The 72089-nt window shown below is 35.7% G+C and overlaps 1 protein-coding gene across 1 annotated transcript; it reads right to left on the bottom strand.

The window, feature by feature from the left end:
• Positions 1-24677: 24677 nt before the first annotated feature.
• Positions 24678-53081, bottom strand: NMBR (neuromedin B receptor). Its single transcript, XM_020972488.2, has 3 exons — positions 52540-53081; positions 32162-32510; positions 24678-27875 (listed from the first exon to the last, which is right to left on the bottom strand). The coding sequence occupies exons 1-3, from the start codon at positions 52995-52997 to the stop codon at positions 27474-27476; spliced, it is 1209 nt and encodes a 402-aa protein (XP_020828147.1). The 5' UTR covers positions 52998-53081; the 3' UTR covers positions 24678-27473.
• Between the last annotated feature and the right edge of the window lie 19008 nt (positions 53082-72089).

Below are 72089 nucleotides of genomic sequence, written 5' to 3'. Positions count from 1 at the left end.
GCTCATATGCAGACCATTCTCTTTTTTTTGTTTTGTTTTTGGTGAGGTAATTGGAGTTAAATGACTTGTCCAGAGTCACACAGCTAGTGAGTATTATATGTCTGAGGTCAGATTTGAACTCAGGTCTTCCTGACTGGAGGGCCAGTGACTCTATCCACTGTGCCACAGATCATTCTTACAGTTAATACAAGCAACTTGTACAAGACTGATCAGCCTCTGAGGTCTCAATAAAATGTCTGTGACAAATTCATTTCTGAATTGTCTCTCATATCTGCCTCTTTATTTCCACTTCTACTTCTGCCACCATAGTTTAGGTCATTATTAACTCTTTGATTATATGTACCACTAGCAGTGGAGCAATTAGGTGGCACCATGGTGCATAGAGCACCAGGCCTGGAATCAGGAAGACTCATTTTTATGAGTTCAAATCTGGCCTCAGGTATTTACTAGCTGTGTGATCCTGGATAAGTCTCCTGAGTCTTTTTTTACCTTCATTCCCTTATAATAATAGATATTATTCCTATCTGTAAAATGACATGGGAGAAAGAAATGGCAAGTTACTCTTGTATCTTTGCCAAGAAAACTCCAAATGGGGTCAAAGAGTGTCAAGCACAACTGAAACAACTAAAGAACAAAAGAACTACTAGTAGAGCCCCCTAAATGTTCTCCATACCTCTAATCTCTCTTATCTTTACTTTATCCCATACATCACTACCACACTCAACTTTCTCAAGCTCCATTCAGAAGATCACATCACATGTCCTAGGTGTTATTTTCTGATAATAGAAGTGAGGAGGGGGAGGGGTTAGCCATAGAGCCACATGCTCAAGTAAAAATATTGGTAGACAAGTGTGGAACCACTTCACATCAGCAGTTACCATCTATATGATTGTAAACAGCTTTAACCATTTTCCCTATCTTCCTCCTGCTTCTGACAGATAGACATATAGTAACAGAGAACCCCAGGAATAATGTTCTCACAGTAACACAAAGAAAGATTTGAACCCCGGCTGTTAATTACTACCTGTGTGACTTTGGACATGTCACTACCATTCTGGGACTCAATTTTTACACACACACACACACACACACACACACATTTTATATATATGTATATATACACATGTATACATACATATATACATACACAACATATATACACACACAAAGATATATAAGAAATGGCTTGAATAAGATTACATCTGTGTTCCCTTTCATCTCCAAATCTATGAACCCCAACCCAATACAAATTCACACAGGAGAATCAAACACTAGACACCACAGTGGCAAAGTTCCCTTAAATGGTCATTCCAAATGTAAACACAAACATAGAGTGTTTTCACCTTTCAAAACTTCCCACAATCAGATGAAAACATGTCCACTCCCTACTCTGTACCTGGACTTTGTCTACAATGCCCCAGAAACCTCTCCATACTGAAGTTTACTCCAGCCCTTTCAACCCTGGGATTCATACACCAGAAGTACCCTGTTTCTGTGGCCCCCTCCCTCTGAATGACTAGTTCCTCTCAGAACCTATATATTTAAGAAGGTATCCAGACCATCCATGTCTTCATTCCTCATCAGTCTTCACTACTGACTGTTCTCTCAAACTTCATTCCACCCCTGCACTCCTTTACCAGCTTCATTTTATATGTTGTCTTCCACCATTAGAAAGTAAACTTATTTAGGGAAGGGACTGTTTTTATTTCTGCTTGTATTTGTACAAGCTTGGCATGAGTCCATCATATTCTAGAATTGCGTACAATATGGGGTTGACATGTACCAGTTGTTAGGACAGTCACCAGGATTGAAAATGACCTTGCCTCAGAATGGGAAACAACTGTGTGCCAGGCATGTGCTAAAAGATGAGAATACAAATACAAATAGAAATTTTAAAAATGGTCACAAAAGAAATACTCTGTGATTTGTAGACGCAAAAATCACACTGAAGAAGTCAATCTTCAGTCAACCTCCACCTTGAGGAATGAGACCTTGGGGCAGCAAGAAGGGACTGTGGAGAGGGGGGTGGGGAAGTGAGTACAGGGGGACCATGCTAAATTTCACCTCTTACAATTGACCAAGTTTTCAGAAAACTGGACTGGTAGGAGACAGAGGATCCCAAATAAGAGGTAAGAAGCACACTGTATACAAAATAGACACATGAAGACCAGGCAGCTTCAAGATTCTATAAGATCATTTAAAGAGCCCATCAGAAAATCACACTTAAAGAGAATTTCATGAACTTTCTCTACAAAGGGAGAAAATGATCTCCAGTAGCCAGGAGCTATGAATTTATCCTCTGACTGCATGTATATAATATATAATAATGTGGCATGGGTTGTTTTCGTTTTTAATGATTAATTATATTATTTTTTCTAATATTGGACCATCTTAGCTCAATCTAAGTTGATCACAATAGTTTTTTTAATCTATTACTGTGTGGGGTTTTTTAGGTGGTTTGCTTACATATTATTTTATATTTTTGCATCAATATTAATGTATTGGTTTATGGCTTCCTTTCTTTGCTTTCTCTTTTCCATAGTTATCAGCTCCAAATTTTTGTCATTAAAAAGTTGTTTGGTAGAGTGCTTTTTTCTCATTTCATAAAGAATTTTAAATAATGTATGTGTGTGTATCTTTAAACATTTGATAAAATTCAATTCTTAATCTCATAATACTAGCGAATTCTTTTCAGTAGTTCCTTTATGATACATTTAATTCTTCGGTATGATTGGATCAAGACCTTTATTTCTTGTTGTGTTAATATGTTTTTTTATATTTTTGTAAACAATCATCCATTTCTTTTAAGTTCTGTTTCTCTGTCTTATAATTCTATATAATAAATTCTGATCCTTGATCTTATTTCTTCACTAATTTCTGTGAACTAAGCTAGCTCATTTTTTAACTTTGGTAATTTGGCTTTACTTTCTTTTTTATTAGGTTAGTTTAAATATATTAATTCTGTTTGTGTTTTCATGAGTTCTGTATGAGTTTTATAATCTCTACAGTATTTTTATTTTCTACTCTATTCACATATTTGTCATCTAGTTATGTTGAAATAGTTGTAAGAATATTAAAACAAGTTCACAGACCCCAAGTTGAGTACCCCTATTCTAAGCAGTTTTCTATGGAATTCAGGTTTTCAATTGGTCATGTTTTTCTTAGGAGACTTGTGATCCTTAAATTATTTTTGCATATCTTATATTTAACAGCATTTTCTTCAGCTTATTTAGAATTTATGTGTTCTGTCAAAGTTATAGCCTTTTGTTTCTTTTCTACCAATTTTTTCCACTTCTGTGTTTTTGAATTACAAATATGATATTCTCTCTCTCTCTCTCTTTCTCTCTCTCTCTCTCTTTCTGTCTTTAATTATTTTGTTTTCAGTACTCTGATTTTCCATCTTAATATTGCCTTTTAAAAGTTTTGTTTCTGTTTTGAACTAGCCTAAAAGAGTTCTTTGCTGTTGTTCCATAATTTCTGAGGAATATGCCAAATTACATTTAATTTGGTAATTTTGTTTCATTTTCCCTTAAATCAAAATATTTATGTTATTTCCTTTTATAAGCTGTTGCTCATTTTTTCTTCTGTCTTTATGAATTTTGTTATTGGTTTATCAATATGGAATCCAGGAATATGCCCACACTAATTTTCTTGGATTTAAAAAAAAAATTGGGGGGTATTTCCAATAACTTATTTCTGGCTTTTTTCATCTTTATACTCCTGTGGTAGGCACTGAAAAGACCCACAATGTTGAATGACTTCAGTTTCATCCAATTGGGGGCATGGCTGAATCCTCACCTGGAGTAAATCCATAAGAGACAGGATTTACTGCGGTTAGTTTTCTATTCCTCTCTAACATAGATATGGAAGCCCTTTTCCTCTTCAACATAGACTGCCCTATGACATCTTTATTGATATTCTCCTTCCCCTACAACCTATTGTACCATCGCACTCCTTTTCTTTTCCTTAACTGAACAATTGACAACAGTGACAAAAATAAATGAAATAAAATAAAACTCTCATAACAAATATTCATAGTATAGCAATACAAATTCCTACATTCACCACACCCAAAGAGGCATATCTAATTTTGTATTTCAAATCTATCACCTCTCTGGAAGGAAGTGAGTAACTGTGTTCTCAGTCTTTTGTGTGGCTTCACTGAATTAATATTTTTGGCTTCCCATGGGCTGTGTGAAGGTTAGAACTGAGTCACTACCATGGGGTTACCAGACAAAGGTTACCACACTACAGCCCAAAGCACAAGCCCATGGTTGACTGCACTACCTGTACCCAGCAGATGGGAGTAAACTGATTAGGAGCTTCAAGTATTTTAATTCTCTAATACAATTTCATTCTACTGTTACCTTGTATGTTATTTCTATCTTGTTATCTTATTGATTCCACTTTAATTACTGTAGACTTCTTTTGAGATTACTAGGCTGGAGAGGAGATGCTGAAAACAACTTCCCCATCATGTTGATGATCATATGACCCATTTGCTTAGTTAGATTCTGTCCACTAATGAGAAAAAGTTTTGGACTTGGAGTTAAGAGAAATGTATTTGAATCCAACTTCTAACACTTAGCTCTATGATCATGAACAAGTCCATTAACCTCTCTGAGATATAGTTTCCTCTTCTGTAAAATGGGGGTAATAATTCCTACAGTATCTACCTCAAAGGGCTGCCAAAAGGCTCAAACAAGATAATGTATAAAATAGTATGTAAATATTCACTGGCATTCTTATTATCATTTCACAGCATTTCTGATTGGCAAGCTCTGAATTATCTGGAGTTTCCAAGGAAAAGTTGGGAGGAGGGGCGAGAGGAAAGAGAGTGCCACAAAAATATTTAGTGCACAGGTAACAACGTGGCTGTGAGTGACAGATTAATAACAGTACTTAACACCACTACATCACAAGGTTAATGTAATGACATGTTTTCTAAATAGTAAAGCACCATGTGTAGATGTGATCTATTATTAGTTACTCATAAAATAAAATGAACCACTTTTTCCCTTAATGCTCATATTAATAATGTTTATCAGGGTAATGTCTTGTACCCATAGCTTGAATGATTTGGAGTCACAGAACACCTCAGTCTTCAATTAATTAAAGGAGGCCCCCAAAGCACATTCATCTGTAGGGTAAACTGTAAAATAGTGGAGAAAAAATAGTTTGTGCTATTTGGAAAAACTTCCTGCTATTTTTGTCTTTGCTGTTATTTGGTGTTTTCAGTCATGTCTGCCTATTTGTGACCCCATTTGGGATTATCTTGGCAAATATACTGGCGTGGTTTGCCATTTCTCCAGTTCATCTTATAGATGAGGAAACTGAGGCAAACAGGGTTAAATGATTTGCCCAGGATCACACAGCTAGTAAGCATCTGAGGCCCAATTTGAACTCAGGAAGATGTCTTCCTGATTTTAGGCCCAGAATTCTAACCATTGTGTCACCTAGCTACCCCCAAATTTCCTGACCTTGGAGCTAGTATGAACTAGAATAAATTAAAAGATATCGAAAAACTGCTTCTCTTTTAGTGACTTTAAAGACAGAACAACACTTTATGTCTCTCAATGCTAGGCAATGTAGGAGGTCTATCTGTCTTTGACAATGTGTTGTTTAACGTTGTAATCAATGACTTATCATAGATGACATTCAAATTTATAAATAACACAAAGCTGGTAAGGATAGCCAGTTTTTTGGATAACAGAGTGGTTACCTAGGGGAAAAAAAGAAAACTCAATAGAGATAAATGTAAATGATAATATGGATTAAAAAAATCTACTTCATAAATATAAGATGGGAGTGATATAACTAGATTGTTGTGCATGTAAAAAGCGTCTTCGGTTTTTAGTAAACTACAGTAGCCAAAAAAGCTAAGATGACCTTAGGCAGGATTGAGAGAGGCATAGTATCCAGGAATAGAGAGGTGATAGTCCAGTTATAACATGTCCTATTCTACAACATCACAAGTGTTGCGTTCATTTCTGGCCATCACATTTTAGGAAGGGCATTGATAAGCTGGATGATGTTCAGAAGAGGTTATTAAGTTGATGAAAGGTTTAAGTCAGGGACCATTTTTTGCTTCTTTTTGTATCTCCAGCGCTTAATATAGTGCTTGGCACTGTGAAATTCAAATATTTATTTTGTATTTTATATTCAATTCTGTAATTCTATTCTGTATTTGATGCAGAAACCCAAGCTTCTTTTTTGTTCCTCAGTGAAGAAGCTTATGAGTTCAAAAGTTTCAATCTTTCTCTCTCGGAGTTAAATGCCAAAGGGTTAAGCTTTTCCATAATCATCATTAATTAAAAAAAAACTCTGAGCATAGCTTTAGAAATACAATTTTTTCATAAAGTAGTCTAATTCTATTGAAATTTTTATCTCAGCTTCACCTCCAAATCATTCTTGCCAAGGGAGCTTGTTATTTCACATCACTTCAGTCTCTGAGAAACTGAATGATATCTGTGTGTCATCCTTCAGAATCAGACTAGCTGACCCTGTCCCATCTTAAGGCCCTATCCTTGTAAATTTTAGGTGCCTTTGAGTCTGGTGCTCTTATTCAATATCAATGACCTCAAGATGCAGGGGGCCCCCACCAATTCACAAAGCATTCCTTAGAGACAGAGGGAGGTGGGCCTGGTCCTACATGTGCTATATGATCCTTATTTAATGTAACCAATCATTATCCCCTAACACCCTGATGTTGCCGATTCCATAACTAATGATATGATTTTTGTTCCAGTCTTTGCTCTATGCTTGTAAAAATGAGTTGCATCTTCAATTCTGGGTCTTTGGACAGAGTCAGTGCCATTGACTCACCTTTTATTAATAGATTTGGTGGCCTATTAATAAATTGTAATCTTGCTCAGAGAATTACTTCATTTTACATTTTTATTAAATTTCGATCATGACAGCTCATAGCAGGTGCTTAATAAATGTATATTAATTGGTTATTGACTGATTTGAGGGTGGGAGATATAATGATTTCAAACATTTGAAAAGTTATCAAGTAGAAGAGGTATGGTCATGTAGAAGAAGCGTTAGACATGTTTTGCTTGGAGCTTTTTTTTTTAGGCAAGGCAATCGGGGTTAAGTGACTTGCCCAGGGTCACACAGTTAGTAAATGTCAAGTGTCTGGGGCCAGATTTGACATGCTTGGTCCCAGGGAACAGAATTTAGAGTAGTAGATGGAAGTTGCTGAGAAGTAGAAGCCACTGTAAGATATAGCAGGTATCCCTTCATTAACATTTAAAGCAAAGGAAAATATGTTGTATAGAGAATTTTTGTTTAGGTTCAAATTGCAGTAGATGTTTTCCAAGGTCCCTTCCCAATCAAGGTTTCAGTGATTCTTTGGGAAACTGATGGGCAGTAAGAGTACCTGCCATCAAATCCTAGCTCTGTCAAGTACTACCTATGTTTTCTTAGGTAAATTATTTCATCTTTCTCAGCTTCAGTTTCATCATCATCACCACTACCACCACCACCACCACCATCATCATCATCATCACAACAATATTAGCTAACATTTATATAGCTCTTTAAAACTGTAAAATGCTTTACCTGTGTCATCATTTGATCCTCACAACAGTTCTTCTGAGACAGATGCAATTCCAACAACAAACAACAGCAGATGAGAAAACAGAGGCTGAGAGAGGTTGTGATTTGTTCTACATCACATAACTAGTATGTGTCTGATTTGGATTCTGACTCTAAATCCATTACTCTATCCACTCTACCTATCTAGCTGTACATATGAAATCCCTTCCCTATTTTCATTATCATGTTTAAATATTAAAGCAGACATCAAAGGCCCATCTTTGTCCAAGTTTCTGTGTTTGATGCATAATTTAAAGGAGAGAAAAACAGCCAGCAACCAGTTAGATACACAAATAAAAATGGGAGAACAGTTTCTTCCACTGTATTAAATCATCAGCCATTTTCATCAAAATGCCTGCTAATAGTCTTAGAGCAAAGTGGATCGAAACCTGCCTCAGGAATATGTTAACCAAGAAAAGCAATGGTTTTCGGCATTTAAACCTTTTCAATTCAGAAATTAGATCAGATAACAAAACATTCACATGTGTCAATTCCCAGAGCTTCAGAGGGTGAACCTCTAAAGCCATTTCTGCTCAAATCAGTCAAGCTTATCTAGCTGTGATCACTATGTTTGGAAACCATTTGATAAGAATTTTTTTGGCTTCATTCTTTGGGTTCAGAAAATATTTATCAGAATGATCTGAAATAGCTAAGTACTTATTTGAAATAGCAACTTAAACATGTCTCCATTATCTCTCACGATTAACACCCTAAGGCACTTGATTGATCTGGATGGAGATGTCTTCAAATATTGAAAGCAAAACAAAATTTAGTCACTATCAGTTAAGTAACCAGGGAAAAAAGAAAGTTGGTTCACATAATAAGAATCAATGGACAATTGTGTCTGGGTTGTTCTACTCCCTTATGAGGAATATTTGTCCTGGGAAATGAGGCCATGGCACAAACTAGGCTTGTTAATCAATCAAAAACTCAGCAAGAATTAATTGAACCCCTACTATGAGCAACATGTTACATGCACCCTGCCTCAAGGAACTTACAATCTAGGCAGGTAGATATGATTAACATATCAAACAATGAAAAAATAATTCTATCAAGTATAATTAGATGCTAATTTTTTTGCTACTGTTAACTGGTTTAGTAGTTAAGAACAGAAGAGATTACTGCACCCTGAAATAATAGACAAAGGCTTCCTAGTAAATGTAGCAGGGTGTTTCTTAAATCACTGTATTTGTTAGGTCACCTCTCTTCTAAACAAAAATTTCAGCAACTCTACTGCATACTGTATGAAGTAGAAACTCCTTTTCCTACCCGGTTTTTAAGTTCCTTCGTAATCTAGTTATCTCACCTGTGCAGCCTTATTTCCCACTACTTCTCAACATGAACACTTTGCTCTAGTCACATCAATGAACTTCCTATCTCCAACTGATTCCATTTTCATTCCCTCTTTCATGTCTTTGCTCACGTTCTAATCCCAGATCTCTCCCTTTTTTCCCAGGAGAAAAAGGAGCAGTAGGAGTAATAATATTCAAGAATGGAACCAAGAGGTAACATACACACAAACTCAGCCAATGATATATCACCACATTCATCAAACAAATACTGTCATAAATTTGTGTATGTAAATGGAGGAGTTAAGTATGTCAATTCAGGACCAGATTATTGCCACCAAAAATTGTGGAAGGTTTATTCTTAAGGATCTCAGATATAATGATCAATTTAAATTATATAAGGAAATGACAAAAAAGAAAAAGAAAGAAAAGGAGGAGGAAGAGGAAGGGTAGAAGGAAAGGAGGATTTATATAGTGTTTTGAACTTTGTAAAATGTTTACTTACATTATCACACTTAATTCAGAAAAGAAAACCTATAACATAGGAACAATTATTCCCCCTATTTTAAATAAAAAGCAACAAAAGCTCAAAAAGGATAGATGACTTGCCCAGGGTCATATTGCTAATTTGAATAGAATTTAAACTCAGATCTTCCTAACTGCAAGTATAATATTCTATCTACTACAACATGCTGACTTTTTTTTTTCATTTTCTCAAGGCCCAGGTTAAACTCCACTTTATTCATTGAACTCACATAATGGAATGAGCAGAATGGATGAGGTCCAGTGAGGTGATGTTGACTTCCTTGCTGTACCTTGCATAAACTACTACATCTGTCAACTTCACACATTTCCTTCATATCTGGAATTGTCTCCATTCCTCTTGGCCTCCTTGGCTTCCTTCAAGTCCTAGATGCAGCCTTACACAAGAAGACTTTTCTGATTTTCTTCATTATTAGCTCCTTTCCCTCTGTTGATTATCTCCAACTTATTCTGTCTCCATTTTTTTTGTGTATATACTTTTTTACATGTTGTCTCCTCATTAAACTGTGAGCTTTTTGAGAATATGGACTGTATTTTGCTTTGGATTATTATTATTATCATTATTATTAATAATAATTGTTTTTCTTTCCCCCATCTCAGTGCCTAGCTCAGTTCCTAGAATATTGTAGGAACCTAAAAATTCTTTTAGTTTGACTAACTGGATATAAAAGAGAGATACTTGGGTGGAGATTAGTCACAGCAACTCAGGGAATGTCAATCTGTCATATCCTGAACCTTGGGCCCACATTTCTAAGAGCCAAAAGACATCTCCACCTGAATATCCTACTGGCATTTCAAACTCTGTTACGTACAAAACCAAGTTTAAAAACCTGCTTAAAACCACTGTCAGTGTCATTACCATTCACTGTTTTCCATATTCTAAGCCTTAGTGTTTTTTTTAAATTTTGTTCTCTCTTTCACCTCTTGTATTCAGTTACTATCATGTCCTATTATTTTTACCACCGCAGTACCTCTACTGTCTTCCCCATTCTCCAATTCCTGATTCTAGAAAAGCAGCACATATCCTCATTAGCACCTTCTGCACTCTAATAATAGTCTCCTTTTAAGTTATCTCACCTCCACTCTTTCCCTCCACATTCACCTAATCTATCCTTCACAACACTGCCAAATTCATTTCCCTTATACATATATTTGGTCAAGTTATTCTTCTCAACAATTCTGTGACATACTTGTCTAGTGAGTTCAAGTCAAACTCTTTACCTGGTATACAAAGCATTAAAACATTTGGCATTATCTTACCTTTCTATCGTTGCTGCCCCATCTTGTGTCATATGTTCCAACCAAAGTTGACTTTCTGTCCCCAAAACATGTCACATAACATTCCTTATATCTCAAATGTATCCCCTCCTCCTCTTCAATAGCAATTTACTATCCATCCTGTGAAGTTCAACTCATATTTACCTGTTCCATGAAGTCTTTCACAACCCCCACTATTTTAATTCCATTTTTCTCCTTGGACGTTATATGAGGATCTAACACTGCTCCAATGTATTTATAATTGATTACAATTTTGTATTATTATCTGTGTATTTGTATTATATTTTCATATTAAAATTATCTATCTACATTTCCTATATACCTCAAGATTATAAATTCTATGAGAGCAAAAACCATGTCTAATCTATCTCCCTCTGGGCCTAACTTAGTAGGCCTCCAAGATCAAATACAAAATGCTTTATTTGTCATTCAAAGTCTTTCATAAACTACACTTTTCCCACCTTTCCAGTCATTTAACCTTACTCCCTGACATGTACTCTTTGATCCAGTGACACTGGCCACCTGACAGTTCATCTCTCAGATCAAGGCATTTTCTCTGGCTATCACTCATGTCTGGAAGACTTTCCCTCCTCTGCTCCAACTACTAACCTCCCTAGTTTCCTTTAAGTCTCAACTGATATTCCACCTTCTACAGGAAGCCTTCCCTACCCCCTCTTAATTCCAGTACCTTTTCCTGTCTTAATTATTTCCTGTTTATCCTATATATAGCTGGTTTTCTATATATTTGTTTGTATGTTATCTCCCTCATTAGATTGTAAGCTCCTTGGGGCAGGGATTGTCTTTTGCTTCTTTTTATATCCCCAGCCCTTAGCACAGTGCCTGATACATAGTAAGTACTTAATAAATATTTATTGATTATAATGCTTTTTATACAGGGGAAAAGTGAAGGGTGGGAAATAAACATTTATTAAGTGCCTACTGTGTGCCAGGTACTATGCAAAGGACTTTACAAAAATCTCATTTAAGATTTATTTGCACATAAATAAAAGAACATGTAAATAATTAGTAATTGGCTGTATATTGAATGGATACTTAAAGAGGAAAGGAATCTTACTGATCATCTTGGCCAACCCTTTCATTTCAAAGATAAGGAAATTCAGGCCCTGGGGAGCTTACTTGGCAATGTGGTATAGTAGAAAGAGTGTTAGTCTTGGAGTCAGGAAAAATCTATGTTTGAATTACTTCTAAGACTTACTGTCTGTGTGGCCTGGGACAACTCTTTAACTTCTTCTATGTCTCAGTTCTCTCAGCTCTAAAATGGGGTCAATAATGCCTTTAGAAACTACCTCACAAGCCTGTTATGAGGATCAAATTGAGATAACATATGTAAACTGCTTTGCAACCTTTGTAAATGTCCATGTAAATGACTTGTCCATTAGCTTTCAAAATCTTTATTGGGCATGGAAGGCTCCTATAAATGTTATTTTTCACTAACTCAACTTTGAATACAAAATCTTAGAAATGCGGGAATTTCTCTAAAAAAAATCAGGAATAGCTCATGCCATTGGAAACATGTCATGAAACTATTTGCCTAAATGGTTGGCTCATAGGCTTCCTTTTGAAATATTATTCTTCTCTCTCAAAACCACCAAATCACCAATTACATTTGCAATATAATATCACTTAGAGAACAATTTACCTAAAGAAGATAAAGATTTGAAAGACTTTTTATTATTTTGCTTAAAAAATATTTTACATATGCTTTCCTGTTTCTCACTTAAACCTTTGAATGCTTTATCTAGAGATCTTTAATATAAGCTATGAAGTTGGAAATGACAGTGGTTATGGTAGAAGGTTAATTAAATGATCAGGATAATTTCCTGATCAACTTGATGGCTTTACAGGAAGGTTAGCTTTTGTTTTGGACTTTGTGTGTGTGTGTGTGTTTCCAGAGCTTAGCACATTGCCTTGCACATGGTATGTATGTGACAAATGTTTGTTTACTTGACTTGACTTGACTTAATTTTATGTGATTTGACTTTGGTTTATATATTTTTCTGGAGGGAATGAACCTGTCCTATTGTGTTTCCTGGAGGGTAAGTCTCAGTGATAATGTGGTAGTTGTCAGTGATAACAAATTAGTTGTCTTAGACAATTATGCAACAAAATGTTATGGAAGGAGTGGGCCATGGTCCTTGTTGGGGTGTGGGAATAAAGAAAGGAACAATAATGGCTACCTTGAGGCAGAAGCCTGTACGGAAACAGATAAAAATCTCACTCATGTACCCTGAGAGTTTCTAAACTTCATGTACTTGGCCATGATTCTTAAAGTGGCAGTGGCATATCTTCTCAAGGAAATATTAATAATACAGAGGGAAATCATGTGATACAAGCACCTAGTAGCAATACCTGAACCCCAACTTCCTGGATGAAGGAGAATAGACCTCCTGATACATATCTTCATACGTGTAGTCTTCCAATTTTGGACCCAAGTCCCTTGCACTCACACTTTAGAGGACTCTGTCCTTCCATTAATGCAATCCCCAGGGATTGTGGACCCAGATTTCCTTTGGTAGTACTCAGATCAGGGAACACCTGGTCTCTTCACTGTCTCGCTGCCACAGCCACCACCTGTTTCTTTTTGGAAATTGTTATCTTCAGCCCAGCTACATTTATGACTTCACTCTATTCTCTGTTGCCTCTGACACCAGCACAAGAAAAGGCCCTTTGGGACTACCTAAGAGGAAACTTGTTAGTGACTCCAGGGAAACAGACAGATGGGAAAAGTTCACATTGCAGACTGAATCAGAATTATACAGATCCATTGTGGATTAGAGGTGTAAACCTTTCTATCATTTCTTCATCCCATCCTCCATCTAAGTCTTATTTAACTATTTAAATGAGATCTGCTGCTTTCCCATCTGTTCAGAAATGGGAGGCAGAAAGGTGAAAAGAAAGAATTGGTCTCAGAAAAGACACATAGACCACAGGGATACAGTCACATGCCAGACAGCTTGTTCTCCCCAATCACCCCGGTTTCTTACTAGGGTAAGGCCAGCCATCATTCTGTCTCCCCGTTTAAAGCAAACAACAATGTCTTATTTTTAGATGCTGTAGCAGCATGTTCCTGGAATCTAACCTTCTAGTAGAAATGGCAATTTCCTTGGTAATAACAGTTTTGGGACCTTCCTCTATAGCAATTCAAAATCTGAGAGTTCTAGAACTTATTTTTCCTAGAGAGAATGGAGAGTTCCTGAGCAGCACCATCTTCTTGGGAGGAAAAGGATTGTATATGTGGCCCTTGAAGCTAGAGGAGTAGCAAGGGACTAAAGCAATATGGTGGAACAAAAGAACTAGATTTCACCTTTAGATATTATTGTAAGTTATCTGGAGAGCATGGGTCTGAAGGGAAGGAGATTACCATCCTTGCACCCCCAAGTCTGTTTCTCATCTGAGGGAAGTCAGTGCCATCTGTGTAGTTCCATCTATCTGGATCTTTGAATGGATCTTTCAGGTAGAAAAATAAGACTCATCTGAATAATAGAAGAGTTTTCTCCTCTAACCCCAAATTATTTTCCTTTCCAAAGGGTACCTCCAAAATAAGTAAAGAGTAGAGGATTTTATGATGTTGGGTAAAAACAGGATTCACCAGAAAGAAGAATGATATTGATTCTTTATGGGAGACTGCTGCATTTTATCTGAGGTGGAAGAAAAATTTCTTGTTCTCTCTCTCTCTCTCTCTCTCTCTCTCTAAATATATATATATATATATATATATATATATATATATATATATATATATATATATATATATATATATATATATATATATATATAAAACCTCAAATACTTGTATAGATCTAGGGACCTTTTGCTCCCATCTGTGGGCATCTAGATATTTGATCTCTCTTCAGAGATTTCTCAGATTAAACTCTGGGCAAGAACATAATAAAAACTAAGAAGATTATCTCTCTTATAATTTTCTTCTCTGCCCCATGTCATCCCATACCCACACTCAGTAAACAAACAAGATAAAAATAGTACTCACCTAAAATGATTTACTGGCTTATCCAGTAAACCAAAAAGGGGCTCTACAAGAATTCTGTAAGCAGTATTTACTAGATAGCCAGTTGTGGAATGAACATAGGCCTAGTTTTCAGAAAGCATTACTTTAAATACTGATTTTGCCATGTGTTGGCCTTAGACAGGTCACTTTACTTTTCTAAGCCTAGGTTTCCTTGGACTGTGGATAATGGGATAATGCTATTTATATGACCCATCACATAAGGGAAGAACAAGTATGATAATTCATATGGATTGTTTTGTAAATTGAAAAAATTACATAAATTTAAGAATAGTAATGATTCTAAAGGGACATTTCCTATTTTTATATAAAGCTATATATTCGATTCACTATTGTTCCTTAATGAGTATTATAGGCATGAAATGAACAGCATTCAGAAATGTCATTCATTTCACAGATTTGGAAGTAATGGCTTAACCTAAAGATAGAATATGAGAGGCTACAGGGTGGGGTGATTAGAGCACTGGATCTGGCATCAGCAACACTTGTGTTTGAATTCTGCCTCAGACATTGACTAGCTAGAGAGCCCAGAACCTTGGTTTCCTCCTCTGAAAAAGAAAAATGAAGATGTTGGGCTCAAGGTTCTCTAAGATCTTTTCCCAACTCTAAATCTGTTCATTTGAGAATATTATTAATGAAGCACTTTACTTAGACTAGTGTAAGTGTTCTGGCTGTGTTTATATAAATGCTTAAATATTTCATTAAAAGTGAAACATTTAGTCAATCATCCACACTTGAATAAAGGAGTGAATTTTTCATCCAGATGTTTGGCATTGTCTATGCAATGGAGTAAAATCTTAGAGAACAGAGACTATGTCCAACCAGACAGTACAGAAGAAAAGGCAGAAAAAAAATAAAACTTTTAAGTGATGCTTTTCTGGTGATGATGAAGGCTCAGAACTTTTATTTCAAAATTCCAAACCCATCTGTCTCTCCTTGGATTAACCACAGAAACCTCCCCTATGTGTTTAAAGCATATATTCACTTATAAATCAACTCGATTTCCAGAAATTCACTGGAAAGGATTTAGGTCTGCAAAACTAGAACTGTGTTGTGTTGAATATGTGCACCCATAATAATTTTAATGCTTAGAACATAAAGTTACAATGACTTATTTTGTACTTTACATATTCACAAGGCCTGGTAAGAAAAGTGACCAAACAATTTCAAGAGATAAATACCAAGTAAACACTTAAAACAGAAGAGACTCTGAATGCTAAATCCCATAATAGTGCTAGGCATGCAAGTGAAAGCTTACTCAGAGTATAGGAGCAGTTACTTTCTTGTCTTAGAGCATACAGCCTGAAAGAGACCCAAGTTTTTCTCAATTAAATCATTTGTGTTTGAAAAAGAACTAAAGAATTCATATTTTCATTCCCCTCCAATATACACTGGTTTTATGTTACTGAATTTTGTAATTTCCCCTTCATTAGCAATAGAACATTTCATTAGTCAAGTTGTTTTTTGAAATATATTATGTTGTTGCTGTTGCTGTTCTTTTTTTGTTTGTTTTCTTGTGTAAGGTTGGGATTTGGTTGAATAAATCAATAAGTTCATGCTACCCCACTTAAAGTAAATGATAAGTTGCCCAATGCCTTAACCAGGTGAAAAAGATAAATCTCATAGACTTCAGTTTTAATCCATCAGTTATGAGCTTTAACTGTGTAAAAGTCCTTGAAATTGGAGTGATGTTACATAGGAACAATATTCCATTAGGCTGGATTGGCTGAGGAAATGCAGTCAAACTCTAAGGGTAGTCTACAAAATATCTGGTGAGTCAAGAACCAGAGTTATTTCCAGGCTCGAAAGAAGTGTGGTGGTTCAATGAAACTCTTGAAGAGGAACCACTTTAGGTGGAGGGAAGAAAAGGCTTCAACTTTGTCCAGTTATTGCCCTCTGAATATATCTTGATTCTGACTCAGCAGCCAGTCCAAAAACCTAGCACCAGTTGAGATCTGCTCACATGCCAAAGACCATGTGGATGTCACATCAGTTGCATGAGTTGCATGTTCAGAAGAATGGTTCTGGCCAGTCCTTTCCTCCTTTAAACTTGAAGACTAAAAGAAGGCAGGCAGGGTTCTGAGATGGTTAAAATTAAACTAATTAACTAGTGGCAAAAGTTATGGGAAAAACAGGTGAGAATATAGTGTGGATTAATCACTGAAACTATGCAAAACATGGTATTAATTCAGGTCTACAATCAGAAAATTTAGGTGCAACTGACCTCAAGAATTTTTTTTTGTTTTCAATTTAAGAAATGGGGTTGCTTACATCTGAAAATAAGAGATAAAAATGTATGGTGAAACTTGATGGAATTCTGATCGCAGTAATAGCAGAGAGATTTCTCAAGGTACCCAAAAGATGGAATTTGCAGAATCAAAGGTCAGTAGGATTCTAGTTTTGGCCCAAAGTCAAATAGCTGTCTTAGTAGTAAATTATGTTAGCTATGATAGTTAGGATATGCAGTAACTTTAGGAAGTTTTTCCAAAGGAAAAGGATATCATTATGAAATTATTTAAGCAGATCTGCTTGAAAACACTAATTCTGTTAGTTTTCTCTGTGTGGTTTATGTAATTAGACTTCAATCTGGAATGATTTTGCTTTTAGATGGTATACTTACTGCCCTCTATTCCCAATGCACTGACTTAATATAATTACATTAATTACTTGTGCATAAGCTTCCTAGGTCAAGGAGAATGTAGGCTTTCATCGTTAACTCCTTAGCATCCAGCCCAGTGCCTTGCACACAGTAGGAGCTTAGTAAGTTGTTTGGTAAATTAAAATAAATCAAAAAATAGTAGCTATAAAATTATGAGTGTGCATGGTAGGGGAAGGAGGATGAGTCAGAGAAAAAAACAGGGTATGGTTCCAAGTATTCATCTTTGTTTCATGTTTGTTAATCTCATTCACTATAGATAAATTCTGAGAAAAAATGTATCTGTCTATACTGGGTAATGGGATATACAAAATAATTGCGATACAAACAGTACTGTGTTACATTAAGGTGCTTTCTGAAAAACTACCTAAGGGGCCAAAATAGTCCTAATTTTTAAATGTTCTAGACAACTCATTATAGTCAAGGCTGAAATCTCAAACTGATTGATGCACAGGGATCCAAGCAACACTGCACCACTAACATTAACAGACTTTGCACGACTAAAATCTAATGCATTGCCTTAAAACACCCTCCATTAACTTCATAGCCAGAGCTTATTTGGTTGACAATATGAAGAAAAATGATGCAGCTATTGGTAAATCATTATTTGGATAATTTTGTGTTTCTGAAATCAACTGGAAATGCTTACTTGATAACTGCCTACCCATCGAATTCAGTAAATTAAACAAAACAAACAAAATTGAAATTATTCAACCATTCAGTTTAGGGTTTGAGCAGCATGATACCAAATAACTGGCCTCACTAATTGCTTAGTTTACAATCAAGTTGTTTAGGAAACATGAAGAAATGGTACCCATTAAACATAAAGGGAACTTGTGATAATTTTTAGGTCTAATAGTGACAATAGGTTCATATTGGGATCATTTGTGAACATTGGCCCCTACCTCTCTTCTTTCTTCAAGTACATTAGCCCATTCTTCCAAAAATGATGAATGTTCTAGGGACAGCTGCATCTGGAGTCAGGAACACTTGAGTTCAGTTCTCAATCCTATCTCAGATGCTTCCTAGCCATATGACTGTGGGTAAGTAACTTAACCTTTTCCTATCTTAGTCTCCTCACCTGTAACATAGGGATACCAGCACTTATTTTTGTGAGGTTGTTGTGAAGATAAAATGAGATAGTATTTGTTCACCACCTTATAAACCTTAAAACACTCTATAAATGCTAGCTATTAGTATTACAAAAATAAAACTGTGAGGTCTCTTTCTTTTGACTGACATAATGATTAAAACAAATCATCATAAAAGCCAGAATATTGCACAGATAATTGTCTAGATGAGTAACAGTAAAGCAGAAATGTTATACTTTAATCTGTCTGCTGGCACAGGGGATAGAGTTCTGGACCTGGAGTCAGGAAAACTCAAGTTCATATCTAGCCTCAGACACTTATTAGCTGTATGACCCTGAATGAGTCACCTGACCTTTGTTTGTTTGCCTCAGTTTTCTCAACTGTAAAATGAAGATAATTATAATAATAGCATATACCTCCCAGGGTAGTTGTAAGGATAAATGAGATGTTGGCAAAGCATTTAGCATAGTACCAATCACATAGTAGGCACCATAAAAAGGTTAGCTATTACTATTATTCCTCTTTGCAAGGGAACACATATCTATGAATTTGGGGGTCCAGAAGGATGTAAATGATTTGGCTATCTACAAGACGTGAATGTAATAGATTTTTGAAGGTTTCTATTTCCCAGGGTACTACTAAATAATATGAAGGATTCTGTCAAATCATTTTGGTGTCCTCCATGTTTCCTGACCTGACAAAGGATGTGAATTTGTATTGTCATCTTGCATAAAGAGACATGTTGTATAAGTCTTATTTATTTACTAACCAAGTTAGTTCCCAGGAATGAAATTTTGGCCAAATATTGTTGAATCACACTTCAAAAACAAACTGCTCTCTGCGGTCCAATAGCTAGCTGCCTCTTCAAAACATAAAGCTCTATTGTTTGAAATTTTGTTCAGAAGTGACATATGGAACAACTTGACAAAATAGTTTAGAGAGCAAAAGGATGAATAACACTGTAACTATGGTACATACTTGGTGTTCATACTAATGGTTATAATAGATGAAATTACAGACAGGATTTTATTATCATTCCTGCTTTGACTCAGAATAAAAAAAAATGCTTTCTTGGCCAAAATACTTAGGCCAGCCCAAAGTTCCTCTTTTCTAGGAATTCTAGAAAAATATACACAGATGTTGAGATAATTGAAGTTTCTCTATTTTAAGAGAAATTTATAGGTTAAAATTTCCACTTCTTAGATCATCAGAAGATCTTCTGAAGTGCCTTCTGAGCCTATTAAACCTTTGTTAAAGCAATAAGGGAATCAGAACAATTAGGGTGTTTCAAGTATAATAAAAACAAAACCTTGTAATCATTGTGACCATGAAATATTATGAAGTCATTATTAATATTCTGAGCATTTTTATTAATATTCTAAGAATTTTTCCAAGTATGTAGGGTTTTTTTAGTCCACATCTGTGTGATTTTTTTTTCCTTTTTCCTTTTTTTTTTAATCTAAATATTGGGCAGACAACAAAATGGAGGAGAAAATTGAGAGGCTGTGGGCTTTCCCTTACTTTGTCCCAAAGATGTGAAGTAGAAGTGTTCTCAAAAAGTGTATTTGCAGTAATGAACCTGGCCTTGAGGAACATTTTACAGGAGGATTATTCCCTATAGCCAGGCAGAAAAGAAGATGGCCTGTATCAGCCTTATCAGTCAGTCAACAAGCATTTATTGTTTACTATGTGCCAAGCAATGTTAAGCCCTAGGGATACCAAGGCCATATGGCCAGACAGGCAGCATCATCCAGTGGCATGGGCGCTGTATATAGAGCCAGAGGACCTGGGTTTAAATCCTGTCATTTATTATTTGTGATACTTTAAACAGTTCTTTTAACCTTTATAAGCTTTAATTTCTTTATCTATAAAATGAAAGTATTGGACTATATGACTCCAAATACCCCTTCTGGCTCTAAAGCTAGGATTCTAGGTCAGAGGGGTCAGGGTAGAGGGTGCTAGATACTGAAAGGAGGTTGGATTTGGGCTATGTGGGTACAAAAATCTTATTCGCCACTGCTTTAAAGTAGTGCTATGCAGGTACAATTTTTTTGTTGTTTATTTTTTAGCTTTCAACATTCACTTCCACAAGATTTTAAGTTTTAAATTTTTCCCCCTTCCACTGATATCTCCCCCCCACACACAAGATGGTGGCATGCAGTCTAATATAGGCTCTACTTATACATTCATATTAAAAATATTTTCCCATTAGTCATGATGTAAAGAACAATTAGAACTAACGGAAGGAACCATGAGAATGAAACAATAACACAAAACAACAAAGGAAAAGGAGAGCAAATAGTATGCTTCCATCTGCAGTCAGACTCCATAGTTCTTTCTCTGGACGTGGACAGCAATTTCCATTGTAAGTCTTTTGGAGTAGTCTTAGATTCTTGCATTGCTGTGAAGAGCCAAGTCTATCAAAGTCAGTCACCCTGCAATGTGGCTGTTAATGTGTACAATGTTCTCCTGGTTCTGCTCACTTCACTCAGCATCAGTTCATATAAGTCTTTCCAGGTTTTTCTGAAGTCCACCTGCTCATAATTTCTTATAGCACAATAGTATTCCACTACATTCATATACCACAACTTGGTCAGCCATTCTCCAATTGATGGGTGTCCTCTCAATTTCCAATTCTTTGCCACCACAAAAAGAGCTGCTATAAATATTTTTGTGCATGTGGGTCCTTTTCCTGTTTTTATGATCTCTTTGGGATACAGACATAGAAGTGGTATTGCTGGGTCAAAGGGTATGCACATTTTTATAGCCCTTTAAGCAGAGTTCCAAATTGCTCTCCAAAATAGTTGGATCATTTCACAACTCTACCAACAATGCATCAGTGTTCCAATTCTCCCACACCTTCTCCAACATTTGTCATTGTCCTGTGTTGTCATGTTAGCCAATCTGATAGGTGTGATGTGGTAACTCAGAGTCATTTTGATTTGCATTTCTCCAATCAACAGTGACTATAAATAGCTTCAGTTTCTCCCTCTGAAAACTGCCTGTTCATATCCTTTGACCATTTATCAATTGGGTAATGACTTATATCCTTATAAATTTGAATCAGTTCTCTATATATTTTAGAAATGAGGCCTTTATCAGAGACACTGGTTATAAAAATTATTTCCCAGTTTTCTGCTTTCCTTCTAATCTTGGATGCATTGGCTTGGATGCATTGCAATAAGATATTTAGATGAAGCTATTTCTCTGCATTATTCTTGACTCTGAGACGTTATAATGGATGGAGAGTTGAGGAGCAACAAAAACATTTTAAAATCTCATTTTTCTTCTCTGAAATGCCTTTATTAAAAACCACTGTCAAGATTAGCTGTATCTAATTTTGTTACAATTAACTATACTTTAATTGTGTCCCAACTCTAGAGACTATTTGAGTGGAATCAGGAAGCTACCCCAACACTCTACTTATTTTCTAGACAATTTGAAAAGACTGGCACAAAAGTATAAGCAATTCCTATAAAATAGGCAATCATGTTTTAAGCCTAGAATAAGGGTCCTAATGTGTGTGTGTAAACACACAACTCCTAGGAATTACACACACATTCTCACACACACACACACACACACACACACACACACACACACATACACACCCACAAAAGTTCCTTTGAGCAATATTGGAAGAAATCACTACCAGATTCTAAAATGCCATTTCAAACACTGAAGCTGGGCCTTCTTAATCACATTATAGGTTCACCCACTTTAGCTATTAATTTGACCAATTATTTATTTATTCAGTTTGGTCAAAATATTTTTAAAAGAACATTAATAAAGATGCAACCTTCTACCATTTTCATTTGCCTTATACTAATATTGTATCTCATACCATGCAAATCTCTTGCCAAAACAAACAAAAAAAAACAGCAAAATTTCTGTCTATTTGTATCACTCATATTATATCCTCCCATGTAGAATAAAAATTAGCACAGGGCAATAATACCAGTCTTCCAGATGTAGATAGTATGATTGGCATGATTTCTTATGGGGAGAGAAGGTGCTTGCTTCCTATTGTACTAACACTCCTTAACACTCCTACCATCAATGGCCTCTTTGTCTATCTAACTACTGGCTCTTCTCCCAATTCCAAGGGTGTCATCACTCTCACTTCCCAGGGTCCCATGACCACCACTTCTCCCTCACAAGGCACTATCTCATTAGCGAAGGACAGAATACACACCACAACCATATACTTGGGACCCAGGACCCCTGGGATCAGTGCTGGATCAACTAGGCAGATAAACAATAAAGGTAGTCAGTTACTCATGTGATACCAACTACCCTCTTCCCTTTCCCCATTCTAGCCCTATCCCTTTGACCCTCAAACACCCCTAGTTTTCCTCCAGTTTCTCTCTCTCCACTTTCTGCAGAATCTTCTTGATTCTGGATCTTTCCTCTGCTATGGTGCAGTAGAAACAATAGATTTCTAGTCATGAGATCTGATTTCAAATCCTTGCTCTTACAGTCTGTAATCATTTTACCTCTCAGTGCCTCAATTCCTCATCTCAGAAATGAAGAGGTTAGACTAGATGATTTCCAAGATTCCTTCAAGCTTTAAATTATGATCCTATGATCTTAAATCTTAAATACATTCTTTGCAGAAACCAAATTTTTCGTGAAAATGCCAAATCTCTTGGGATTCTCTCCAATTATGTCTGTGCTTTCTTTCACACTCCCTGAGACCCAGGACCAGCTGCAAATCTGTTGTCTGCACTGCCACTTTCAGAACCTCCTCTGCCACCATCATTTAGCAACCATTTCTCTTACCTTAAAGTTCATTCCATCCTGTCCAAATCCTTGTGGTTGTTATCTATAGACCCCCCCAGACAACTTTCTCTCTTCCCAAATAAGTTCAACAACAAGTTCAATCTTCTCTGCCTTAGCTTCCGTCACCTTGCCTCCCTGTTCCTCAATATCTCTAATTCTAATATACGCAAGCTATAATTAGAAGTATTTGTACTTTTGATGTATCCCCATTCTCAAAGGGAAAGTGAATTGGATCTGTTATCAGAATTGCCAGTTATGACTCTCCCTCCACATCTGTCTTTGGAGAGTAACGTAATATGTTATTCCCATAATTGGTATTGCATCGAAAAGACCTTAGTGGCAAATGTACTATCAAAATATCCCTCAAATCTATACCACACTGTAGAAACGTATTCCAGAACTATTTCTTTAGTTCTGTCTCTTAGTTCTATCATTGACAAAAGTGCAGCTGTATGTAGAATTTAGTTCTATTCCCTTTCTAATGTGTTTGGTGATGTGCAGACATCTGATATATCCTTTTGAGAGTTTTTTTCTTCTTTTATCTACATACCCATAGGTTTTTGTTTCTATGATATTATTGTATGGATGAACTCTGAATAAACTTATTCTTTATTTTATCTTTAAAACCAAGATCAAGGAGAAATAGAGTGTCTGGAGAATAGATATAAATTTATCTAAAAATATTCTATGAAATCCAGGAAATATCAAATTCTTAGATCTCAATTTAATATTACCTGCTCCTTTAAGCACATGTAATATTTTTTGTTTTAATGCTTAGAGGAAATCTCAAGTGCCAAATATATCTTTTATAATATGCCAAATTCTCAATTATCTGTGTTTTAAAAAGTAAAGATTAGAGAAAGTTAATGGAAAATCACATCATCCCATAAAGGAAAACTTTTAGGAAGAGTACGATCAGGGTTACAAACCAGACTCTATGTCATAGAACTTGCATACTATAGATAGATTTACACAGATAATCTTCAAAATAGCTCATTTGTAGGCAGAAAATCAAGATTTGATATTTTTTTCAAAGTCCTCAAAACACAGGCAATTCCCAACTTCATTTTAAATACATTGAAAAACAAAAGTATCAACAAACACACAAAATAAAACAAAAAATGGGGGGAAATCACAAAAATAACCAAAACAGCAGCTGAAGGACAATTAATCAGTGAAAAATGAGAAACATCTAATCTTAATATTAACCAGATTCTTAGATACTTGAATTTTGAAAAGAAACATAAATTTGTAACACTGCTATTATTAAATTAGGACCACCAATGAATGACTAATGATGGTTAGTATGTCAAATGTATGATAAATACTTAACATAAACCTAATATGCAGACTGCTTTATTAAGCAGATTCTTTCTGTCTTTGCAAAATTTAGCATTGGCCAGATGTCAGGTTAAATACTAAAATTATTCAGACATTTTAAATTAACAGGATTTTGGATATAAGCCATGACATATGTGAATTGAAGGATATGAATTTGGAAAAGAAAGGAGGCTATATAAAGTCAACAGCTGGCTATGAATGAAGATGCTGTCAAAAAAGCAAGACTTAATTTTTCAGATAGCTTAAGATACTGGAATGAGAAATTCTTGACTATGGATGAAGGACATATAATGAGGATTGAGAAAACTATATATGGCCAGAGGCTTTCTAGTTTGATCAAGAGAATTTAAAAATGAAAGAGGGAAGGGGGAAAAAGCTGTAGATAAATTATAAACTTGTTCCTAAAGGGAATACAAAGTAAAACAAAAAGAGGGATTTGTGTAACCTAGTTGAGATTTTCCACTTTTCACAGAAGAAAATAATGATAAAGAGGGACAGGAAAAGCTCTGACATCTTTAGATGTTTATTTAACAGCACAAAACATAAATAATAAAGAATATTGAAATTTCAACACGTAAATGATAAATAACCTCATATGTATTGTTGGGCCTTAGTGGGAAAGAATTCATGACTGAAATATGTCAATCTCAGGAACAATTTCATTTTTGTCTTTGTATCCCCAGTGCCTAGGAGAGTGCTTTATATATAACAGTCAATTAATAATTGTTGCATTTAATGTTAAGGAAACAGATCCAATTTAAAAGGCAGTAGCTTAGCAATGTTGTTCAAAGTCTGTATCTATACAGAAATACAGGAACCTAAAATACGGTAGCAAATATTTGTGTGAAGACATAAGAAAAGAAAAACAAATTATTTCACAGAAATGTAATGCAGGCCACCTTGATGGATGGAGGAAATGGATGATGAATTACTGATGAAGACCATTGAATTGGCACGGAGGTCAAATATACTAGTGATGGGGGATTTAAACTCCACAGACATCTGCCAAAAACATTATTCCACTAAAAATGCTATATGAAATGAATCCTTGGTTTTATAACAATTTTAGTTCCCATAAGGTAAAGGACTTTAATGAAGTATTAATGTGTAACTAATTCTGACTATTGAGGAGCAACTGGGTGGTCAAGCAGAAGTTTTGGGCACCTAAAGGGAAAGGGACCATTTGACCCTAAGAATTTATGGTGGTCAAAAAGGGAAACAGTGTACATAGCAGACATCTCTCTAATTCTATAGTTACGTGGTGAGTTTTTTGAACCCAAGCGTTGCCCTTTATATGTATTCACAAGACTAAACTAAAATCAATGGGTGAAAATTATGAGAAGGCAGATTTCTTCTCAATATAAGGAAGAACTTCAAACAATTAGAACTATGTGAATATAAAATACTTTGTGAAGTAGTGAGCTTATCACTTGAAATGACCACTTGATTGTTCACAATGTTTGAATAAGATAAAAGTCAACAACTGCATTTCTTCTGATAAGCTATATGGCTTCTAGGTGTTACCATCTACCCTATAGCCCCCTGGCATTTTATTACCTAAATAATCTAACTCATTCTGCCATATGTCGTTTGAAAACAGCAATGATTTAAAATGGGCTGATTCAAAGGCAAGGCTTTCTGATTCATGATTGAAGATTGGATCATTTAATTAAGACCAGATTTGCTTTTAGATTAAAAAAAAAAAGATACCAATTCACAGCAGAGTGTGAAGTAGTATGGCATAGTGGATAGCAGTCTGAATATGGAACCAGAGGACTTACATTCAAATCTTGGTTTGGCTACTTGTTCCTTATGTGGCCTTCTGTAAAGTCACTTAATCTCTCTGGGTCTCTATTTCCATATTTATAAAAAGATGAAGTTGTACTAGATGGCCTCTGAAGTCCATTCTGACTCTAAATCTATGATCCTATGAGATGTGAACCATAAAACAACTTAATCAGCTATAGATTTTAAATAGTTTGTTGTGGTGGTGGTTCAGAAGCTGACATGAATTGCAGAGCTCCTATAACTACTGTTCTCAAGGGACAGCATACATGTACTTGACCATACCAACAGGAACAATTCATCACCAAAGAAGAATTCTACTGTTTAGTACAGATGGTACTAACCATTATGCTATTTCATTGTTTAGTGAATTATTATTGTTATTTTTTTTACTGTGTTTTAAAAAAACATATATCATCTTAGAAGCCAAACTTCTGAAGTTCAGGGATGCATTTGATGTTGACATATTCACTGAATTTTCAATAACTATTATCACCATTTAGAATTTGGGTCCAAATTTTTGTGCATATATTGGCACCATTTGTAGAAATCCCCAAAGTAAACATCTGTAAATGTGACCTATACCAGAAAGGAAAAGTCTCTGAAAAAACTAAATCTCAGTATCATGTAACCCCTTATGGAATATCTTAAGAAACATAGAAATTCATGTCATATTTCCAAGAAAAACACTTCTAAGGAAAATATTCTGCAGTCAGCTGTGGCAGTTGCTTAAATCTTACAGTTTGTAATACTGTGTTATATCAAGCTGGGGTGATTTTTTTTGAGAGGGAGGTGCAGATTGAGAGCATGGAAGACGTTTTAGACCAGTCTTCAGTCTTTCTCTATGTAGGCAATCCATGTGTTGAATGTAATTAAAAAACCCATTCAAAGAAAAATACTTGTCTTGTTTGTCTTGCCTTCTCTGAGTCAACAGCGATCAGTCCTCTAATGAACTAGCTGAAAGAACGTGGGAAGAAGGAAGGAATTGTTTAATCCTGCCCAGCTCAGCAAGGATATAAAGAGAGTGTATTCTTTCAAGATAGTGAGTCAAATGACTGGAATCACAGATTCATTTCCTGCTTCATGCTGTGCCCATTCAGGAAGGCAGAATTGGTCACTGTGTTCTTAGCATTGCTTTTCAGAGAAGTCATCCGCACAGCAGAGGAATTAAGCAGGTAGCTTGGAGATCTCTCCCTATAGGCCCTCCTCCCACAACAAAGCTGACTGTTGAAATGTCTCCTGAAGCTCTCGCTGAGCAGGTAAAGAGCAAATGGGTTGACACAAGAGTTGCAGAAGCTCAACACCCGAGCCACTAAGGTGATGATCATGTGGCCAAGGGATGGGTCAATTTCTTTGTAATTAAAAGATCGATACATGTAGAGCACATGATTTGGAAACCAACAGAGCACAAAGCAGCCCACAAAGACCAGGACAATTTTAGCCAGGCGTTTTCGTGTTTCCATCTGAAAATAGAAGAGAAATAATCATCTAGATGAGCAGAGTCAAATCAAGTCAGTCTCCAACATTACAATCATTGAAATGAGTGAAGTGGACCTTGATATGACAATGCATCCAAATTACATCAGCAAAACATTGACTTCTCTTCATCAAAGTGGCTTCAGGCACTGCTGTGAAATCTCTTAGCTTAATGGTATGTAGCATTGTCTTTACCACTTATATTTGACAGTTTACATACACTGAGGTGATGAATCACAAGTAAATACCTAAGCCTTTACATTTCCAATCCACAATCTTTCAAAGCTCCCTTGTGTTTAACTGTTTTTCTTTTTCTTGAGCTTCCAACTATTAACACAAATTATCTCTGTTTATGTTAAATCCACCCAATTAATGAAGCATGAAAACTAAACAAACTTGGGCATATTTCAGACACAAGAGTAGTCTGAATAGGTAAAATATAAGAAACTTTTAAAGTAGAGATGATTTTTTTTAACCCTTACCTTTCCAAACAGACATCTAATAATACTGTACTTTGATGGAGCCCTTTAGAGTTTACAGAGCTCTTTCCTCCCAAGAATCCTTTGAGATGCAAGCATTAGTATCTCTGTTTTAGACATGAGGAATCTGAATCTCAAAGAGCTCAAGTGACTTGCCCATAGTCACAAGGCACAGTGCAGTGCAAAGAATGCTGAATTTAGAGCCACAGAATAAGAGATCAAATCCAGGCTCTACCATTTAACTGTCTGAGTGACTTTAAACAATTCATGTAATCTCTCTGGGTTCCTCAAAGGTAAACTGAAAGTGTTGAATTAAATGACCTCTAAAGTCTCTTTTAACCTTAAATCTATGATCTATCTATTTATTTCAAGTCCACCTTTCTTCCCACACCTTGCTACCTGTATACATGTATTATTGACCTGTGAAAATTGTCAAGTATTTCACAAATTTAAAATGGTTTAAAAATAAATTTTTTTAAATCTCAAAAAAATCAGATTGAGTTTCCTTTTATTTCACTATAGCATGCATTTTGAAGGTAGTTATTTTGTGGAAAGTCTCCAAAAACTTCCTCTCAGGGGAGAGAGTGGGGAGAATTTCTGTTCTTTTGTTTTATCTCTAAATCATTTTCTACCACCCAGTTTCTGACAGTTTGATTATATCTGTCTTAAAATTTTTAAATGCATTTTAAAATAAGAGCTGTGTAGCAAATTGAGAAAAGGTACTATTACCATGCAAGACTTTTCCTTGAGTTCCTAGTGGAATATGTGGACTATGTTCAGATCTGTGATTTTATTGGTGTAGGGAAATCCAGGGAAGATGTTCTCCCGTACATAGTGGCAACTACTCCTAACATCCTCTTAGAGAGTTATCTATCACTGAAAGGTCAAAGTGACTTGCACACAATTAGTTTATGTCAGGAAGAGAATTTAAATATGCCTTCCTGATTCCAAGACCAGCTTACTATTTTCTATGTCATTTCCTGTTTCCTTCCAGTTGAAGATGCCAATTTTAAAATTGTGCTTTTTGATGCCCCTTTCAGTAACAATTTATATCAGGATTTAGAAGAAGCGGTACCTCCAATCCAAGTTAATATTCCAAAAATACCAACTCTATCTCACCAGTCTTCTGCTCAGAAATTACTACTTCAATTTCAACCCCTATCTCTCTGGCTGCTATGATTTAATATTTGAAAGCACAGTTACTGGAATTATCTGGTAGTTCTATTTAGACAAACAAAAAAGCCCCAATTACTACCCAGTCCAGCCATATCCAACAAGACATTTAAAATGACCAGGAGCTTCATGAGCTCTTGGCTGATACAATCATGCCTTATGGTGCAATGATGCCCAACATTCATTCCACACTATTTCCCTGGAAAATTATACAAGATCTGTAACATGCAAAACCTCTTTCTCCCAAGGAAACCTATGGGGCTTTTACCTTTACACTCATATTGATTTCTCTAAACAACTTCATTTGGCATGGGATGATTTAGTAGATGGTAATTTGGGTTTTCAATTTTTTGATGTCATTTTAAGAAATAAAAAAATGTTTACTGCCTTAAAAAAAATCAATTAACTATAGGATAAAGTCCAAATGTCCCCTGTTCCACATTGACTTCCTTCCCCTGAATTTTTGTTGTCTACAGAATAAAGTAATAATATTATAGAATGTTAGAAGAACAATGGTCTAGTTGAATACCCTAATCTGTTGATGGATAATCTCTGAATCTATATCTTATCTTCCCAGCTATATTGTAATATTCTTTGGGCAGAAATCGTGCCTCCAATGTCTTTATTTTTCCCAGACTTTAACATGGTGCCTTGACACAGCAGGCTCTCAAGAAATATTTTCTTACTAGTCAACTGATTTGGTTGGCAAATACACATTCTCTGACTTTGACACTGCTAGTTGTATATCTTCCTGAGCACCAAAGAGAAGAATTGCCAAGGTTAGGAAAAAAGTTCTATGAGCAAAGAAGCTCCATATAGAATACCCTGTTTGGAGGGTACACAATTTGAAGCCAGTGAGTTTTTAGTTTTGTTGTCAAGAGCTTGCAGACTGCTCATCTAAATTGCCATTGTGGTATAAAAGACAAAATTTCCTCTACTGGGGCAACCATGAGATTAGAAAGCAGAAGAAAGAGGCAATATAATAAAGGAGAAAGAGTACTAGGTTCAAGTCTCAGCTCTAACAGTAGATATATGATCCTGGAAAGTCAATTAAGCACATTGTGCCTCAGAATTATTATTTTAAAAAGTGTTATATCAATGTTATTTAGTGTCATAGAGTAAAAAGTTAGTTAATGGTAATTTTCCCACTATGTCAGATCTAGTTGGAAAAGTACAACCCAACTGTATACTTTGTTTTTACTATAAAAGCAATTATATAATTGTCTCAACTGAAATGTTCACTTTTCAATCAGAAAAAGAATATTATTGAGACCCAGCATAAAAAGTTGTGATTAAAAAAAACCCTACTCAAAAGAACCTGGGGCAGCTAGGTGGCACAGTGGATAGAGCTCCAGCCTTGGAGTCAGGAGGACCTAAGTTCAAATCTGGCCTCAGACACTTGACACTTACTAGCTGTGTGATCCTGGGCAAGTCACTTAACCCTGATTGCCTCACCAAACAAGCAAAAAACCTACTGGAGAAATCAGTTTTTGTTAATATTGTTTCAGTAGAGCACAGAACCCTGATCTGTATTTCTTTTATTTATTTTTATTCTACCTAATTCAAAGGAAGTTATGAAATCCATTATCACATAATCTAAATCAACTCAATTCTGCTCCTCTCAACCAAGGAACAAGCAGAGATAATTTGTCCCAACCTATGAAAGCCAACAGAGGATTTCTCTCTCCAGGTTTACACACAAGGCTGCCCTTTAAAGCCCTGGTTTCCAGTAGTATTTAGGTTCCTTTTTTTTTTAAATCAGTATGATTGGTTCCTATTGGTAATGATCTTAATGGCAAGTTTGGAGATTTACTTTGAAAAAGTTTTTACTGTAAGCAAAATTGTACAGTAGTCAATGTCCACCTTCAGCTCCTTTCTACCTCCTGGCACCCACTTCTCCCTGGTGTCCTGCACTTTTGCAGTACCTTCAGGCTGCCTCGTAACAACCACAGTGTCATCCCACTTATGCCTCCTTTCCCCAGGCAGTGTCAATGCTCTAAAATTAACTCCCTTTTCCCATCCTTATTCTTCAACAAAACTCTAATTCCCTACCTGAATTTCAGTTAGCTGCTCTGAGAAAAAAAAAATCTGATTAAACTAAGGTATTATGTGACCAAATGTCACAAAGACATTTACAAATGAAAAAGAAAACATTAGCCCTGAGAAATTAATTTCTAATGGTAGAATTTTAAACCTTATGACAGGATTGTGGGCCACATATTGGGGGGTAGGGGGAGGTAAGACCTTCTAAGAGCACTTCAAATCACACTACATTATGTAAATATATAATCCATCTAAGTACTAGCCTAGTCCTGACTACATAAAAGGCTCTAATGCTATTCTGCTATTTCATCGTAAGAACAATTGAACCCTTACATCTGACTTACAATAGACATATGAGTCTCTTATATATATATTCTACCTCTCCCCCCACCTTAGAATGTGAGCTCCATGAGAACAGAGACTCTCTCTACTTTTCTCTTTATATCTCCAGTGCTTAGCACAGTGCTTTGAATATAGTAATTACTTAATAGATGCTTTTTCATTCATTCATTCACAGTTTTCTGAGCTTCTAGGTAAAATGAAAAACAATTGCTAGTGTATTCCCATCCATTTCTTACCTGCTTTTTAGAATGCTCATTGTATTCTCCAGGGATATTGTGTGCACTTTTGATTAATGTTTTTGCAATGTGATAATAATAAATACTTATGATAACAAGAGGTATGAGGAAATAGACCAAGAAAATCATCACTGAGTGGATCTTTGGATGTAGCTCATCAGTCTGTGGGTATGGCATACATGCTGTGAAGCTGCCATTATCCATGCTACTGATGTGGGCCACTTCAGAGAATACTGCTTCAGGAACTGCTAACAGCACAGAAATTACCCATATGCCAATGGCTTTCACACAAGTCCACAGGACTGCACCTGATGTCTGGATATCCATAGGGTTCACAATGGCTTTATATCTAGAAAGAAAACAAATTTTTATTTTATTTTTCAAATTTCTTCTAACATATGTAAGAGAAGCCAACACTCTACTTCCAGCTTGTGAAATGTCTAAGTCTTTCACTCCTCATTTTTCTACCCTTAGGTCATTTTCACTATTTGTTAGTAAGGTGGGCCAGAGATTAAGCATGAGTTACAAGTTCCAGATTGAACTGTTTAATTAAGCACACTAAATGAAGGCGCAGAATAGTGCAGATAATAAAAAATTGCAGGAATTCAAGAACTGTTAATATATAATAATAGTTCACATCTATATAGCACTTTAAAGTTTATAAAGCACTTTACATAGATTATCTAATTTGATCATCAGAAGGTTCTATCATTATACCCATTTTACAGATGAATAAACTGAGGCTGTCAGAGGCAAGTGACTTGCCTACAGTCTTATAGCTAGTGTCAGAGGCAGGATTTGAACTCAAATTTTTCTGAGTTTGAGTCCAAGTCTAGAACTCTATCCAAAATACCATCTAGCTGCCTTAGTATATTTTGGTATTTGCATTTGGCGATGTCTAATGTCCTAGAGGAGCAGCTAGGTGACATAGAGTCCTGACTCTTCTTCATGAGCTCCAATCTGACCTCAGACACTCACTAGCTGTGTGATCCTGAACAAGTCACTTAAGTCTTTTTGCCTCAGTTTCCTCATCTTTAAAATGAGCTGGAAAAGGAAATTACAAACTACTCCAGTATCTTTGTGAAAAAACCACAAATGGGGGTCACAAAGAGTTGGACACAAATGAAAAACAGCAATGTCCTGGAAATTCATAATAGTTCTTAAATCATTGTCATTGGATTCTGACATGTGAAAATGCGATTATACTGTGCTCAGAACTCTCCCCTGATTTCCATAGGAAAGAAAAATGTCTTTACTTCTTCCTGGAGCTAGCATTCTTTCTTTGAACCAACTTAAGTAGTATTGCCCTTTTTCTGCCTTAATTTGCTATATTTCATTTTATGACCAGGGAGTGAGAGAGAGAGAGAGAGACAGTTAAGTGAGTTAAATGCCTCCGTTTCAATGAATAATGAAACTAAAATAAATAATAGATGTTAATGAAGGACTTTATCACCTGCTTTGTTGTGTAAACAAGAAATTGAAAGCATACTTTGAGATGAAATATTATAAACAGATCATTGAAACTTGACTATTTCAAAACTATTTGAAGCTATAGTTGAGAAAACTCAGTAATAATGGTTCAAACTATTGATTTGAAGGAAAATCTGGAGTTAATTTCAGATCCATGTTCTTCCTGTTTCCATATTATCAGGTATAATCAAGACCTAGCTTTCTACTCTGTTTTCTATGCCACTGGTCTCCAAACTTTTTTGATCATGCCTCTTCTCAGTGTGTTTTTTTTTTCCTGGTGTATAGATTGGCTAGGGGAAAGACAAAGAGTGGGGGATGCCAACAACACTAGCACAGATGCCACTATATGTACTTAGGTAGGGGTTAGGTTATAACTGCCTGAGAGATTAGCAGCTTGCACAACAATGGGAAAGGGGTGATCTGGGAGAGTATTGGGCCATAATGGTGAAGAGTAGATAAATATTTTGTGTTGGATAAAAGCCTCAAGATTAACTAGGGTGGGAAACAAATTCATCTTCCCACCCTCTGATTGATTGATTACATATCCCCTTGGGGTCAATCCACAAGCTCCCAGAGAAGGTCCTAGCCCCTACTCTGAAGACTACTGATTTTATCAGTGCACCTGATATGTTAAATTCATAGCATTTTAGACCTTAAATAGACCTTCATTTTCATTTAGTCCAGCCCCTACATTTTGCAGACAATGATTGATTGCATAGTGACCCCAATTCCTACTTTTTCCTTACAAAATGCAGTAGTAAATAGAGTAATTTCATAAGAGAATTCCTGTCACTGCAGTGCAAAAATTACCAAAATAATGATACCTTTGAACTCAGTGATGCTATTATTGAGAATATATCCCAGGACCACTGCATGCTATGCTTTTGGAGAATACAAATCCAACTGTAATAGAAGATAATGGGAGAGACCACAGGAATCTTTGTTCCTCTAAAACCAGGAGAATCCACAGCTTAAATTTTCTTGGGCTTAAAAGGGAGAGTTGAGTGATGTTCTATGTAAGTATCATAACATGAATTCAAAAATGTCAGAAGACAAATCTGAGAACAGACAATTTATCAGAGATGGTAATGCAGTCCCAGGATGGTAATGCAACTCTGTTTCATAATCTGAACACTGATTTTACCTATATATCTTTTGCTTCAAAAGGATCTGTCTCTGTGAAAGTATTTTTTTAACCTGGAGGAATATAATACAAATGAAAATGGATATAATCAATCACGTTTCCCTCAAACATTGGTAGAAAAAAATTCATAAATAATGATGGTCTCCAAACTGTTTCATATGTAGGTACTAACATAGTCTGATATGTGCAGAGGGCTGTTTTCATTAATGCAAATAAACTCAGTAAAATAGTTCCAATTTTAACAAATGAGAAACAAAAAAATGGAAAAGGAAAAAAGGAAGTAGAAATGTAATTTATGCATTGAAATTTTAATAATCCTTTTATTGAATCTTGTCTGTCATCTCTGTTTGATATGAACATATCATAAATTGATTTAATCATAATTTTTAAAAGTTAATGAAAATTATCTCATCCTCTAAATTCATTTCTGCTTGAAAAATCATCTCACTACATTCATCTCCACATTCCCCTGAATTAGAACTTGGCATTTTTCATCTTGAATTATATATGCATTTACATTCTCATGAAACATTGACTTTCAGAACTTCTGGGAGAGACCATAAGTATTCTGTACTCTAGATACTGGTACTGTCATCACTTTATGTCAGATTAAAATACAAAATATTTCAAGAAGTGTTTCAAGAAGAAAGAGCATATCAGGGTTGTTGGTTCTTTTGTTTGTTTGTTCTTAGCAATTTTCAAGTTTTTTAGATGTTAGAATGTTAACTAACATCAGTATTTTAACTTCCTAAGTGGCATAATAATTGCCCACTTGCATTGGTAGAAAAGGAAGCTTCCTCTATCAAGGAAACCATAAGCAGATCCCCTAAAGTTAGCTTGTTCCACAAAACTACATTTTATGTGGTCCCCCAGAGGACCTTGAAGGAAAGGGATGGGACTACAGATTTTATCTTCATAGGGAACTTATGAGTGGGGAGACTACTTCTACTAATGTAGACTGGCACTTTCTCTGAAATTTAGAGGCCTAGAGACTGCCCAAAACACTGAAACGTCAGCAAATTACTTAAAAGTAGGTTGTCCTGGTTTCAAGGTTAGCTCTCTATCCACTACACCAAGATATTTCTCCAGAATATTCCGTTCCCACGCCACTCCTAATAAAAAATACAAGACTTACTGTTTTTAATTCTGGTGGGGGTGGAGATAGGGAAGGGCATTGGTCTGAACTTAGGATTTCATCAACCTGAGGAACTCACCCAATTCACCTCTAACTTTAAGTTGTGAGCTCCTTGAGATCAGGGGCTAACTTTTGCCTCCCTTTATATCACCAGAATTTAGCAGAGCACATAGTAGGTGCTTAATAAAGGTTTGTTGATTAATTGATTATGGCTTTCAAGAGTTGCCTGAGGCACTGAGAGGTTATTTGATATGTTAATGGTTACAAAATGTGTGAGAGGTAGGATAACTCCCACAAGGCTTCCTGAGTCCAAGACCAGTCTGGTACGCATACTACCTCTCACGGAAATTCATAAAAAAGAAGAAATGTGGGCTGGCAATAGTAGAGAAACCTAGTGGAAGAGAGGACTTAGCAAAATATTGTATCTTCTGACTTTCAGTGTTGAGAAGGAAACTAAATTTAATAATTGCTCTGTGAAATTGCTTTCTAATAATAATGGTAGGAGCTCAAATTAAAGTTTATAAAGGCTTTATACACATTGTGTCATTTGTTCCTCACGATAATCCATTGAAGTAGTGTTGCATGAATTTCCTCATCAGTTCATCTAATTAATGCCAATATGATAGAACCAATCATAGAAACAGACGTTTTTATATACTTAAAGTGCAACATACCCCACCAGCAGTTGATGGGAATGTATACTATTCACAATTCAGCTAGCAACATTTATATATTACACCAAACAAAGAAGCAAACAAAAAGATGGCTGCTCTTTACACTGAGGATAGTTATACAAAGAAAAAAGTGTGCTTGTTTAGGAGAGTGTATATCATTAGCTACACAAGATAGATAAGAAACTATCTTCGTAGTATAGCTAGTTTCATTAAATCAAAGGGAACTACCTATCAGGTTGGATAAGAGGAGACATTCCAAAGATTAAATCCTCTCTCTCTCTCCCTCCCTCCCTCTCTCTCTCTCTCTCTCTTCTCTCTCTCTCTCTCTCTCTCTCTCTCTCTCTCTCTCTCTCTCTCTCTCTCTCTCTCTTTCTCTCTCTCTCTCTCTGTAATTGATGGTTTGTTTATTTGTTTTTTGGTTTGCTTTTGATTTTTTTTGCATCAATTGGAGAAGCAGAGAAGACACTGAAAGGGAATCAACTGCTGTACTTGGTCTTGCAATTCATGCAGAGGTCATACACAACAAAATGAAGACTACAGAACAAGATGGAGAGTAAGTTATATTCTCCAAAAACTTCACTTTCAACAAAAGTTAAAGCAGAAACTCTCTTATGACTCTAGTATTCCCATTTTGTAGGTGAGGAAACTGAGACTCAGAGAGGTTAAATGACTCTATCAACTCCAAGATCAAATACAAAATAGTCTGACTGATATTCAAAGCTGTTCATAACTTGACATTTCCAGTTTTCTTACACTTTACTCTCTCTCAGACACACTGTGATCCAGACATTGGCCTCATGCTACTCCTTGCCCAAGATTCTCCATCTCCATCTCCAAACTCTGGGCATTTTCACTGGCTGTCTGTCCTCCATGGCTGGAATTATTTCCCTTCTCATTTCTGCTTCCCTCAATTCCTTCAACTCCCAGCTAAAAACCATACCTTTCATAATTTTTTTCCCATTCTCCCTTAATGTTAGTGTCAACTCTTTATTGATTATCTATAATTTTTCCTACATGTATTTTATTTGTACATAGTTGATTACATACTGTCTCCCCCACTAAACTGTGAACTCCTTGAGAGAAGAGAATTTCTTTTGCCTTTCTTCATATCACCAGGATTTAGCACAGTGCCTGGCACACAATAAAAGCTTAAAAATATTAATTGACTACCTGGCTTATAAAGAGTCACATATCTAGTTTTCCTGAACCCAGGACTAACTCTCTATCCACTACTCACATTGCTTCTGCACTTAATAATGTTTTTTGAATGTAATTGGATTTGCCAAACACAATTCTCTCCTAAGGATCAATTGAGCAACCAATAAGCCAGGACAAAGGACAAAGTCAAAAGTCTGGCAACAGAGCCTGTAGGAGGAAAATGTGGTCTCAGGTCAAGGACAATGTATCCTTCCCAGAAAAAGGTCAGGAAAACAAGAAGTAGAAGGAAAGACTTCAACTAACGGTTATTTGTTTCATGACACAAGAAGCAGCTTTATTTGGTAATAATTTTGTGAGACCAGAGGTAATAGCCACATCCTCATTCAAGGCACCACCCCAAACTTCCCCCTTCTTCTATACATTCTAGTCATCTGAAGCCCACTTAGTTATAGGTTTGAATCGAAAGAAACTAAAAGGTGGAATAGACTTGGATTGGTGGAGAGGATCAAGTGCATCCTGGGCAAGAAGAATAGTTTAAGCACTGATTTCTAATTAAGAGTAGAGGACACCAGCCTGTCTGGAACAAATAATTGATAGTGCAAAATAGCAGAAAATGTCATTATAGTTGTTGGTGGTGGTTTTTTAGTGGGGAAAGGAGAGTGGATTTCCAAAGGGGGAAAAAGCTCATTTTATTTTTCCTTGAACCATCTTTATCTGAGGTCAGCTGTACATAAATTTACTTCAAATAAATCGGATGCCTGACCTCTCCGGTGATAGCTTTGAAGAAAAGGCTGAAGCTAGGAATATGATATTAATTCTGTCAAAGGTAGTTGGAGCACAATGCTTAGAGAATCACAGAATATTTGCACTGGAAGAGATGCATATATATACCATCCCCCAAACCCAATATTTCAGATTATGAAATAAACCCAGAAAGATAAGGTGACTTGCTTAAGGTCATTCAGCTAGTAAATGACAGAAAGAATCAAGACTTGACCTCTACTCTTCAGGCTCCAAGTTTTATGCTCTTTCAGCTCTGGCATACTCTGAGCCTCAGATTCCTCATTTGTAAAATAAGAATTATTGTATGCTTCTTGTGATCAAATGACTTAATATTTATAAAGTATGTTATCACCACAGATCCTATAAAAATGCTAATCATCATCAATATCATTATTTATTATTATTATTATTATTATCCTTAAGATGGAAATATTTAAGATCTAACTCTGAGCATGTGGCTCTTCATTATCCCTATTTAAATACCTTCCCTAAGCTTAACATGACTCATTATTTAAAGAGAAGATAAGTCATCCATGCAATGGGCAAACCCTCAACTTAGACCAATTATCCAGGCCTTCATCCATTTTAATTTTGTGTTGTAGAGACCAGCTGTTTTTCCACAAATTGTTTGACATCAGTCTGACAGGTACAATGAAAGCAATTTGTCTGCTACCTTCAGGAAGCCAATAACTTTGGGCTTTTTCCTAAAATTTGATTAGTAGTCTTCAGGAATGGAGATCCTCTCCACCCCCCCCTCCCAGAACTACCCCAGGAAACATTATTTATGTTAATAGTGAAAGGAATCAAATTAGGATATTCCAACAAATTTTGCTGGCAAAAAATAAATACAGCCTTAGAACTGTCACATGTTGAGTGCAGAACATGGACTAAGCAAATAACTGGCTTCTGAAAGGTTATTTTTATTTGCTAAAGGGAGTAGAACTGACAGTTCCTGACAGTTATTTGGAATTGTTTGAATGTCTCATCTATGAAAATGGTCCTGAGGGTACTTCTGTGCCTGGAAAATGCTTCATAGAAATAGGGATTCTGAAGAAAGAGTTAGTTTTAAGTGAATTTCATGCCTGTTGGTTTTGATTACTGAAAATGGTTATATTTATTTATGAAGGCAAGAAATCAAAGATGCCACTTATTATTTAGAGAATGTGAGGTTCTTGAATGGCAAGATACTCCTCATAGGTTATTTCAACAAGCCAAAGCTGATTTTTCTTTAAGTAATAATAGAGTTTATCAACTCACTTAGAACAAGGGCTCAATCCACCCACATTTCTTAAAATAGAAAATATCTTGTAATTTTAAAAAATTATTCTGCTCTTGACTTACCATATGATAACTTGTATATGACCACTTAGTTTTTCAATTTAATATTATACATTTAAATTTGTAATATGTATGAATGTCTTGAATAATAATGAGAAACATTTTTTATTTTGTTTTTCTTTCAATTCTCTTTCAGGATCTTAAAAAAATGGACTTAAATAGCCTTTATTTATAGGAATTTCTCAAAGGTTGCTGCATTGTCTCTTCATGTGAAATATTCATATATTTGCTTTAGAGTAGGGTTAAAATTGAGCAAATTGTGAAGAAAGCAAAAGCTGTCTTTGTCAACCAAATAGCCCTCACACTCAGATCAGCTCCTATGTTCTAGGTATGCCAATCCTCACCTAAAATCCATATGATGTCTTCTGCCACCCACAAGTAATTACTGTTGTGTTCCCATCCACTGAATTGACTAGTCCTGTATGAAATCCTTGGTTCCTTATTCTAGGTATTCCATCTCCACAGTTTTTCACAGGCTGTCTGTCACCTATGCTTGGAATACAACTACCTTCTTATCTCTGCCAGTTAGAATCCCTAGCTTCCTTCAAAGCTCAGCTCAAGTGTATTTTCCTACATAAGGCTTTCTCTGATCTTCCCAGGTGCTACTGCCTCCCCCACAAAATTATCTTTAATTCATTTTGTATGTGTTTTTCTATACACTTCTATATGCACATGTATTCTTGCTCGATATAATGTAAGCTCCTAGAGGGTAGGGATTGTTTCATTTTTATCTTTGTATCCTTACAGCCTCACACATAGTGGCTATTTAATACATGATTGTTGATAAAATTATTGATTGATTTAGAGAACCAAATAACAATATCATCTAACACTAGGCCATCCCCATGTGTAGTCAATATAATTTGAGAGAAAAAAATGTCCAAAAATATCTCCTTTAACAGCCTGTCATAACATCACCCTCTGACTCCAAGTCCTCATTTTGACTGTATATGTTAGTAAGTTTGACATGGGTATCAGAGTTGAAATGTTGAGACCATCTTTGCCTCTATTTTGACAAACTAAACAATATGTAGAAGCCTAAATACACACTGAAGACTAAATTCTATATGTCTTACATCTTTCTACTTTGAAGTCTCACAAAAGTTATCTAACGTAAGGAATATACCACTTGGACCAGTAATTGCTTATACTTTATACAGTATTTACTAGTTTTGAAACACTTTTTTCCTTCTTCTGGAGGATTTAGTAAAAGAGAAGAGGATTAAGCTTCACCCTAAGATCTGTTCATTTTGCAATTGGAAGAATTTCCTGAAAATAAGGAATGAAATTAATGAGAGAGGAAGTAGAACTTCTTTCTTTGGGACTGACTGTAGTCATTTAAGTGTGATGAAACCCTACGGTAGCAGAATGACCTAAATGGCTAGCCAAATTTCCTAACAGCTTATGAAAAATTGTTCAAAATTGGGATGGTCAAAATCAACAGGACCTCTTCTTTCCTCAGTTTCTTCTTTTCTGTTGGTACCTTCTATCATCAAATCAGAGCTTCATAGGATTTCATAGAATATTAGAATTTCATAAGACCTTAGAATCACATTATCTTGGATTTGGAAGGTACTTCACTGTTCATATTCTAAAACCAGTATTTAAAGAGAAATATTTATAATACCCCTGAAAACTAGTCATCTAGCTTCCACTTGAAGATCTCCAATGATATATGTAAAGTACTTTCCAAACATTAATATAAATGTCAGCTAATATTGCATTATTTCCTCTCAAGACAGCCCACTCTATTTGTGAATATCTTTCACTGTTAGAAATTTATAGCACACTTATACTACTAAACACTCCCAAGTCCTTCAGCCAGTCCTTATATAGCCTATTCTCAAGACTCTTGATCCTTTCCTGTGGACCTGTTTGTCAAAGTGATTCATAAAATATGAGACTTAGAACTGACCTCAATACTCTTGATCAGATCTGATCTGGACAGAAGAAAGCAGGATAATACCTGATCTGATTAATGAGATTTCACCTTATCTTATTGAGAACCAGGCTTCCACACTACTTTCTAACCATCTCCCCACCATGCTGTCTACACTGGCCATCATCTTTAAACCTTCACCACAACCTTGGATATTATTGCTAAGCCCCCAATTCTGACAGGTAAGCTTTCATCTTATTTTTCTGGGAACCAGCTTCCGCAACATTTCCCAGATATTTCTGAACCATGTGTGGAATGCTTATCCCTCCCCTTTCTAGCTTCACTTTATATGTTGTCTTCCCCTTTTGGCATGTAAGACCCGTAAGGGCAAAGAATGTTACTGCAGACTAGGATTTCATTAGTTTGGGGTTTTTTTTTGGGGGGGGGCAACCTTGCTACATTGATAACTCATATTGGTTTGCATTTCATTAAAACATTAAAATCCTTTTCATACAAATTGTTGTTTAGCCAAAGTTCCTTCAGTTCTGTTTGTTTTTGAAAGCTAGTGTAGAATTTTAAACTCCATTATTACATTTCTTCTTAGAACATTCTAGCCTTTTGAAAACCTTTTGAATCCTAATCCTCTCACCTAAGACATCATCTCAAAATTTAACAGTTCTTTTTTTAAAGTTTTATCCAAGTCATTGATAAAAATGAACAACAGATGTCAAAGTCAGAACCATGAGGCATTCTACCAAAGAATGTTCTTTAAGTTGACAGCAAATCAATAATAACTCTTTCTAATGCCAAGTCAATCAAATTTACTATAACAATATTAATTATATACTAACTTTACTATTATATAGCTCACATTTCTCCAAATTGTACACAAGGACAGCATAACAGTGTCAAATGTTGGCTAAAATCAAGTATACAATGTATAGAATGCATTCTTGTAACATTCCAATCTAGTAAATCATTAAAAAAAAAAAAAAGAAAGAAATTGGGGTTAGACTTAAAGAAGGCATTCTCATCCATGGTGATCAACATTTCCCTTTCAAAAAAGTTCACAAGCCATCTCCTGAATAATGCATTTGAATTGAAGTTGAGATAAATATTCTTCAGTTCAAAGGCTCCATCATTTTCAACTTTTTCTTTAAACTGGGACATTTTTACCAATCCTGTGGCACTTTTCTTGTTCTCCAAGATTACTGCCAGAAACTTTAAAAACACATTAGACAGTTCTTTGGTAGCCTGATAGCTACATCATCCAAATAAGTAAATTCAACTCATTTAGATCTAATTGTTCTCCTAATATTTCCTCCCTCGAGTTTTAACTCCCATTGAACTACTTTTTTTTTTATTTGTCCTGCTCAGTATGATGATGTTAAGAGCTGAGTTAGTTTTTTTTTTTCACCATCCTTCATTCTCACCATCCTTCCACGCTGAGCAGCAGCCCAATCCCTTCTTAATTCTTTTTGGCCCCTTCCCACTCCTCACTTTGCATACATAACCAGCCCACCCACTGTTCTGGTCATGCATATCCTTTGTGATGACTTTTACAACACGGGAAAGGTTTCCTACGCAACTCACAATCAATGCCATAGCCTACTAACATCTCTTTATCAGAGGAAGTTAGGTGACACAGTACTTAGCAGAGCTAGACCCAGAGTCAGGAAGTCCTCAGTTAAATACCCATTAAATCATATCAACAATTATATTTCCATTTCTTTCCTATGGAAAATCAATTATTAAGAAGCATTTATGACCGTAATGTAATCATCTTCTTTTTTCACTTTTGGATTGTCTACATGTTATTTTGTTAATTGTGTTTATTTTATTGGGGAGGGGCCTCTTTGCTGATTAGATCAGCAGCTTTTTCTATACTATTAAACATCAGCATGACCCTAGGCACAAATTTTCTAGGCTTAAATTTATTTATCTTTAAAATGAGTTGGATTAGATAATCTCTAAAGTCCCTCTCAGCTCTAAATCCTGATTCCAGTGATTCATGTACTTCTGATTCCTTTGAAGGAAGTCATGAATGAAAAGTTCTAAGTAAATGGTTCCATAGGAAATGGAAATGTGATTGTTAATATGATAGTAATAGCTAGCATTTGTATAGTTCTTAAACTTTGAAAATTTCTTTACAAATATTATTTCATTTTATCTTCACAATGATCTCAGGCAGTAGGTGTTATTATTCCCATCTTACTGTAGAAGAAACTGAAGCAGAGGTTGTGATTTGCCCAGGGCCACAAAGCTAGTAAGTATCTGAAGTTGGATTTGAAGTATTTGTTGACTAAATACAAACAACAGATGGGTCTGCTTTCCTGAGGCAGATATCTGGGAATTGAAGGAGAGCTTCCCAAGAATTACCAAGTCTGTGGACTTCTACCTATTTCTGGCAATTCACGTGGTGACAAATAATGTTATTACAAGGGATCTAAAAATCACTGCTAAGAACTATTTAAAAAATCCAAAAGACCTTAGAGGAACAGGTGATATTTTCATTACTACTGTGAATTACTAGTAGAGGATTTATAAAAGAAAAGCAGATTTGGGGAATGAATAGCTGACTAAGAAGATAGTGACTAAAACTTAAATCTTAACATTACAGATTAAAACATAGAAGCCTATCACTTTTGGCATGGGCTAGTGAACACCTAAGAAGGTCCAGTGTATGCAAAATACATTTTTTTGCAATATTAACAATAACTAGCATTTATATAATACTTTAAGCTTTTCAAAGTGCTATATACATATTATCTCATATGATCCTCACAACAACCCTTTGAGGTAGCTGCCATTATCATTCCCCATTTTGCAGATGAGGAAACTGAGACTGAGAAATGTTAAATAACTTGCTTTGTCATACGGCAAGTATCATAAGCAGAATTTGAATTCAGTTCTTCCTGGTTCCATGTCTCGTACTCTAGACACTGTACCACATAGAAGCTACATTGAAAATGGAGGAGAAAGAATGTAGGGGAAAAAACTAACCACATATATCATATACATACATATATCATATATATGCATACCTATACATATACATACACATACACATACACACACATATACATGTACATATACATATACATATACATATACGTATACATATACGTATACATATACGTATACATATGCATATACATATACGTATACATATACGTATACATATACATATCTTAGTTGGCTTATGTTTTCTCTTCCATAGAGAAAATGTTTTGAAGTAGGGAGTATAAAATAAAAATTATCAGCTGAGAGTGACATCCCAAGAGAGTAAGGAGATATTTAGGCATCACCTTTTTGGTTTCAGTGAGTTCAAGTTCCCAAGCCCTAATGAAATAACTTCCTTTAAATATGTCCTAAGGTACTGAAAGAATTGGCAACAGTAAATGGCAAGCCATTGATTGGTCAGTGATTTATAAAAGTTCTTAGAGAATGATACTGGAAAAGAACAATGTTATCTTGATTTTCAAAAAAAGGTAGGAAGATAGTAGAATATATCTACACTCTAGGACAGTGAGCTTGTCATCTGTTCTTGGAAAGGAAATGCTTGGTGGGCACTTAGATGATAGGAAAACTATGATTACTAAAAACCAATATAGCTTTATCAAGATCAAGTCATGTGAGATAAACCTGATTGACTACACTGATGATTTAACTGGGAATAATAAGAAAAGATACTTCAATATTTGGAGATATGACCTTATCACTATGGTACTCCATCTAATGATGAGATCACCACTCATTTATGCACCTCCCTCCTCTACATTCTTTCTTATGTTCTATTAATCTTCTATAGGAAGGCCACCCGACATGCTGAGCTAGAAGCTTTCCTCTAATTCTCATGACTTTGCATATACACCACTGGAGTTAAAAGCTATAAGTTAGTATTTGTTTTCACTATGACCCACCTGTCTTTCTTTTTAATGATTATATGTTTCTCTAATGACATCTTTTATGGTACTTCCCCAGTGTGATTCTGCTTTCACAAAGTGTTACAACCACGTCCACCTTGTACCTCTTCATTGCCCTTTGTATGACCCACAAATTTAATTCTTCTGAGATTGTGGTATTCCTTGCTTCACAGTCATAAAGGATCGCCAGAAGAATAGTGCTATTGTTTTTTAATGGCCTTTTGTTTTTGGAAGAAGCTTGCTACATTTAAAACACTGAAATGAACACTTTTTTGCCACATACAGAGTACTGCCTCTTGTGTGCAAAATAGTCATGATGATGATGATGATGATGATGCTTATGTTATGTTCCTCTCAGAGTTTTTGGAAGGAAAGAACTTTGTAAATCAACAAATGTGAGGTACTGTTATTGTTAGGAGTGGGTAAGTGGCAAGAAAAAAATTGTTCCACATCTGAAATACAGGAGAAACAGGAATGGGTAACCCAGAGAATCATTAGTGCAGAAAGAAGTCAGGGTTGAAATAAGTGGAAAAAAATGTAACCAAATTCATAGTGACATGAATATGCTATAAGTACTATGTAAATGTCAGCATTTGGCATTATGGAGGGAGTTACCTCTGGCTAAATTGTGATGTAAACAGTTTGTTGTTGATGCCCTCAAATGTCTTCTTTAAGTATCTCTCTTTTCTTTTTATCTCCATCATAGTCTTATACACGGCATCTTTATCTTTTATATTCTGCCTCAATATGCCTGTTTTTGTTTTTTATTTAGTTATCAAATATAAAAGAATTAGTTTATATCATATCAGTAAGCATTTAAGTACCTTCTATGTGTCAAGCACAGCATTAGGCACCAGAGATACAAATGCAATTAAAGCGAGACAGCGTATGTAATGCAGAACATTATTTTGCCATTTAGGTAGTATGGCCCTTTAAGCTATGGAAAGCAAAAGTTGGTGCTTAATCTTGCACCAGACCACTTTCCTCCTAAATCTAAACAACAGTGAAATGTACTCTTGCATAGCTCAGCATAGCCCGTACCTCCAATGCAAATGAATAAGAAAGCTTGCAATATAATTGCTTTAGATAATTATGTTTATACCAGAGACCAGGACACCTGGTCTAATTTGTGTGATCTCTGACCTGCAATGATGGGGTGCTCGGATAATTGTGCTTGTACTTGTGCCCCAATTTCTCCCTAGTCTCAGAAACACTGTCTCTAACAACCACTCCTCAGCCCAAGGACACTGTGCATAGCAGTTATTCGTGCATGGGCCTCAGCATGACCCTTATCTCTCTTTCCCTGGTACAGCTACACAGATCTGGGCTGCTCAGGCCCCAGCCCTCAGATCATGTCTCTGGAAGCCTCCCAATTCCTTAGTAAGTTCCTGTGTTGTGAGAAAGCTTTCCCTTGTTGCAGAGCATTCTTTCATCAAGACAGAGGGAGAGGAGTGTCCTTGGCCAGCCCAAGGACTCTTCCTCTTGCCAGACTCCAAAGATCCATCCCCCTCCCTGTCCAGTATACTCCCTGTACTTTCCCTTCCATAGCCCCCCAAAGACACCTGCACCTTTGGATTACCTCATCAGTGTCCCTGGCATTTCTTTCCCATGCTCTTTTCCATATAAACCCTAGCTTGACCCCTGATCAGGGCTGCTTGATTTGGGTGTGCATACCCCTTGCAGCCACGCACTAATAAATCCACACTTTAAATTACGTCTGGGTCTCGCTCGCTGATTTCTCGGTACAACAGTATGACCCCGTAGAAGTTACATTCTACTAGGGGAAAGGATACAACACATTCACACATAAATAATGTGGGATATATTAAAAAAAATTGCAGATTAATAGGGAGGAGTCACAGCTTGGGGGTAAAGACTTTTTCAAAGGGGTGGCACTTGACCTGATCCTTGAAGGAAACTAAAGCTTCAAAGATGTAAAGGTGAAAATGTAGTGCATGCTAAGCATGGACAATAGACTGTGCTAAGACATAATAATGAGAAATAGGATGTCATAGTACAGAGAGCAGCAAATAGACCACCAGTTTGGTTGTAGCAGAGAGTACATGAAGAGTAGTAATGTGTATTTACTCAGCATAGAAAAATAGGATGGAACCAGGTTGTGAAAAGCTTTAATGCCAAAAATAATAGTTTGGTTTTTATTAAAAGAAAGAAAGAAAAAGAGGGAGAGAGAGAGAGAGAGAGAGGAGAGAGAGAGAGAAAGAGAGAGAGGAGAGAGAGAGAGAGAGAGAGAGAGAGAGAGAGAGAGAGAGAGAGAGAGAGAGAGAGAAATGAGGAGCCACTGAAGCTACCTGACATGGTTAGACTGGTTTCTAAAATGCATCTACTTCAGAGACTAGTGAACTCTATCCAAAATTATTAAATATCAAAAAGACTTTGAGAAGCAAAGGAAGGGAAGCCAAATAGTGAGGTTTCAGCATTGTAACAGGTAATAAGAGAGATATTTAGGCCAAAAGGATTTTGTCAATATTCTGTAAATTGTGCATGGATGTTACCCAATATTTACCTATAAAGTGAATCCTATTCATAAAAATTGGATCCAACTGGATCTTTTCCAGGGATATATGACTCTCTTCAAAGGACAACTGTAGCTAAATCAATTTACAAGCATGTTAAAGAGCCTGTTATGTGTGCTAGACAGTGGAGATAACAATCTTAGGCACAAGTATAAGAAAGCAGCACTGATTAGGCCATCAATCTCTGTCCTTATATTTAAAAAATACAATATGGGGCCCAAATGAGTGTCTGGGCCAAAATGATCTGCTCAAAATTTGATACTTCAGTTATGTGGTCTTGTTATCTATATTGATGAATTTTATCAAGTCTCCACTATACTTTGTACTATGTAAAGAGCTTACATGCTTTTCAATAATCTGTCTCCTTTACAGGCCACTGTGTTTTTGGCCTCTCTATGGCCCCAGGAAAATGCACATAGAAGATTAAGATTTATCAGATGGATCTTCTATGATTCAGTGACTATGAAATTTTCAGATGAGTCTTTCTGACCAAAAAAAAAAAGCCCAATTCCCTCTTCATTCAATTTCAGGGTTTTTAAATGAATTAGCCAGAAAATTATTTCAACTTTATCTTTAATTTGCATTCAAATATTTGTTATTTTGCTACTGAGACTAGTTAACATCATCTACATTGAATTATTGGACTGTTCAGCATGTGACTTTTTGGTCTGCTATCAAATAGGACAAGTTAATAACAACTTCCTTTCTCTTCTGTTTTTTCTGTTATTGCTGTGTTTATATATAATATATATATAATATTTAATAAGAGGTAAAATTTAAAATAAGTAGTGAAATTAAGGCTTCTAGACAAAGTATACTTATAAGAATAATGGAAACAGGACTGGATTTGGAGGCAAAGGACTTGAGTTTGAGTCCCAACAGGTTTGATACTAACTGTGTGACCTTAGACAAGTTAATTAATATCCCTGAATCTCAGTGCCCTTGTATGTAAAATAGAGATAAAGATTAAGCCTATTATTTTATTTATATATTGAACTCCTAGGCAGGGACACTCTCTCTACAATGCAGGTCAGCACCCTTTCTACAACTTTTAGTCTTAGTGAGTAACCCAAATCAGTGAGAAGTTAAGTCATTTGCCCAAGGTCACACAACCAGTATATGTCACAGACAGGACTTGAACCCAGCCCTCCAGGTTTCAAGGACAGTTTTCTATCCACTATGCACTATCCATAGTGCATATCTCTTGTAAAGTAAGGATATTATCTGTAATAACCTATTTATAAGATTATAATGAGGATTGAATGAAATAATGTATTTAAAACACTTTATGAATTATAAATCCTATCCATTGGTGTAGATAACTTGGACAGATTGTGAAGATGGGAAATTGAATAGGAGGAGGAGTATGGGCTGAATCAAATTTGGGAAGTTGCACAATACCTTCAATGATTTCAAGCTGTTCACTGCTGCAAAGGTGTATGTTTTAACAATAGTTTTCCAGTGATGCTATATGGTTCAAATCATATGACACCATAATCTCAACAGAATCAAAATTACAGGTTACTCAAAGGGCAATGGAAAGATGCCTAGTGGGTGTTCTGAAGAATTCTCTTCCTTGTTCTTCTTTGTATAATGAAATGTCTGTTTTTGCTAATGATTGTTACATCCATAATAAAAAAGAAAAGAAGAAAGAAAATGTGTTCTGAGTCCCAAATAACCAAAGTATAAATGGGCTTTTTTGAAAATGACAGAAATATAGACTATATTGCATTGGGGATGAGAAGCAGTTAAAAAAATACATGCCTAATGTAAAGTGAAGTTAGCAGAACCAGGAAAACAATTTATAGTATAACAACAATACTGTAAAGACAAACAACTTTGAAAGACTTTGGAAGTCTGATCCACAAAATGGAACCAGCCACAATTGTAGAGGATTCATGTTTAAAAATGCTATCCAGCCCAGATAGAGAGGTGATGGACTCAGAGTGTGGATTGAAGCATATTTTTTGGATTACTACCATTACATCACCCCATAATCATCCATACTTTAGGAGGAGAACCAAGATAGGGGTAATAAAAAATAGCAAATAACTCAAAAATCATTTTAGATTTTGAAATGAATTATCTATTTGCCTTGGATTGCTACTACGACTATATTTTATTCCCCAAGCACACAGCAACACAGAGGGAGGTATTTAAAAAGTCAGTTGAATAAAAGGAAGGAAACTCACGTGGTGTTAAAATTATCTGGGACTTATTTACTGAGAATCCAGTCTATATGGAAACCACTCACACTTATCTGCTATCTGCTAATACCTGATAAGAAAATAGAAAGCAGGATCTGACCGTGGACAGAACAATTTCACTTTGTTTCCCTGGAAGTTTTGAAAACCAACTTGGTAAACTCAGGATTGTTCTGAAAAATCACATCAAAAATGATAAAAATTACTAGAACTGCTGCAGTAAGATCCATATATGAGGTTTGTCCAAAATCATCATAGCATCATTTTAATTTAAAACATAAAAATGGATTTATATATAAAATAAGACAAAAAGGTGTATCTTCAGTTTCACACACTTCAAGAAAACTGTCAGAACATTAAAATGAACGATAAGTTATATTCATATAAGCAAAGTAGCATACATAATTGAATAAAGTTTTCAGATAACTCAGACAACTCTAGTATTCTCTATGAAAGTGTGCATTGAAGTTTAATTTTTTTGAATGATATTTCACAGTCTTCAACTTAGATATTTAAATCTCCACTTCACTTTATGCTTATGCTATCTCTGACCAACTCACCACTGACAAAGTAGAATAAGGAATTAATACAATGACCTGGATAATTCAGTAATCCAAACTTTGTTTTTCATTAACAACTTGGATTAAGAAATTAAAGAACATCAATTTTCCATCCACTTATTTTTGCATCAACTTTTCTTCACCTTTCCTAGACAACATGACATTAAAATGTTTAGATAGTACAGAATGAGTTACTAGAAGTATAAATTATCCAATTAGTACATTCATATTTCACTGCATACACAGGTCTCCAGTCCATGCTTCCATCCAGCTGTGGAGATAGTGCTATCCTTGTTGACAAAAAGAAAAGAAAAAGAAAAATCATCCTTTTTTTTTAGCTATCTACTTAAGATTTTGAAAGGATGAGAGTAAGATACAGTGAGAATATCCCTGGACAGGAATAAGAGATCTGGGTTCTAATCCTAGGTCTGTACCATACCACACCATACCATACCATAAGTTATGAATCACATGACATCTCTGAATCTTCTTTTCTCATCTGTAAAATTAAACAGTTGGACTAGATGACCCTCAATCTGTAAATGACATTCTAGTCTATATGTCTTCATAAAGTTATATATAGTACACACACATACACACACATTTAAGGATGGTGTGGGCTTTTTCTGGGGGGGGGGGGACTAGTCTCATGATTTCATTTGTATAGGGAACTCTCAGTGAGGAATTTCCTCCTATCATTGAAGCCCAGCACCTGCTCTGCAATGTATTTATTTTTGTAAAATATGTTGAAAGCATCTTGCATGGAGTTGAATTTTAATTTGCTCCGTTGTCTATAAATAATAAAACTTGGTACATCCCAATTGTAAGGAAACTGTATGTTCTTAAACTGCTGGTACTAAACAAGTATAAAATGTCCAAAATACTGGGCCTTAGGATACTGCATAAAAGTGGTTGCTATTGCTTCAAAGAATAGTAATGTATTAGAAGAAATGTATCAGTGCAAATGTTTTCCCTTTGCCCAATCAAAAACTTCAGAGGCAAAATACTGATAACATTTGAGAGGGATACTTTAAAGGGATATTCTGAACTATCAAGCTAGCCTATTGATTAAAATATAAAATATAATCTCACTTTGAAGATTTCTCCTCCCTTCACAAGACACCTGAAATGAACTTTAACTGTGCAAAGTGGTATGAAAGAGTCTCATGGTAGTGATGTACTAATAAATGCATTTTAGAAATGATTTCAAGCACTTTGATCTCTAAAATAAAATTTTTAAATTATGTTTTCAAATTTCACCTTTATATTACGTTTTAATTACCCGTTCTCTCTATCTCGTTCTATCTCTGGCTCTTTCTCTCCCCTGTCTCTGTCTCTCCTTTCATCCTTACTCCTTCCCCCTCTCCTTCCCATTTTCCTCATTCCCCCCCTCCTGCTTATCCCCTTAGCTCTCTTTCTTCCTTTCTCCCTCTGCCTATTCCTTTCCCTTATTTTTACTTTCCTCCTTTTCTTTCTTCACCTACTCATCTCCGTTCCCTCGACCCCTCGCCCCCACCAAAAAAAAAAAAAAAACGACATCAAAAAGTCTCGGTGCCACGGCAGGCATTCTTACCTGTCTGCACTAAGCGCAGTGAGAGTGAACACAGAAACTCCCACTGAGGTAAGCTGTATGGCGGGAATAAGTTTGCAACCCACTTTCCCAAACATCCACTCTTCAAAGAAGTAGCGAGAGGCATCCACTGGCACGCAGGTCACCAGAAGCAGCAAATCCCCAGCTGCTAGGCTAGAGATAAAGATGTTAGGAACGCTTCTCGTAGCACTGTTAGTGATGAAGATCTTCATTAGGGTGATATTGCCCAGCAAACCAACTGTAATAATAAGCAGGTACAGCGACGGGATCACGCAGCGGATCACGAACTCCGCGGTGCCCTGTTCTGAGGAAGGCAAGGAATCTGTCTCTAAGACCTCCGGAATCAAGTTGCTTTCATTCTCGTCGGTTTGCAGTGAAAGGTTAGAAAGAGATTTTGTAACCATAGTCTTAACTACTGAAAAATCCACTGTAGTTTTCATGCGTTCTATAACACTGAAGAACGAAGAGCAAAAGATGAAATTGGTCGGTCTTCCTCTCTTCCTCGTCAAGTTTATGTCACCAGAGAAAGTGTCCTGCAAAAAATATCAAAGGAAAAAATACACTGTGAAAGCTGATCCATGCACTCAGGTGCTTTAATTCCTTCCTTAAAGTGGAGACTGTCTGTACCTGAAAACTGGGTAAAGCAATTCTTCCTGGTGTTGCAAACTTCACGGGGTCATAGGGAGAGGTGAGAGAGAGAGAGAGAGAGAGAGAGAGAGAGAGAGAGAGAGAGAGAGAGAGAGAGAGAGAGAGAGAGAGAGACAGAGAAGACAGAGAGAGACAGAGAGAGACAGAGAGAGAGACAGAGAGAGATTTCTAAGAATTCCTGTATTCCCTAAGGGAAAGGATCAGATGTGGCAATGCCTCCTGGAAGTGTCCAGCAAGATGCGACTGAAAGTCTGTTAGGATAACCAGGAGGCACTAGGGAAAGTGTACTCCAGCTTCTTAGTCCTGCTGTTTCCTTTACTTCTGCAGTTCCCCGAGCATGTGTGAGAGTAGAGGGGACCAGGATCCTCCCTCTCACACTGTGTTCCTATATGCATTCATACCGACCTGCCTCCACAGGGGAGGAGCTTTTCAACTCTAATGGGACATAGGCTAGAAGTTCGCTACCTTCTCTGGGTTTGGACTGAATTGAAAATATCTAGGTGCCAAAAACCTAAATTGTGTCTGAGGGAATCAAGGCTTCAGAGACTCACTGAATAAAATCCACGATATTCCATTTTATCTATCATTTCCTATATGTACACTATATAGCAAAACCCACACCCAATGCTATGACAGAATGTAAAGGCTCCAGTAGGGATGGACTGAGGAAGCTCTACTGATATATGGACATTGGCCAGCTAATACTCTTTGGTAACTGGAATTTACTGTGTAGTATTAAGCTTCTAACACATTAGGTTATGGCTTACTAGTGAAGGAAACTAGCTATTCAAGAAGAAAATAAGAGTTTTGAAAGAATTAAATCACATTACTGAAATTATTTGAAAGAATGAAATTAAATGGCTGTTGGTCAGTGTAATGTGTATGCACATAAAAGTGAAGGTAATCATTTCACCTACATAATTCAGACAATATTTGCTGAATTGTCTGGAAAACGTAAGCAATAATATTTTAGTTGAATTAACCAGATTTTTTAAAAAAACCACTCAGATGTGATCACTGATCTTTATTCACCCATGATGACTTCTCACTTACAATTTTCCTTCCTTAAGGTCTTCCATTTAACTTAAAACAAGTTTCCCTGTTAAATGAAAATGTGATGACAGTTGGAAGATGAAGCCTGTTCAAATGTTATAGTGAAACATAGTTACAGTATGATGAAAACATCAAACAAGATTAAAAATTACATGCCAATTAGGAATAAATATCTGAGATAATTTATCAGAATGCGATTGAAATATCATTATGCTATGTTGAATGCCTGGTGCTCACATTTCATTGGTACCACCTGTCCCTCTGATTGGACCCTATGGCTGGAGGGCAGGGCAATGGGCTTTAAGGCCTCTATTTAAAGAAAAGACTCAAGCACAGTTTTTCTCCCCATCTCCCACCAGCTACACAACATTTGGACTTCTCTCAAACTCTCTAACATACCTGCCCCCCAAAAAACCTCAACTTCTCCCTTTCCTTTACCTTCTCCCTCACCTCTTCAACTTTTGGCTTCCTTTTGTGTGCAATCTCCCCTCATTACATTATAAACTCTTTGAGGGCAGGGACTGTCTTTGTTTTCATTTGTATTTGTGTCCCCAAAGTTTAGAACAGCCCTGGCACATAGCAGATGCTTAATAAATGTCTATTGGCTGACTTTAGAATGTCTAAAGTCCTTTACAACTTTAAAGGTTAGTCTATGCTCTGCATATGTGAGAGACAGTGTAACACAGTGAAAAGATTGCTACAAATGGAAATCTGAGACTATGTTTGCCTCCAGACACTTTCTATTTGTGGGAACATGAGCAAGTCATTCAAACTCCCTCAGGCCCTGTTTTCTCCTCTACAATAAATAAATGAGTGAATGAATGAATGATGCCTATAGTAGCTATCTACCTCACAGGGTTATTTTGATGATAAAATTATACAATGTGTTTAAATGCTATATAAATATCAGTTGCTATCATTACATACACAAAACAAATTAGAAAATAGAAGCAATTGTGTAGGCAATCCATTTCCCAAAACACACACATACCCACACACAAAACACGCTCAAAGCACTTCTATTTCCATTATTTATGTATTTTAGTAAAAATGTATTTTGTACTAAATTGCCTATATGCTTTCTGACATTATTTTTCTTTGTTCACATCTATATAACTCTTAAAATTCAGATGAAAACCAAAATATTCAGCTTAAAATTTGTATTTTGTAAGCATCCACATCTTTAGCATTATATAACAAAGTATTTAGGGTTAATTTTTCAAGTCTTCATACAGAAGTTTGATATCACAGCAGGCTTAAAGGAGCAAATTTCCAAGTGCTTGAAAAATATTATTGCTGTATTTTGTTGCATTTGAATTTGTAGCAGTGGCTTTGTATATTGGAATGTCAGGAGACACCTGGGTTTGAAGTCCTATCTTTGACATCTCTTGACCTTGTGTCTGTGAACAAGTCACTTAATTTCTTTGAGAATCTATCAGCTTTCTCATTTGTGAAAATGAGACAGACACCTGCAGTACCTACCTACCTCACAGGATTGTTGGATCAAATGTGATCATGTACATTAAGAGTGATAATATAAGAAGATCTCGAACAAATTTATAAAATTTTAATAAAATTTTTAAGTGCAAAATTTTCTATGCTTCCTATCAATAATATCAGCTTGTATTCAGTAAATCAAAAATTAGGTTTCATATATAAAATATTCAGAAATTTTTCAAAGACAGTACAACAAAATTAATGGAATTGTCATTACCACACGTATTAAAGAAAGATGGCCCAATTTACTATAAATATTTTACAGCAACTTTTCTATTTAAGAACCCTAAAAGAAAAAATTCAGTATGTATGTATGTATGTATATATATATATATATATATATATATATATATACACACACATGTATTCATTTCCCCACATATATATGTACAAGCATATGAGTATACATTCACACATACATACAGAAACTCTAAAATACACACATGGGAATTGAATTTAAAACTCTGGCATCATTAACATTATTTTAAATTTGCATAGGCCTTTCAATTACTTATACTTAACTTTTTTTGGACCAGATCTGAGATTTTAATGTCGAAAGTGAGGATACTCCCTCTACCAATGAAGATCAGTAACTGTTCTGAATCTTATTCTCATAGAAAGAGAAAGGTACCTGAAGTATTGAAAGGTTAAATTACTTTCCCTGTGTCTTAGAATAATTCAGAGGCAGAATTTGAATACTGGGCTTCCTGACTCCAAGTAAAATATTTTGAAATTACAACAGAGAGTACTGAGATGGCACTTCTTTAAGTTGTCTGTACTTGCTAACACACTAAAGATAATCAATTTGGATATTCCTATACTTTTGATCCAGCATCTTCATTAGCCGACTCCAATTTATATAACATAATTATATTACAGAGATATATAAACACATATATCTACATATATTGTCACTTCTGTCCCCATTGCACATCTCACATTTGTCCCCTTCTCTTACTCACACAGCCACCACCCTGGTTGAGGATTTCATTATTGCCATTTGAAATATTGCGATAACCTCCTAATTATGATCCCTGCCTCAAATATCTCCCCTTTTCAACCTATCCTCCACACAGCCTCCATAGTAATTTTACTGGGACAGGTGTCAACATGCCAGCCTCTTGATGAACAAACCCAAATAACTCCCCATTGCCTCTAGTCAAATATAAACTCCTCCATTTGGCATTTAAATTTTTTTACAACCTTGCCCCTTTCTACCTATCAAATCTTTTTACATATATTTTCCTTCTTGCACTATTTGATACAGATATAGTGACTTACTTTCCATAGAAAGAACACTCCTTTTCTCTTCTTTTGCCTTTTCATCCTCTATACTCCTTGACTGGAATACTTTCCTCCACTTCTAGCCCCTAGAAAACTTGGTTTCATTCATGACTCATCTCAAGTGATTCCCTATACATGAAGCCTTTCCTGATCCCCTCACCCACCTCCATGGTTAGGGTCCTCTTTCTCATAATCATCCTGTATTTATTTCGTATGTATTATGCCTGTATTTATACATATACATGTAATCTCCCTGATTAGAATATACATTCCTTGAGGGACTGTTTCACTTCTGTCTTTGTTTACCCAGCAAGTAGCACAGTGACTTGATAAAAGATTTCTGATTGATTCATTGGCTTACATATGGCCACAAAGGTCTCATTCCAATGTTCCATTGAAACATAGAGGGGATCCTGGTTTCTGAAAGACTGGGATATCAGTGTGCAATCTCTGGCAGTTTCTTTCAAGTCATTTCATCTCTCTAGGTCTCAGTTTCTTCATGAGTCAAATAAAGGGATTGGGTACCTCTAAAATCTCACCCAGCTATACAGCTCTTATTCTTGCCCCAGTTTTTGCTCTGAGATGGTACTTTGAGAGGCAAAGTACTAAACGTTGGTCAGATTGAGGAGATAACATCTGTTACTTGGCAATAATATATTAGAATCAGAAGTAATGAAAAAGGGAATGAAGATCAATAATAATTCATTTTTATATCACTTTAAGGCTTATGAATGTTTTCTTACAACTCCTATGAGGTAAGATGTGTAAGAACTTATATAGTTTCCCATTTCATAAATGAGGAAATCAAGATTCAGGAAAGTTAAATAAATGTCCTAGTTAGACAACTAGTTGAGTATGTCAGTTTAGATATAAACTCGGATGTTCTAACACCAAGTCCAACATTATTTACACCAGAGGTATAAAATATGTGGCACACTGACAGCATGCCTGCAACACTCCAGAGTGAGGCCTAAACCTGGTTGAAATGAAATTAGGAAATAATTAACAAAATAAATAAAAATCCAATAATGCACAGATAATATTACATTTTAAAACGAAGTCAATATTGAGCCTACAGAGATCCTGATGTATGGTTTAGTGACTCCCATTTCTATCTGAGTTGGACACTATTGCTTTATGCTACATACCATACTGTCAAGGGCACTGCAGAAACACTAGGCCACTGTGTATTATGTATGGATGTGAATAGGTACGAGATTGACCAACTGGGAAGTCAAACAGGGAAATGAAGCTAAACCTTTGTCAGCAGTTAAAGTAGAGACTACAAGTGCTATGGATTGGGCAGACGAAGAATATTGTCTGTGGGTGAGTAAAAAGGGCATAAAATTGTTTGTGATTTGTGGGAATGGGGAAAGACAAGAGCAGTGTTGGCTTTTCAGGGGTTTGGGGGAATTGGGGTAGTTAAGACAACATGAAAGGAATCATTGTGATTTTTAAGAAATGGGAAACTGGCAGCATGATTTGACACAGCCATTGTGGTGACTCAGAAAATCAGAACCAAAGAGACATTAAAATGATGAAATTTAAAGAAGTAGGTTCAAGGTTTGTGAGAGTTATTAATTTTTTCATATCCTTCAGTTTATTTCATCTTCTAGTTCCCCACCATCTTTTTTTCTTCCCCCCTCTATCCCTATGCTCTTTTGTCTTTCAGTCTTTGTCTCTTTTTGTCTTCCTTAAAAGTCTAGGATAGGGAACTGAAATACATATTATTATTTATTTTGCTCATTAAAAATTTTTTTTCTTTCCTCTTACATGTAAAAATAAGTGCATATTTATTGTAAATATTGAATATTAATTATAGTGAATAGAGATTATTTTTTTCTTTTTCTCCAAAAAAAGTCATTTTCTTTGGCTGTAACCATTGCCACTTTTCCTAAGTCTGAAATTTTGACACATCACATATATACAAACATGTATGTCATATATGTGTGCATATGTATATGTGTGTACATGTATGTATGTATGTATGTATAACCAAATAGTGTGCCATACAAGGATTGAATATCAATGATTAGTCAGAACAGAAAATTTAAGGGAATATGATAGCTGCCTTCAGGTATTTGAAGATCCTATCCCAAGAGTACATTACTAGAAACAACAGATCAAATAGAAGTCAGATTATTATTCAATATAAAGAAAAATTTTGTAAAAACTATAACAAAGTAGAATGGGCTGTCTCATGAAGTAGTGATGTGGCCATCATGAGTGCTCTTTAAACACCAGTTAGGTTATTTCTTATTGGAGATATTGTAGAAAGAATTCCTATTCAGGTATAGATTCAATTAGATTATCTCTAAGGTCTCTTCCAACTCTGAAATTCTATGTATAGGGATCAAGAGACTTCTCCAATCAACTTGCTTACAGGGTGGTAGGTCTTTGTTGGGGTTCTTTGCTGCACCTCACTAGGAAGATGGTGCTTTTTGAGAACTCTTAGAGGATGAGTTTCGTAGATAAAGGATACTCCCAAGATGAATTGGTTGACTAGGACTCTAGTATTGAAGTAGCCACACCCCCCTTTATGCTGGCATATAAGAGAGCCAACAAACCTGCTAAGCCCTTTTCCTTTTTCTACCTTCTTATTAATAGGTCCTAGTAGCACAGAGTGGGAAATTAATGGTGATTCTAATGGCTGACTTATAGCAGAAGCAAATGATGAACTTCAGAACCCAAGAAGCAACTTCAGGGAACAACCATCCCACCACCCTCTCCAATCAGTCTGAGAAATGGTATCTTCTCAGACCAAAACACAATAGCATCTGGTACAATAGTGGAATGCTGAGAGTTCTTGGAGGGGCACATGGAAGAAATGGCTATAGCCATGCCCGCTTAGACCAAGAAGAGATTAAACACTAAACAGTGTTGACTTCTTGACCTCAACCTTGGTAAGGCAGTGAAAAACCTTGCAGCCATATGTCAGTCATGAAAAAGAAAAACAGAAATCTAGAAGGTGAGTGATTCAGAGGGTTACCTATCTAGAATTAGTAAGTCTAATAGTCATATCACCTGTCCTTAAAGCCAGAAAAGAGAATTCCCTAGTAATTATGATTCCTAGTCCTTCTTTCTAGAAGAGAAGTGGGGAATTTCAGGGTAATGCCATCATTAGAGATTAGCTCACAAGTAACTCCAAGGTGAAGAGAAAGTATCCGACTTATGGAGGGAAGAGAAATTGCTAGAACTGTATGACTCTCAGAAAGAGAAGAGGATGTGGCTCTGCGTGCTAAAAAAGATCAATAGCAAGGGACTAAATCATAGCGCAGAGGAGCAAAGAATCAAAGACCTTATCCTTTATTATTACTATGAGTTATAGAGACAGTGTGAGACTACAGTGAGATAGGATTGCCTATCTAGCAATTCCAAGTACATCCTGAGATAGTCCAGGATCTCAGAGTAGCATCATAAAAATAAATACTGCATGAATCACAGGGAAATGAAAAGGAGATTTACTAAAACAATGAGCTTTCGTCTGTCTAGCAGTCCTAAATTCACTTCCCTTTTAGAGGAGCCCAAACCACAAGGAGGTGCTATAAATCTGGGTACTAAATGTTTCTGTGGAAAGAGACTACCCAGGATGTCTATAGTTGCTCTATTGACAACCATATGCTCAGTTCCCTTGCTAGGGGTCCAAACCATTGGATGACACTGAAAGAGGACTATAAGACTCTGGGAATAACCAGAGAAAAATGAAATTGTATTGACTATTTATAGATTATTGAGAGTCCTTCATGTTTTAGAAATTTTTTGTACTTGTTTATGGACTCTCTGAGCCCTTTGCATTTTCTGTATTTTTTGTGGAGTGAATTAAAGTTTGTCTGGTAATAGATATGGGTATAGATAGATACTCATTACATTGAGTATTTATAAAAGATGTAGAAGTATGGAAGTGCCCTTTTGCTCACAAAAAAAGACAGTGATGTTTCTCAGAGTATACTCTGGATATGTGCCTGACATAGTGATTAGGAGTGGGGGTGGGGAACATTCCAAGAACTGAATCCTGTCTATTGTGGCCTAGGGCTGGGAACGATGGGCCGTGGGTTACATATTATTGCATGTATATTATTTTAAACATACTTATTATTTACAATATTAACATATAAGGTTTTCACTCTTTACATATGAATGGGTAAAGTTCACAAAAATATTAGTAACTGATCATATTGATCAAACCTACCCCTACATTTTTTCATAGATCTTGTTTTTTCTTCAGCATTCTTTAAAAAGCTATTAGATAACATCCATTAGCATAAAAGATTAAATTCAGTGACAATGCCATGACCCCAGAGGTTCTTAATAATACTTGGAATGATGTCAATGATGTTAGAAATTATTTATTAATATTTATTAGTAGTAACAGTTGAAAATTATACATGCTACATATAGTTATGATTATTTTTCCAAAGTAAACCACATTTACAATTTCCCAATTGAGTAAAAATATGCAGAAAATAAGATACAGCTGTGTTTTATTTGTTGATTTAAAACAAAAATTCTATTTGGGTATAACAAAATGATGCCCTACAGGTTATTTATTAACAAGGTGTCTCCCTACTGCATAATAAGGTAACTAAAATTCCTTCAAGTATAATAACAGAAATAACCTTGTGTGATGACCCTTATTAAACAGGAAGATACCTACTTGCCAAAAGTATTTGTAACTGTGGTAGAGGAAATCCAATATAGAGTCCAGGTCAGGGGAACCTTCCTTATGGATGGTGAGGTTTTTGAGATAATCTTATTTACAGTGACATTTTATTGATTGATTGTATCAAACTGAAGACATAGTAGAACTTCCTGGATTAGACCTGTAATAACTCAAAGGAGAGTCATATATCCATTCACACAGAAAGACCAAAATGCATAAAGAATGTATATTGCCCAGAAATCAACATTTGTCTGAATGGACACCCTGTAGAGATTTCCAATAATACCTATATCTAGCATAGATAATACACATGGACAATGGACTGGACCCAGTATTGAAAAGGCAGAGAAGAGTGAACTAGATTCCCTTTAGGAAACTGCAAAGCACTTTTCTGAACTATAAGGTTTTTATAATAACAAAAGTTCATTTTTGACATTTTGTTTTTAAGACAGGTCTCCTTATCTCACTCCAATTGGAAATGCAACAACTACTCCTGGACTAGACCCCAATATCAATGTCTGGGGGCTTACAGTATGGCTGATAGACTTAGTGTGGATGCCAAATCAGCTTTAGCCCTTCTACAACTCAGAATTCCTGAATTCAAGTGATAACACCATTTTTACCCCACACCAAAGTAGAAGGGACTACAGGTATGCATCACCACACCCAGAACACATCTTTTCAATGTAAACATTTTACTATTGATGTTGTATGGCATCAAAACTTGAAACACCATTGCCTCTAAAGAATTAAAATGAACATCACATTGATGGCAATGCAATGGAAAAAGCTTGTGGTGAGTGTGAGTGACCGTAATATATAATCGATGAGATACTCCAAGAACAAGAGTCAAAGATGCCATCAAAAATTATATAATGGGAACAGAATATGAGTTGGTCATGTGGTGAGAGTGAGATATGGCAGATGATAGCCAGAATATTGCAATGCTACTCCCACCCATCCACCATCCCCACGAATGTCAGGAGAAATCTCAGAAGGATATATGGACAAAAGTCATGCAGAAAAGACAGGAATGGGTAGATTGCAATTGCAGAGTTTTATACCTAATGAGATCACAGATCCACTTAAGTAGTGAATAGTGAGTATATTAAGGTTAATAAAACCCTCTATAATATATTATCGAATTCTATTTTCATAGCAACTCTGTGAAGTAGGTATTACTATTCTTATTTTATAGATCAGGAAACACCAAGAAGAGCAAGAGGCAGGCCTGATAATCCAGGTCTCTCCTGCTATTAAATCCAGAGACCTGTTCGCTATTCAATGTGACTGACTCTTAACATGGCAATTGCTAAAATTATTTTCATAATTACTAATACAATTTGAGGTTTACACAATCGAGGACCTACTTTAGATATGGCATGCAGAAATAGAAAACACACTGAATGAATTGTTAGGAGACCAGGATTCTAGATTTAGGTCTGACATGAGTGTCCTTAGGAAAGTTATTTCACAATTTTCCCATCTATAAGTGAGAAGACAGTATGGCACAGATATATAGCTGACTTCTGATTTAGGAAGACATTCTGCCTCCAATTCTGCCTCCAACACATACTGGCTATATAGTCCTGGTAAAGTTATTCAATTTTTCAGCGCCCTAGGCTACTCTCTAACATAACAAAGTTTCAGAGTAGATGATGATCTGAGTTGGTAGGGGGAGTTTCTTCATTAGTTTTTAATACTATTGAAATTTGAAGTTTGGTTTTAAAAATTTAGGTTTGGACTTGAATTTGATGTTCTTTAATGTCCCTTCCACTCCATGCTATGTCACAGAAATACATGTGTGCATGTATAGATATATATCTAAACACTATAGCCTCATTTATGTAGCATTGTCAGGAAATTAAATAGTCCTAATAAATATTTCCTCAATAACTGAAGCTTAATGCTTTACACATTTATATTTTTTATTTTAATAGGTTTCAATAGAAAATTTTCTAAAATGTGTTATAAACTTCCCAAAATTATTAGAATATATAGACCATAATTTATAATTCTCAATGTATCAAAGCTCATCATTATGAATATCAATGATTGTATGTACTACCTTAATGATATCCTGAAGGGGTTCTTGAGGTGGGGAGAACTTAACTTGCTTTTTTGCTGATTTCCCTCAGGACACTGCACTTTTGTAGTTGTTACTTCTGCTATCTTCCTCCTAAAGTAATTCCCTAAGAGTATATGAAGTTATATGGGGCTATTCCTTACTTCACTAAATATTTCCAAATGTCTGTGTTATTTTTAATGATTTTCTTCTCTTCCTTCCTTTCTGATTGCCTCAGTTCTCTCCTTTTACTTATTACTATCAATGACTCTGTTTCTGATGCTTCTAATCTTACCTACCAAAATGTTGCTCCATAACCTCTGTTTTGGTTTGCCCATTCTGGTTGTAATTTAGAAAAGAATCACAGGTTAGCAGGGGAAATTTAATAACCAATAACATGTATAAAAATGTTATATTTGTTGTGTTTTAGAAGGAAAGGGTTGATGCCTTTATGAAATAAAGTCTATAGGTTTTGTGACTATTCTGGTATATTTCTGCTATGTGGATGAGATTTCAGGTAATCTGATACCCAGATTAGTGGAATATCTTCTTATGTTAAATTGTCTTTCAAGTTATTGTTTTCATATTTGTTTGAACTGCTATTAATGTAAATTCATTCAATTCTCTGCAACCTGCTAATGGACTAGCCACATTTAGACTTATTCAAAGAAAGCCTTTTTTAAGTATACTTCATTAGACAGCTAGAAATGGAAGAGAGTAAGGTGCAAAGAATAACAACGTCCTTTCTCTACGATAGTTTTATTGTTTCATTTAGGAGGAAAATCTTGCTTTCAATGTCTTTCTAACAATATTTTTTGTTTCCTTAATTCCTTTACTTCCATTGCTGTCATATTTGTTATGCTTATTCCAAATCATTCTACAGCTCAACAGAAATTAGGAGAAAATGAAGTCTGAAGTTTCCTATCCTCACATTTAAGTTCCACTATTAAAAACCCTAGAAAACCAAAATAATGGCTTCCTTTGTAATAATACTCCCTCAAAATACCTAAGGAAATTGTGAATCAGACAGAGGCCTAGATTAGAGGATGAAGATTGCTCAACTTATGTGGGACTTTGCACTACTGTGCAGGAAGTGATACTTTCCATGAGGTAGAACACAAAAGTTGAGCAGGTAGGAAATGTTAGATAGGTTTCTAGTCCCTCCTGAGGAAGGCCTTCACAGTTGGAGTTCACTATTTTGTTTGATGTGTTATAAATTCTGGAATAAATAATGATGATAGTGATGACGATGATGATGATGATAGCTAACATTTATATAGTCCTTACCATGTGCCAGGCACTGTGCTAAGAACTTTACAGATATCTCATTTGATCCTCACAACATTCCTGAGAAGTAGATGCTACTTATATTTCCATTTCACAGATGAGGAAACTGAGGCAACAGAAGTTAAATGACTTGCCAAGGGTCTTATAGCGAGGAAGTGTCTGAGGCTAGATTTCTAGTAATTTAATTGAATATTATTAAACACCAACTTTGTCCAGGGCACTGTCCTTGGGGAAAGTAAAGGTAAAAGATAAAATAATATCCCAAAACTATTTTGATAGTTTGGCAAATCTTTGATTTTATTTATGTGGATAATCCCTTCAGTGATGCATATTGCCGCCCATCCAAACCTTCTCAGCTTCTTTGCTTCTTATCATTGGTCTCTGGCAGATCTGCTCAAACTGTTCAGAACCTTCTTCTGTATAACTTAATATTATAGGAGTTGCATACAGAAGGTGTGAAAGGTTCATACGTTACTTCTTGCTCTCAATTGTGAGAAATGATTATTTCTCTCTTCTATTAATACATAATTATTGTATTAGAATCAAGGTTTTTCCCCCTTTCTACTCTCCATCCAGAAATCAACCGGTGTGGGAAATCTTTCTAAAACACTTACTCAGCCAGGATGGCTGAGGTCTAACCATAGACAGTAAAAGAAATTCTAAGTTTGGGCTAGTTTGGTGCATTCTTGCTTATTGTGTTTGCTCAGACAGGTTTAGGAAAATATGGATCTTCTCTTTTGTCAGACAAGCAATATGGAAATTGATAAGTCTCTTTGACCAAGATTTGGGTGATCAAATTCGCATACCCCAAGACCCACATTGTAATATAGCCCACCCTCTCACTGTAATATTCATTCTCTCACTAATCGTTAACCAATCAAAGTTGATTGCCACCCTCAGAAACAACTTTTTTTGTTTCATTTTTTTTTGGGTGAGGCAATCAGGTTAAGTGACTTGCCCAAGGTCACACAGCTAGCAAGTGTCAAGTGTCTGAGGCCAGATTTGAACTCAGGTCCTCCTGACTCCAAGGCCTCAAGACTCCAAGGCCCTCCTGACTTTATCCACTATACCATCTAGCTGCCCCAACAACTGCTCTTCCAAGGGCATATAAACTATAAATCAACCTCCATGAGGGGTCTTAGGTCTAAGAGAGAGACAGCCAAATGATCATCCTTTTATTAATAAACATGATGGCCTTATTAATAAAATGATTAAATAACCCAGAAATTATGTCTCTCAAACCTTTTTAAACACCACACAAAGCATGACAGTTTCACTTCATTTCCCATTTATTCTGTCTCCTTCATAATTCTTTGTTGATAATATGTTGCTACTTACTCATAACCACTATCCATTACCTTTTGAGTTGCCTATAACTTTAATTTTTCAGGCACTACCATTCTATGGCTTGAATTCATAAAAGTATCAGCAGAAGGTTATTGATATTAAAAAGATGAGGCTATATCTTAGGCAGAAGCTTGATCTTATAAAAATTACTGTACAATTTTAAAATGGTAATCCAGGCTATTCTCTTCTGCCTGTTCAATCCTAGACCCTAAATATGATTCATATGCAACATTTGCCTAAGATATATGTACTGATGGACAAACTCTATGGGTTGTCCATCCAATTGTATATCACAGTCTATACAATAAAAATTCTTCATTTACTTGGTTTTTCCTATATTAATAGGAAAAAACAAATCTTGGGCCAAATCTTTAATGGATTATAGATAGCATTTAGGATGAGGATGTACAGTATTACAAAGACTAGTGAATTTAGCACAATGACATACAAACAGGAGCATCTAGAAGTCTTCACCATCTATAGAGCAAACCTTCAGTTACAGTCTGTCCTACACATCCTTCATAAAATTGGATAAGATTTTTGGCAAGCATTCCTCTTTCTGTCTTATTTCTTGCTTGAAATTATATGGGAATCAATGAATAAAGTGATCTCTGTTATTATATCTTTCAAGGAATCTTGTGTGATAATGACAAATGCATAGGAGACACCTTGTTGAAGGAGAGTAAGGAGGAGATTATTGAGTCAAGCACTTCTTTTTATAATCAACAAACAGCAAACCCAGTGGAATACTGTATTTGCTGTACCTTTGAGTCAATTACATGACTAAAATATAAATGTTTTCCTACGGCATATTTAGGAAAGCTATGTGTTTCCTTTTTATACATTCATCAAGAATTTGGTTGTTATTTAGTAGTGTCTGATGCTTTATGACCCCAATTGGAACTTTTTTTGGCAAAGATACTGGAGTGGTTTGCCATTTCCTTTTCCAGTTAATTCTTTTTTTGTTTGTTTGTTTGTTTTCTTTAGTATCATTTCTACTTCTTCATGTTTCACAATAGGAATTGTGATGTTAGAGTAATGTGGTCTATGCATTGTCATTAATACAAAAATATTGCTTGTAGAAATTTTGACAGATACTAATATATTACTGATGGAACTGTGAATTGATCCAACAATTCTTAAAAGCAATTTAGAATTAGGCTAACAGTGACTAAAAATGTCCATACCCTTTGACCCAAAAATCGTATTGCTAGGTACATACTCCAACAAAGTCAAAGATAGAAAAGACTTATATACACCAAAATGTTTATATTGATATTTTTCCTAGAATAGAACCAGAAACAAAGTAGATGGTAGCTGCCCATCATTGGGGTGGGGAAACTAAACAAATTATTAAGAAACAATGATAATGATGTATTCTGAGAAGCATGGGAAGACATGTTGAGAAGCATGGGAAGACATGTTAATCAATATAAAACAAAGTGAGCAAAACCAGCAAAGCAATATACATAATGCCTAAAATAACATAAATGAAAAGAACAATAGTAACAACAACCAAAAAGCCTCTCAACAAAATGAATGCTGAATAATTATAATGATCAAACTTGGCTCTAAAGAAAGGGGGGGGGGAATGTCCCTTCTTTTCTTTTTTGCAGAGACAAGGGACTATGCCTCTGGAACACTGTATATTCTGTCAGACTTAGTTGAAGTATTGATTAGTTTCACTTGACTCTTTTTTTCTCTTTTTTATTCTTTATTACAACAAATAGCTGTTCGAGTGGGGAGGGGAGTAAATGTAGTTGGAAATATAAATAATGTAAAAAAGATACCAATATGTTTTTAAAAAGAAAACTTTATAGATCTTTTCTGGTTTTTGTCTTCATTGTTGCCCTTCCAGTTTCATCTTTAAATGCCATCAGAATCATTTGACTTAGTTGTATATCTAATCAAGCTTTCTCTAAACTTATTTTTCCTACTGTTTATAAATTTTTATGAGATAATGCTGTTTATTATATTCTACTTTCCCCTCCATAATATTTTACAAATAATTTGATGGTGTCCTTGCCAACTATATCTCTCCGCTTGCAAGGAGATAAAGAGTTCACGGGCTGACTCATTTTCTGGGCTCTTTATCTCTGATGTGGTGATCAATTTACATTGGTTAGGAAACAATAAAAGTATATGTAGAAAGCTTATTTCTTATCTTGGCATAAAACAGAATGTCTAAGTAGCTTAGATAGTAATTGCCTTTATCATACATGTCTTTTTTATTTATCTTATTAATTACAATTAATTAAATAATTTGTTTTATCTTTAATGATAATTTAGGTTTATTTTTAATAGTCTTATCTATAAGGATTTTGTCAGTATGAATTACTTTCTCCATTTATGTAGCTGTCAACCAATCTATGATTTAATAACTGTTTCCTGAGGCAAACAGAAGTTGTGATTTACCCAGGATCACCCTGTTAGTAAGCGTTAGAGAGCAAAATTTGAACTCAAGCCTTTCTGATTACAAACCCAGCTCTACCCACTATACTACACTGCCTCATTTGAAACTAGTGCTTGTGGACATCAACTAAGACTGATTTCACTTGGAAATAACTTGAACCAATGAGCTATTTTGGAAACAAAATGTCAAAAAGGACATGTCAAAAATTGTAGAAATAAGACTAAGAAGATCTCACATTATTTTAATATGCTCTCTTGAATTCACTATATATAATGAAAGCATTTCTTCCACTTTCAGTTAGTAATTCCAAAATAGCTTTTACCCAAAGACCACCAGCTTCCATTCCAATCTATAGGGAACCTTTTACAGAGTAGCTTTATTCTCAAAATGACAAGGCAAGCAAGAACTCTGGTCCTTTTTAATTAAATTGTGTTTTTTCTTTCTAAAAAGTCTGTTTAGCTCAAAAAGTACATCTGGTTTATATTTTGAAAACTCAGTAGAGCAAATAAGAAAAGCAATTTGCTTAGTGCTTGATGGTATTTCTTAACACTTAGATTGAATGGGAAACTGGTGGATAACCTGCTTGGTGTGTGTAAAAGATAAGCAAGGTTATAATTTCTTAGGAAGCAGTAGCTGCCAAGAATTTCATATGAATTCAGTACATCCTGCTTAACCAAAGAATCACCTCAATTTGCTCCAGGTTTGTTTATTTGCTTGTTTGTTTGCTTTTGCAGTAGAAAATTGGCAAGGAAGCTATGTGGACAAACTATGGCTGGTTTTCAGCAACAGAAAATGAAGCAAGTTTTCAAATTTGAAGGAGAGACAAAAAATGACCATTTGGGGACACACAGAATTCATTTTTTCAGTATTTCTGTATCTGTGATGGAAGGAGTAGACACACAAACTTCAAATTCACCGTAGAGAAGAGATGAAATAAATCTCTAAAATCATTTAATGTGACTCTACCATTCCCCAATTGAGGCACTGTGTAAGATTGCCCAGTCATTACACTGACATCCTTATTACAAGGCTGTGAAATAAAAATATGCCTAGGAAAAAGATTTGACAACTCCGTATTGCATGGCTCATAAGCGCCACCTACCGAGATTTGGTCACATTTCATCAATCTTACTAGCAATCAAGCTGTTTTACATACTTAAAACAAAGGAGTCACAGGAACAAATCACGAAAATTATATTGACAAATTGATAGAATTGCTTCACAGAAGAAGCCTTGTTTAGGATAGACAGTATTCCAAGAAAGATATGCATCATTAAGACTCCCTGCTTTTGTCCACCAAACCTAAAAGTCATTTAACCTTTCCAAACATCCTCACCTATGCTGTAAGGCTAAAGGACTCTGATGGAGAAAATGATGAGATGGGGTTTTGGTTCTTCCTCCCAAACCAAGGAAAGGGCATTTTCCAAATGAAGAGAGATGACCAGCCTTCTCTGTATCCTTACCCATAAGGGAGAGGATAATGATGTGGAAGAGGCCAGGGAGATGTGTTCCATTTTTACATCCTGGAAGAATAATATTTAATATAAAGGATAATTTGAGAGAGAAAATTCGCTGTCCATCTAACTCTGTGTGAATTTGTGGAGGACTTCCTTCTACAAGCTTACAACATCCAAGCCTAACTATTATGTTAAGGAACAAGATTATTATTATTTTTTATTTTACTTTGGCAATTGATAATTATTATGTGGAAGAAAAACTAGGTAAACTAATATGAACAACCCCCCCCATTTCATTTCCTAGAGATGTATCTCATGAAGAAACCTTTTTTTTTTAGACAATTGGGGGTAAGTGACTTTCCCAGGGTCACACAGCTAGTAAGTGTCAAGTGTTCGGTCTAAAGCCAAATTTGAACTCAGGTCTTTCTGACTCCAGGGCCGGTGCTCCATCCACTGAGCCACGTAGCTGCCCCTTGAAGAAAACTCCTAAGCCAGTGATGTGGCTCATGCAACCAGTAGCAAATACTATAACTATGGCTATAGTTACTATTCTATTTATTTATCTTCATTATAACTATTTATATAATATTAAACATATGAGTCTAAAATCAATTGTCTGGGAAAATAATAATAAATAATATTTACAAAGTACTTCAACATGTATAAAGTACTCTTTATACATCTAAATTCAGTAGAACCCTGCTATTCTATTGGTGTTGTAAGAAGATAATGACCACTTTAATAAGATTATCATATTATATGGTATACTATATTTTATGTACTATAGTATATATTATTGCTATATTATATATACCAAAGTATATAGAGCATTAATATATGCTATATATATATATATATGCACACACACACACACACACACACACACACATATATATATATATGTATATATATATGTATGTATGTATGCTACATATTATATAGCTGTTGTTTGTCCTTCATTTTCAAAGAGGACCAGTGACATCATGGGGTGATATCTTGACTTTAGAGTGAACTGAATTTAAGTGAAGCAGAGTTGCACAAAATCATCAGCCTAACTCTATCTTCCAGAGTCATCAAAGTCCAGGGGCAAGACATTTGGGGGACTTCACAATGTTCATGGGATAGATAAATGAGGTCTATGGGGTGTTCAAGGAAGACTAACACCTCTCGTGTAAGGGCTTGCTGAGTTCATTTCAGTGCTACTCATCCACATTTGGTGTTTACCTTTACTCAACTCTCACCTGTAGCTCCAAGAATCTGTGGCATGTGCAGTGGCCACACTCCAGTAAAACTGTCTGGGCAGACAGGCTAAACCATGCGAAGGAAACCAGTGGGCCTCAAACATGTCAGTGAGTTAGGGGATTGTCTATTCCAAGCACGTCAAGTCTTCCCTAAGCAGAACAGGAAGTTGAGAACAATCTGTTCCAATGACTATGAAGGCAGCTGAAGCAGGCAGGTGCTGTGGAGCACTTAGAGCTTGGTGAGACATTGAAGACTCCCTGGTCATCCACTGCAGCCTGGAACATTGACTTTTGTCTTGCAGAAGACAAAATTGCATGTATTATGCAGTTGATGATTGCAGAAGAGAGTGAGGTTGACAATTTTGTGTTCCTCTATATCACTTAAATCTAATTCACTCATAAGTCAAAATGTGACCCCATGAAGTCATTAATCCTTTTCAAAACAAAGGACAAACAGCATATTACATAACTATATACTATAATAATAATATGTGGTATATTAATAATACGTAATCATAAAAGAAAGAATACATACATTGCCATGTACATAGAACATGATCTTACCTGTAATCCAACTGAA

The sequence above is a fragment of the Phascolarctos cinereus genome, unplaced genomic scaffold (assembly GCF_003287225.1).
Source record: "Phascolarctos cinereus isolate Bilbo 61053 unplaced genomic scaffold, phaCin_HiC Scaffold_5;HRSCAF=322, whole genome shotgun sequence".
In the NCBI taxonomy this organism is placed as follows: Eukaryota; Metazoa; Chordata; class Mammalia; order Diprotodontia; family Phascolarctidae; genus Phascolarctos; species Phascolarctos cinereus.
Note: the sequence above shows the minus strand (reverse complement) of the source record. Positions and strands in the feature narration are given on the sequence as shown.

Coding starts and splice junctions, on each gene's coding strand:
- NMBR (XM_020972488.2), bottom strand. CDS start 52,997: ATGAAAACTACAGTGGATTTTTCAGTAGTTAAGACTATGGTTACAAAA. Junction 32,511..52,539: donor ACTGCGCTTAGTGCAGACAG/GTAAGAATGCCT, acceptor TTTTCTTTCTAG/ATATAAAGCCATTGTGAACC. Junction 27,876..32,161: donor ATGAGCATTCTAAAAAGCAG/GTAAGAAATGGA, acceptor TTCTATTTTCAG/ATGGAAACACGAAAACGCCT.